The following is a 72,089-nucleotide window of genomic DNA, read 5'->3' on the forward strand; positions in this document are numbered from 1 at the left end:
GAGACACCACTAGCCCAGTGTCCATGTGAGAGAGATAGAGAGAGACACCACTAGCCCAGTGTTCATGTGAGAGAGATAGAGAGAGACACCACTAGCCCAGTGTCCATGTGAGATAGAGAGACACCACTAGCCCAGTGTCCATGTAAGATCGAGAGACACCACTAGCTCAGTGTCCATGTGAGAGAGATAGAGAGAGACACCACTAGCCCAGTGTCCATGTGAGAGAGATAGAGAGAGACACCACTAGCCCAGTGTTCATGTGAGAGAGATAGAGAGAGACACCACTAGCCCAGTGTCCATGTGAGATAGAGAGACACCACTAGCCCAGTGTCCATGTAAGATCGAGAGACACCACTAGCTCAGTGTCCATGTGAGAGAGATAGAGAGAGACACCACTAGCCCAGTGTCCATGTGAGAGAGATAGAGAGAGACACCACTAGCCCAGTGTCCATGTGAGATAGATAGACAGTGGCAAAGCCATGGAAGGGGGGGGGGGAGTGTGGGATGACGAGAGAAAGGGAAGGTAGGCTTAGTGATAAGGCCAGACTGGACCTGCACACACACACACATTACCACGTTTGCAGGGTTGTGTATTCAACACTTTCCCCCTTGCCACACAGCTGCAGAGGGGAGACACAAGCTGTCATCCAGAACAGTCTGAATAAAGTGGAAGACCCTGGAGAGATGGACATCTGGACTGTGTGTTTGTGTGTGCGTGTGTGTGTGTGGCTGGAGGGACAGTATAGAGAAGAGAGAATCAGAAAGGAAGTGATGGTTAGAGAGGAGAAGAGGATCTGGCATTGCCACTGCTTTAGGGAACACATCTCATGGTAATGTGTAACATGAGCCCTGTCTTACTGTAACGTACAGACCTTATCACAGCCTGTCATGTCTGTCTCCTCTGATTCGATGAACACATTGGTAACACACACAACCATGGAGAAGACGTGTGACGTGACTGAGATCAGGGCCTTTCAGGGGGCAGGTGCTCAAATTTAAAAAAGTGAATTATGTTAAGAATTTTCAAAACGTATGATATGTTTTGAATTCTAGCTAGATGGCTAGGTGGATACAGTTAGCTAGGCTAGAGGGTAGGATTACGTTTAGGAGTTAGGTTAAAGGGTCAAGGTAAGGGTTAGGGGAAGGGTTAGCGAACATGTTAAGAAGTTGCAAAGTAACTAAAAAGTAATAAGTAGTTGAAAAGTTGCTAGTTAGCTGAAATGCTAAAGTTGTCCGTGATGAGATTTGAACTGACCAACCACCCTACTTTAATTGTTGTCTTAAGTAACCATCTGGAAACATGCGCAACTGGGCACTCGCAAGCAGTGGGTTCCGAACATCAACTACAAAAACTGTATACAAATGTTTTCATTATACCACCACCCAAAAGGGCAGATGCTCAGGCACGGGTAGACACCTATCAGTGCACGTACCTATGAAAAATCCATAAGAAATCTATGAAAATGTATTGTTCTATAAGGTACAGCAGAGAGAATTCAATTTGCTCTCTGCAGTGAAGACATACTGCATGATTATTATGGCAGCAACACAGAACATTGCCTTAGAAAAAACATGCTTTATGTACAAATTCAAACAGAACAGCATCATATTTTGTGGGTGCAGTAGTAATTGTTCCTTAAAACTTACACTTTTTAAAGTGTAATGATGTTGTATGGTGGTGCTGTGAATATTGAATGACCGTTGCTGTTCATGAGACTATAACGAACGCCATAAAACCCATTCATGTCTGAGTTGTGTAATGTGTTGAATTTGTCTCAGGGAATCCGTAGCGATTGCTCCCTAAAGCACTGCAGCCTGAACCTTTAAGATTGCTCTCCCATGGGGCTGTATGTGTTGTAGCCATTAATATTTACGACAATGCCCTAACTTAAGTTAAGGCCAGTCTGAGACACACACACACACATTAATTTTACACTTGATATTTTAGTCATTTAGCAGACTTACAGTAGTGAGTGCATATATTTTCATACTTTCACGCACACATGCACGCACGCACGCACGCACGCACGCACGCACGCACGCACGCACACACACACACACACACACACACACACACACACACACACACACACACACACACACACACACACACACAGGTGAAAGGTCAGGGTGATACCCTGCATGTTAATGTAGGAAACTTGACCCACAATGACCTTTATAAAATATGGTTGGGCCATCCTGTTCCCAATGCATCACGTACTTCCACTCTCATATACATTCATACAACGTGCCTAGAACTCTAACGTAACATTAGCAAACAACTCCCGTCTGTCTATTTGATCTGAGCTCTTTACACAAATGCAAATGCTATTCCTCTTGGACTATTTGTTCAGCGAAAGTGACGTTCTCGGAAGACGTACTTATAGTTAATGGCCCAGTTAGGACGTGCGGCTGTTTCAAAACCTGTCCAGAAGCAAGCCACGCTGACTGAACACTTGTTTTATTTGATTTAATCTCATTTGAAACACATGTCCTCGTTGTGTCAGAGAACTGATGAAGATGTAAATAAATGGCAAAGGAAAGATACAAAAGAACAAGAGACATAGAGAGAGAGTGAGAGAGAGGAAGAGAGAGACAGACAGACAGAGAGAGAGAGAGGAAGAGAGAGACAGAGAGAGAGACAGAGAGAGAGAGACAGATACAGAGAGAGAGACAGACAGAGACAGAGAGAGAGATAGAGAGAGAGAGAGAGACAGAGAGAGAGAGAGAGAGAGACAGACAGATACAGAGGGAGAGACAGACAGAGACAAAGAGAGAGATAGAGAGAGAGAGAGAGAGAGAGAGAGAGAGAGAGAGAGAGAGAGAGAGAGACAGAGAGGAAGACAGAGACAGACAGAGAGACAGAGAGACAGAGAGACAGAGAGACAGAGAGACAGAGAGACAGAGAGACAGACAGACAGACAGACAGACAGACAGACAGACAGACAGACAGACAGACAGACAGACAGACAGACAGACAGACAGACAGACAGACAGACAGACAGACAGACAGACAGACAGACAGACAGACAGACAGAGAGAGTGAGAGAGTGAGAGAGAGGAAGAGAGAGACAGACAGAGACAGAGACAGAGACAGAGAGAGAGAGAGACAGAGACAGAGACAGAGACAGAGACAGAGACAGAGACAGAGACAGAGACAGAGACAGAGACAGAGACAGAGACAGAGACAGACAGAGACAGAGAGAGAGAGAGAGAGAGAGAGAGAGAGAGAGAGAGAGAGAGAGAGAGAGAGGGAGAGACAGGGAGAGACAGGGAGAGAGAGAGAGACTGATAGCACGTATATACACACACACACACACAGGCTACGTGTTATGTGTATGTGAGGGGTAATAATGAGAGGAAGAAGAGCTCCTAACTAATCGCCGGTGTGTGTGTACGTGTGTCCGCCCGCACCGGCACCGTTTTGATTTCTGGCTTTTTCAGGAGCCTTCATCGCCTTGCTAAGCTCCAGCAGATGTTTCTCTCCTTTTCTAAAGACCTTCTCTGGAGCCAGGGAGGAATATCCGAACAGCATTCCCTAATCCACTTTACCACGTTAATCCCTGTAGTTCCACAGACCTGTTGGCTCCTTTTTACAAACATCCTCTCTCTTTGGTCTCCCTCCTGCTTTAAAATGTAACAGTGCATTCTGTACACACCGCTTCACACTAGCGCTCACAGGGGTCTTAGCCACCCACTAGATCTCTATCAAGGACCAGGATAGAATAAACCTCCACCGACAGGTTTAATCTCAATATAGTTGATTTACAGATACTTAAACGCAGTGGCATTGATCCAAGGCAGGAGGGCATTTTCTCAGGGTTCAGATGGGTAGTTATGGTTCCCTGGTCCCTGTCTGTCTGGATGGTGATCTACCTGGAATGGAATTGTGGCGAGGAGGGATTTAGTCACGGACAAAAGCTTGAGGGGGAGGTGATATGTCATTCGTTGCCGAGGGATATTGATTGGTTATATTCAGAGACAGAGAGTGTAAATTAAGCTGGAGAGGAACAGGCAGTACTAGAGACCAAAACCTCCGTTACAGCGTCTGTGCACAATCAACAGATTAAATACGCACAACCTGGCAATGGTGCTTTTTAAAGAGATGAATGAATTTAGGACTAATAACAGAATTTGTGTGTGTGACGGACCGGATCTAGCCTGTGTTAGCCAACCAAGCGAAAGTCTAGGTATTCACTCTGAAAGCTCCACTCTGGACTCTTCAGGCCTCAGACAAGTTTACTTGTTACATTTGCTAAATCACCTCTGCTGCACATGCGCAGTCATTCAACCAACCGTCAATGAGGAAAGTAACATAGCCCTATTCCATCGCAATAAAACACTTCCTCTAACGAAGCTGTTCTTCAGACGGCTCACGGTTATTAACCACATAAAGAATCTCTATGGAGGCTAAGGAACATCTTCATCTCTGTTAGGAGTCAGACACCAGGCAGAACAATACAGCCTCATCATAGTGAGAGGGATACTAAATGTGCCCCAAGTGCTCCCAATGCTCAAACACGTTAATAACTAAACATAACAATCTACTGCACTCTGTGTGTGTGTGTGTGCTTGTGTTGACATATGTGCGTGTGTGCTTGTGTAGATATGTGTGTCCTCTAAGCGCTCAGTGGTTTGAGAGGTTGATTTAGTTGGGAAGGTTGAAGTATGGCACATCCAATCCTTCTGTTCAAGTGCTCTATTACTGCTCTCCAAGGAGCAGTTGGCTAGGTAAATAAACAACACAATGCTATCTATGCAATAGAACAGGGAATGACAGAAGGTGAGGGGGGATAGTAACGGTTTGCTATTAAAAACAATATGCTGGTCTGTTTATCTTTCTTATTGGAATAGGTAGACAGACACACAGACAGACCGACGGGCCGACACACAGACAGACAGACGGCGAGAATAAAGTTGTGAGTGGCACAGGGTTCGTTAGTTACGTGGAAGGCTACGGGCCCCGTGAGCTACATGCTATCTGTCAGATATTCTTCACCAGTCAAGCGCACAATTATAAGTATTGATCCAGGGTGAATACGCACGGCAAGGCTAGACACAGGGAACTACCGCACATTCATCACCCCGCTCTGTGTACACAACACAACACTGAAACACGGCAGGCAAACGCTTCACGTCTTTCCATTGGCTCAGAACCAATAGAACTACTACTGCTATTCCTGCTGCTGCTACTACTAATGTACTATAACTAGTAATGATAATAGCAATAACTTTAGTGGTCTGCTGCCTTTCTTGATCTTGTTCAGCCAGGTCGCTGCATCTTTGTGGCTAATTATTTGACGGGCAAATTGATCTCCCCACCTCTCAACCCAAGAATACAGTTTATATCTCCCGAACCGACTAACAACCTAACGGCACTTTGTTACAGCGCTTCTACATGAAACCATATTCACCCGGAAAAAATATTCATCTGGCGTGTACAATATGAACTGCACAGTCCAATGATATTTAATGGTGTGAACCTTTGTATTGTCAGCGTCTTAAAATAGTCTATAGGCATGGTACGCGCCGTGCATTTTCATAGGTATCTTAGCAACGGGTATTTTGTCAGTAAGGAGTAGGAAGCCGACTTGGTGGAAGAGGCTGTTCTCTTTGAAGCCAAGTTGTTCTCTAGGAAACTCGACTTTAAGTCAACTCTTACAGGTATTAACGAAAAGCACCTGCTAGGAAAAAGGGCTCGCCCCCTTGCTATTGCCGTCATGACATGAACATTCACCCTTTGAACAAGTGCAACGCTGCAGGGCAGAATAGCTGAACGGCTGGATGAGGAACACACTGTAAGAGGAGATTGCTTGAGGAGAGGATCCGCTGCATTTCTGAAATGACCTCTGGCAATATCCTTTTCATAAAGGAAAAGAGAGAGGGGAAGGGGAGAGAAATGGGAAATGGAGAGGGGGACGGGTAAATAGAGAAGGAGAGATTGAGAGAGTGACTAAGGGCGGCACGGGACAATAGAGAGTGAGAGAAATACAGTGAGTGAGGGAGAGGGGAATAGAGAGAGAGAGAATTGGAGAGACAGAGAGAGGGAGAGCGAAAAAGAAGCCGGATCTGACATGTGGTGACGGATCATGATTGTGGGGGGATTAGAGGAGGGGATAGAGGGATGGAGGGATGGCGAGATGGAGGGATGGCGAGATGGAGGGATGGAAGGAGGATGAGTCTGAGAGGCAGATGGAGACGCAGCTCTCTCTCTCCCCAGGGAGAAACACAGCAGAGCTGAGATCTGAGCGAGACTGCCAATTCCAAAGGGTCTGGAGCCTCATGAAGACGGGTGTGAAAGAGAGACAGAGAGTAATGGGGATGAGTGGAAGAGGAGAGAGAGTGAGAGGGAATTGGAGTGAGAGAGGGAGGGGAGAGGAGTGAGAGAGTGAGTGACGAGGACAATAAAAAGAGAGGAGATAAAGAGGAAGAAATAGAGAGAAAGAAGAAGGATATAATGAAATAACAAAAAGAAAAGTCTGACAGAATGTATGTGAAAACAGAGAGGGGAATGAATAGAGAGAAAGAACATTAGACAAAGGGGAGAGAGAAAGACTAGAGAGAGGAGAGATCAGGCATCCACTGGTGATTGGTGATTAAAGGGGAAATGTCATTAATTAGCAAACAGGCCAGCTGTGGTGCTCTTTAAAGCCCTGCTTCCTAGCATTAAATATAGATTAGAATGGTGAAACAAACGCACACTCACACATGCATACACGCAAACACACACACACGGGTGTGCACACACACACACACAAATGCATGCATACACAGCCATACCTGACACACACACAGACATAAACAAATGTCTGCACGCACACACGGGCATGCACACACACACACACACACAGGGAGAAAGTAAAACTGTTAGACAGATCTAATTACTGAAATGTATTTTGTCTAACCCTGGTGGAGACAGCCACGGGAGATGTATTTTTTTCTAAATGCCAGTCCTCCTGTCTCACCAGGAATTTCAGCTCTGCAGAGAGAGGGAGGGAGATAGAGATGTGAAGAGAGAGGAGACAAAGTGAGAAAAGAGGGAACGAAAGCTACCACCTACTTAAACTGCGTACAGTGTGCTAAACATACTACATACTATTTAGAACATACTGTTTTGTAGAAACATATGCGGTATGCAATTAATATCAACAACCGCTAGTGTTCCTTGCCATTTGTTGTCGGCTGTTTTTGTGCATATATGGGCGTGAAAGGACGATTCTCTTCTTTAATAGTTTGCGAATTCTACTAGATGAAAAGCTGAAATGAGTATGACCTCCCGGCATTTAAACCATACAAAATTTCCCATGATATTAAGCGTTCTATTTTCACATACCCAAAAAAACTAGGGTTTAGAACCCAAGTATGGGTATTGGGACAGGGCCTGTGTCAACAAGGCAGAGAGTGAAAGCCAGTGAGAGACAGGAACACAGCGAGACGGAAACCTAGCGCAATACAGAGAAATAAGAGCTCGGTCTCTCTCTTTCAGCCTCCCGAACCAACCGTCTCCACCGCCACCACACGCCACCAGGAAATCTACCTGACAGTTGCCATGGCGACGCTGGTGCAGGCTGTCTTAATTGGAGGGCTTTAGCCCTGGTCCCCCCTCTCCTCTCTTTTCCTCTCCTCTCTCCTCCTCTCCTCTCTCCTCCTCTTCTCTCTCCTCCTCATCCCAGCGCAGGTCTTATTCCTAAAGACTAAGGTTCTCTATTCACACTGTTGTTGTTGTTTTAGGGGCGCCGGGATGAGACGACTGGACCGGGAGAGGATTGAGAAGAGGACCAAGAGGCGAGAGGGAAGAATGGGGGTGAGTGTTTAAGGGGGTTGGGGGGGGATGTGTGTGCGCAGGCGCAAACACGCTTTCTTGTTTGTGTGTGTCTAGAAGTCTGCTCATTTATTTGTGTAACCTACTAATGTATTCACTTTACCCTCTTGTCTCCTTGCGTTTCCTGTGGTTGAGAGGAAAGAAAAAGTGGCTAAAAAAGAATCTGTCTCTCTCATCTCTCTGTTCAATAAAATGAACCATGATGACTAACACATCTCAGAAGTCATCTGATGTAGCAAAAATCCCTGTGAGCAAAACAACAGTCTGAAAATAGCCTGCTATTTGCGTGAGTATTAATAGTACTCTGCGTGTGCTTGTACAAAGTCTAGGGGTATTTGTTTATGATATTATTAGATTATCTTTGATATGAGTGCGGGTCTGATGGTTTAATAAGCTGAATTAGCATGCTGGCTGTTATGATCCTGTGTGTGTTTACAGAAGAGAGTGTGTGTGTTTATGTCACTCCTGTACTGAAGTGGGCCGAACGTTGTATGTGTGTGTGTGTGTGTGTATGTGTGTGTGTCACCGGATGGAGCTGTCAGTTTGATGAGAGTTCATTTAGAATGAGTGACATTCAGAACGTCCTCCCAAATAACTATCAGAACCATGGAATGAAGAATGACACGAGACACACACACATACACCCCCCCCCACACACACACACACACACACACACACACACACACACACACACACACACACACACACACACACACACACACACACACACACACACACACACACACACACACACACACACACACACACACACTCAGATTCTCAGGTGGACTTCCGAAGTAATTTGTGATCAGACAGCAACATTGGGCATTTGAAAAAAAAACTAAATCAAAGAATAACCTACTGTAAGTGATAAATTCTCTGCAGGCCATGAGTGTCTGGGGTTAGTCATATTTCAAAGGGAATCATCTATTGTATATGAGGACAGTATATGTATATATATGTACAGTGAGTTGCCATTGTATAGGTGTGTGTGTGTGTGTGTGTGTGTGTGTGTGTGTGTGTGTGTGTGTGTGTGCGTGCGTGCGTGCGTGCGTGCGTGCGTGCGTGCGTGTGTGTGTGTGTGTGTGTGTGTGTGTGTGTGTGTGTGTGTGTGTGTGTGTGTGTGTGTGTGTGTGTGTGTGTGTGTGTGTGTGTGCGTGTGTACTGGCTGTTCCTCCCAGGCTAACAGCCCCAGTTTGATCCAGGAGGCTTTTGTCTCTTTTCATGGTTTACAACACTCTGTCACTGCTCTATCGATCGCTCTCTCCCTCTCTTTACAGACCCCCCCCCCCCCCGACACAGTAAACTCCTGGAGACTTCAGAGGGGATGCTGAGAGTCAGTGTGTGTGATGAAATTCAGAGTTATTCCGTCCCTTACAGGTTCATCATTATCATCACGATGCACAGTGCACCAGACAGTACTACTGCAAGCAATAACACTCACTCTGGATACAAACATACCCTGCTGACTGTACAACACAACTAGTGGAGAAAGCACAATTATTTACTCAATCAGAGCAGGTAAAGTGGAGTGAAGGGGAAGAGGGAAGACATTTCAAAGCCATGTTCAACAAAGAACAGACAAAAGAAAAACTCAACCCCACAGACAGCAGCTATCCTGGCCCACGCATGCACACACACACACACACACGCATGCACACACACACGCTTGCACGCACACATACACAGACTCCCCCAAACCCCCTCCCCACACACACCTTATCCCTCACATTCCTTCCTACCCTGCGGATCAACTTTTTCCCCAGATACTTTCCCTAATCCGGCTGATTTGATAAGGAATCTCATTTCTGCTGTGAGGCCACACTGAAAGCATTCCGACAGGTTTGACTCCACTTCACACACCAGTGTCAATGTTATCTCCCATCGCTCAGGGCAACCAGACAGGAAATAAAGCGTTGCTGGGGCTGGTGCCACGGCAGCAGCGGTCTTTGCAGAGGCCTATCTTGAGGGGCCTTCATGTGAAGTGATCTGCAGGGCCAAGACGATCGATTCTTATCGACACAGGTGGTAATTACATTTCATGTAATGAGCTTTCACCGCTAATCCACCTGGCCCTGGAGGGATGGAAAGACGGGGGGATAGAAAGAAGGGGGGATAGAAAGACAGAAGGAGAGAGAAGGAACAAGGTAAATAAAGAGGGGGCAGAGAGAGAGAGGAAGAAAGAGGGAGGGAAATGGACAGAGTGAGGTAGGCAGAGAAAAAGAAAGAGGGAGAGAGAGAGGGAGCAAGAGCGAGAGCGAGAGCGCGCGAAAGAGAGAGAGACAGACAGACAGACAGTATGGAGGGAGGGAGGGAGGGAGGGTGAGGTGAGGTGGACTGTGAAAGACAGGGAATGAGGAGAGCTGCATAGTAGAAGAGGGTAGAAGGTAAGAAAGACAAAGAAAGACAAAGGTGGTGTCATTCTGGCGCGAGAGAGAGAGCAGAAGGACTGAGATGCTTGTCTTCCTCTCGGAATGTAATTCATTCCAACGGAAACGGCCTAGCTGCCTAGCCATCGCTACCTGACAGCTTTTCACACTCCTCTCCGCCTCATCCCCAAAAATACTCCCACTACCGATCACACACACACACACACACACACACACACACACACACACACACACACACACACACACACACACACACACACACACACACACACACACACACACACACACACACACACACACACACACACACACACACACACACACACACACACACACACACACACACACGTCACTCCCTTGTCTGTAACCCACGGCAACACACTCAGCGACCGGGGGCAGGTGGGCAGAGCAGGTGGGCAGACCATAATGACAATGGTCCTCAAACTAGCTAAAGTCAGGCGTTATGGTCTTTCACCGTTTTATTTGACAGTTAGTCAGTGTTCTGTAGTGGAATTCTACAGGTTTGTGAAACGTCTTTAGTCCATAGTGGTGTCACCCATTAGAAGGCTGGGGGTAAGGTCAATGTGATGGCTTCGGACGGTTTAACACAACCACACTTAACCCTGAACCAAGACGCAGCCATTCATTCACTGAAACTGAATTACATGCAAATAAACGCCTCCCCCCTTCTCTCCTCTCCCCCTCCCCCTCTCCCTTTCCTCCCCTCATCCTCTGCTTCCTGCATTTTCCCTGCCCCGGGGAGTGTCAAAATGTTAATTTTCTTTAAATTACTTGCCTTTACAGTTCAGATAAGACCGCTCTGAAAGACAATAGTTTTCCTCCTGAAGTACACAGAGAGAGAGAGAGAGCTGGAAGTGAACGCTTATTTTCTCCCAGACTCCCCCAGCTAAACCTTTCTTCTTCTCCGAGTGCGTAGTCCCCTCTTGGTGTAGAAGACTCTTTCTACTGGCTAATGGAGCTGAGCAGAAAGGCCAACATCTCCAGCATTTATCCTCTAATTAGACCATAACGGCCGTCTTTTAAAGAACAGAACTAACCCCAACTGTCTGTTTCTTGGAGATCAACTGACTAGTAACTGACTGAAGCTTGAGTGTGTGTGTGTGTGTGTGTGCGTGTGTGTGTGAGTGTGTGTGTGTGCGCGTGTGTGCATGTTAGACAGGTGACTGTGGGTGGTGACGACTGGTTAGTGGTCCATAGCGATGCATTTGTGTGAGAGTGGGTGGGATGTGTTCTGTGTGTGTGTGTATGTAGGTGTGGTGTCATTATATGTGTGTGAGGGAAAGTGTGTGTGGGACTTACCTGTCATCTCACCTAAGCTGTATTTTCATTGGCTGTGTGGCTCGGGTGGGCGGTGGCTGGCGGAGCGTATGACAAAGGGACGTCACTGGAGATTGACGGGTGCAGTGTGGGCGTCGGCTATCGCCTCACCAAGGGACACAGCGTCCAATCAACTGTGAGAACGGAAAGAGGGTGGCGATTAATTACGAATGTTCCTGTCTGAAACATATGGTTTCTAGTGTGTGTGATGGAGAGAGGGAGGGAGGAACAGAGGAGGGAGAGATACAGCGAGAGAGATGGGGGTGAGAGATAAAGTTAGACAGAGACCATGTATTTCATGTTACTTTACAATATTACTTTGTGTGGAAAGCAACACGTTATATACTACTAGTTACAGTTCATTTGGAAAATATTCAGACCCCTTTACTTTTTCCACATTTTGTTACGTTACAGCCTTATTCTAAAATGTATTACATTGCAAATATATATATTTTTAAATAACCTCATCAAACTACACATAATACCCCATAATGACAAAGAAAAATGATTTTATCACAACACAAGAGACCCAGATGCAGACACAGGAGGCAGGTGGTTTGAGCTCTGGGATTTATTATAATCCAAGGTATAGACAGAAGGCAGGTCGGGGACAGTACCTCGCCCCCTCTAGGGGCACCACCTGGTATCCTACCTGGTTGACCGCGGTGCCCTGCGGTGGAAGTCGGCGATGAGGGCTGGGTCCAGGATGTCTCTAGCGGGGACCGAGCACCTCTACTCCGGGCCATAACCCTCCCAGTCCATCAGGTACTGGAAACCCCTGCCCCACGGTCGAACACTCAGGTGGCGTCTCACTCTGTACGCTGGGTGGACATTGATGACTCGAGTCGGAGGGGTGGGCCTGGAAACAGAATACAAAGGGCTGTGAGACACAGGCTTAATCCTAGACACATGGAACGTAAGGGTGAATACGGAGGGTACGGGGTAACAAAAGATGAACAGCAGTGGAACTAAGGACTCTAGAGATGGGGAAAGGGCCAATGAAACGAGGGGAAAGTTTGCGGGACTCCTTCCGAAGGGGCAGGTCCTGTGTGGACAGCAATACCCTCTTCCCAACATGATAGAGAGGAGCTGGAGTCTGGCGGCGGTCCCCATGTCGATGATACCTGGAGTTGCTCCTGAGAAGTGTCACCCGGACTCTTTTCCTGGTACTCCAACAGTGGCGGACGAACATCTGGGTCGAGGGCATGTTGACTTCCTGCTCTTGTTCCGTGAAGAGCGGAGGCTGATACCCCATGGAGCACTCGAAAGGGGAGAGTTCCGTGGCTGAACAGGGAAGAGTGTTCTGGGCATACACCACCCAGACCAGTTGTTGGCTCTAGGTAGTGGGGTTGGTCGAGACAAGGTTGTTTCCAGGTCTTGGTTTGCTCGCTTTACTGGCCTTCGGAGGTGAGCAGGTGGCAGCGGATGAATGAATGTTCCTGAGACCCGACCTCCTCTCACTCTGGCGTTCTCATAGACGCCCATCAATCCTAATCGTGAGGGAATGGAGGTCCAATGGTAACTCCCACTCTGAGAGCTCTTCTTTTATTTCCTCCGACAGCCCGTGAAGGAAGGTATCGAAAAGAGCCTCCGGATTCCAGGCACTCTCGGCGGCCAATGTGCGAAACTCTACCGCGTTGTCTGCCACACTTCAGGAGCCTCTCTCCCGGACCCCAAAGAATCGAATACCTTCCTCACCTCCACCACGAAATCTTCCTGGTTAAGGCAAACGGTGGATTGTTGCTCCCTTACGGCCGTCGCCCAGGTGAGCGCCCTTACGGGCATTAGCGTAATCAGATACCCTATCCTCGATCGATCTGAAGGGAACGAAGATGGCTGTAGCTCAAAAATGAGGGAGCACTGGAAAAGAAACACCCGGCATGTTCCAGGATTGCCGGCATATTGCTCTGGAGGAGGTAAGCGGGGTAGGCTGAACAAACCCACCACTAGTAGGGAAGTTACTGAGTGACTGGGAGGTCTCAGATGTGGCATGCTGCTTGCGAGTTAATTCACGGAATTGCTCTGTCATCGCCTTGAATCCCAGGTCGTGGCGTTCTGCCAGAGATCAGAACCCCTCCATCAGGTTCTGAAGTAGCTCCTCCTGTCTCTTAATGTTAGCTCCCTGCAGGGAGACAGTGTGACGGAGCTGGTTTGAGCTCTGGTATTTATTATAATCTAAGGGATAGACAAAAGGCAAGTCGAGACAGGCGAGCATTCATAGCCAGAGTCCAAAATGGTACAGGGCGGCAGGCAGGTTCGAGGTCAGGGGCAGGCAGAGTGGTCAGGCAGGTTCGAGGTCAGGGGCAGGCAGAGTGGTCAGGCAGGCGGGCTCAGAGGCAGGACAGGCAAGGGTCAAAACCAGGAGGCAAAAAGGGACTGGGAAAAAAAGGAGCTGAGAGGAAAACGCCGGTTGACTTGACAAACAAGACAAACTGGCACAGACAGACAGAAAACAGAGGTATAAATACACAGGGGAGGAGGGTATAAATACTTCTGGAGGGAGGTGGGGACAATCACAAGGACAGGTGAAACAGATCAGGGTGTGACAGTTTTTTTTTTAGAAATGTTTGTTTTCGCTTTGTCATTATGGGGTATTGTGTGTAGATTGCTGAGGATATATATATATATTTTAATCCATTTTAGAATAAGGTTGTAATGTAACAAAATGTTGAAAAAAATCAAGGGGTCTGAATACTTTCCGAATGCACTGTATATTACTTTGAGTTACTTTCATGAAAAAAGATCTCAATCTCACCCGTGTGTTTGACTGTCATGCTCTACCAAAGATAGGCCACTTACTCACTCAGGTTTGATCACGAGTTTCTCCTTTCATCTGTGTCGCTACTTTCCTGTGCTAGACTACAAATGCTATGCTATATATGGGACGATTCATTAGCCATGTACAGTATACTGTAAGCCACAGATCTGTACAGATGTTCTATGTTAATCAGTAGCTAAAGCTTTTGTGGTGAGTCAAAAGAGTCCAAAAAGGTTCCATACAGATAGTTAAATAGTTATCCAATAGCCACCCAGACTAACTATAGTATTTAGCAGTCTTATGGCTTGAAGACTGAAGACTGAACATACATCAACAAAGAGAAAAAGCAGGTGAACCAGCTGCACTATGATTCACATTTTGTGGGGGGGAAAAATGAAACAAAAAAAATATGTTAGGGATTTTTCTTAACAGTAAGGATTCCCAATTTCGTTGGAATGTTTTAACATTTAAACGTTCACACCCCTAACGCGGACCCATAGATATGTATAGAGGGCACAGGTGCCACTAGATGGGAAAGCCCTCTATGGGATGTCAAAGATCAGAGGTGAACCCGTTATACATTTCTATGGACAGCAGTTGTCATGACATTTCTCCAAACAGCCTTGCTCCGCTCACTCTAGGACTAAATGAGGAAACAGGTTAAAATCGGATTATGGAAACACATGCCCAGTAGAGATATGATTCTGAAAGTAACACACGCGTTGTTAGACAAAGTAACTGTAATAATATTACCTAATTTGAAAAAGTAACACGTTACTTTACCAAGTTACTCATGAAAGTAATCTGATTACGTAACGCAACCCCAACACTGCTCATCAATAAAATGCCTGGGTTCTCTGGTAATTAACTGAAAATGTGATCAAAAACATTTTGTTTTGTTTGCCCTGAGAGGACTGTGCTCCCTCCCTCCTCCCCAATTCTCTATGGCGCTCATGTAGACCGATCCATCACAGTAGTGGGGCCTCTGTGGACGCCTGTAATCTGCAGTGTGTGTGTGTGTGTGTCATCATTTTAATTAGCTCGTTTTACAGTGGAATTTAAACCCTGGTGGGATTATTCCTTTTATCTTACTGTAGCTAGGCTGAAGTGTGTGTGTGTGTGTGTGTGTGTGTGTGTGTGTGTGTGTGTGTGTGTGTGTGTGTGTGTGTGTGTGTGTGTGTGTGTGTGTGTGTGTGTGTGTGTGTGTGTGTGTGTGTGTGTGTGTGTGTGTGTGTGTGTGTGTGTGTGTGTGTTAACAAGCCTTTCTCTCCACATTCAGCTGTATATCAGGTGTTTATTAATGGACTTTTCTCTCCTTCTTTAAAGGCTCCACAAAGGCTCCACAGAGATCAGTCTTCTGCCCTGTTTACCTCACTACCGTGACTCGTTTCAGGAAACTAGGCGTATGTCGCACGTCACCACTTCACAGGAGCGGTATTTGAATGTGAACAATTGTTTTGGGCAATAACGCCTTCTGGAACATGTGAACTTCCATGTGCCTTAATAACAAACTTGCATTCCATCCATAAATTGTGAAATTACAAGCCTAGTTGGTTTAGCTATGGAAAAAGTCAGGAAAACTTCCCGCTAGGAGTGATTGGCTGAGATAATGGATGGGCTGGACATGCCGGGAGATGAGTTTGAATTGGTCTGCCATGTAGCATGTTTCTGTCTATAATATGAGCTGTTCAGTACGTGTTGACAGTCCTTTGCTACTGCAACGTTTTTGAAAGATATAACGTTAGCCAACGAGAACTACAAAAGTTTTGCTACTTTTCTCAACAACCTTGATGACCTGAATTTAGCAGGCACTATCGACAGTACAGTTGGAAAAGGTGAAGCCGCGGTCCGTGTGAACCGGAGTGATTTGACACAACGCTGGCCAAAAAAAGATGCAGCTACCAACAAGACAGAGTTAAAAGGTTCCAGTCTGTCGTGAAGTGTTCATCCATGTACAGTTGAAGTCAGAGGTTTACAGACACCGTAGCCAAATACATTTCAACTCAGTTTTTCACATTCCTGACATTTAATCCTAGTAAAAAATTCCCTGTCTTAGGTCAGTTTGGATCACCACTTTATTTTAAGAATGTGGAATGTCAGAATAATAGTAGAGAGAATGATTTATTTCAGCTTTTATTTCTTTCATCACATTCCCAGTGGGTCAGACGTTTACGTACACTCAATTAGTATTTTTAATGAACTTGGGTCAAACGTTTCAGGTAGCCTTCCACAAGCTTCCCACAATAAGTTGGGTGAATTTTGACCCATTCCTCCTGACAGAGCTGGTGAAACTGAGTCAGGTTTGTAGGCCTTCTCGTTCGCACATGCTTTTTCAGTTCTGCCCACACATTTTCTATGGGATTGAGGTCATGGCTTTGTGATGGCCACTCCAATACCTTGACTTTGTTGTCCTTAAGCTATTTTGCAACAACTTTGGATGTATGCTTGGGGTCATTGTCCATTTGCGACGAAGCTTTAACTTCCTGACTGAGATGTTGCTTCAATATATCCACATAATTTTCCTGCCTCATGATGCCATCTATTTTGTGAAGTGCACCAGTCCCTTCTGCAGCAAAGCACCCCCACAACATGATGATGCCACCCCCGTGCTTCACATTTGGGATGGTGTCTTTCAGCTTGCAAGCCTCCCCCTTTTTCCTCCAAATGTACCGATGGTCATTATGGCCAAGCAGTTCTATTTTTGTTTCATCAGACCAGAGGACATTTCTCCAAAAAGTATGATCTTTGTCCCCATGTGCAGTTGCAATCTGTAGTCTGGCTTTTTTATGGCGGTTTTGGAGCAGTGGCTTCTTCCTTGCTGAGTGGCCTTTCAGGTTATGTCGATATAGGACTCGTTTTACTGTGGATATAGATACTTTTGTACAGGTTTCCTTCAGCATCTTCACAGGGTCCTTTGCTGTTGTTCTGGGATTGATTTGCACTTTTCGCACCAATGTACGTTCATCTCTAGGAGACAGAACGCGTCTCCTTCCTGAGCGGTATGACGGCTGCGTGGTCCCGTGGTGTTTATACTTGCATACTATTGTCTTTCTATCTAATATTGTTCGAAACATAAACATTTGCATTGCTAGTTATAGCCTAATGTTAGCTAGCTAACGTTGAACCTAGTTTGATGGCTTTAGCTACCTGCAGATTCATACTACATCTATGACAATGTTTGTATTGGTAGTAGTATGAATTGGGATTATGCCAGTTCATTGTTTAGCTAGCTACCTACATGCCTAAACAAAAGAATCCACTTCGGCCAGATTATTACATGACTCCTCAAATTAGCCAGGTGTGTCTGAGGAGGGATTACGGCCATCTATTGTATTTCATGAATATGTTTACACGTGACAGTGTCTAGACTATGTCTCGACAATAGTGACCCATTGACTTAGCTAGATGTGGCTGGGGGGTGCTTATAGCATTTTCTTCACATGACCCATCAATTTAGACAATAATGATAACATATTTATAAAGTATTGTTTATCTGGACACTTTCTGTTGTTGATATTGCTTCTATGTACGTAACCACTTCACTGTACTGTTTACACCTTCTGTATGCTGTGCTTGTGATAAGTAAATGCAGATTTCATTTGATATAGCTTGTGTTTACCACATGGCCTCACATGTGAATCCTTAAGGAGATGGGTGGGGCTAAGGCTTAAGAGGGTGTGAACAATGCTGAATGGGCGTAGATAAAGAAGAGCATTATAGTAGCTGTACCAACATATCCAAGGACCGTTTTCTCAAAAGTGGGGTTTCTCAAAAGTTTATCACCTTTCAAGGCTGAATTTCTTTCCCATTGTTCCTCAACTGCAGTGTATGATATACCATTTTCTTGCTCTGAGTCTCTACTTTTATCCAACGTAAAACATACCATTTCAAATTTTGATACATAAGACCAAATCAAGGAGGTCGCTCACATATTGTGTGTCTGTGAGAGTGTGAGAGAGAGAGAAAGCTAGATAGAGAGAGAGACAAGGAGAGAGAGAGAGAGAGAGAGAGAGAGAGAGAGAGAGAGAGAGAGAGAGAGAGAGAGAGAGAGAGAGAGAGAGAGAGAGAGAGAGAACAAAAGAGACAAACATCAGGAACATGAGCACGTTAAAGTACTGTAGATCCGCTTAAATATAAAACTCTACAGAATCCGCACAGTAACTAATGTATCCGTTAAATCATAAACCACATGACCCTGTATGACTTGGAGAACATTTGCGTGTGTGTTCCACATTCACATGCTCACACTGTCAAGCATCAGTGTATGAGTGTGTGAGCATGCACTTCTCAGTGTGTAGGCGCCATAGAATGGACTGGAAATAGCCATGTTAACCTAGCCCTGACACACGCCCACACTCACACTAACCAGCTTTCATTACCACACTGGCACACAGCATCGGTGGGAGAGGACGGCAGACATACTCATTAAAACACAGGAAATTGAATGCATGCATACATATATTCTGCATAAATTATTTTAAACTGTACACACAGAAAATGAAGACAGACACCCGTACAAATACAGGAGGCACAACCACACGCGCACGCACTGCCATACACACGCACGTCCCTGCTAACATGCTGAAGATGAGTGATCATAGCAATAAGAGGATGTGGTCAAGGGCCAGTCAATAACCTTGGTTAATCTAATCTCCTAAACTAATAAAACCATCAACACGAACACCTTACAGTATGTAACATAGACCATTATACATCACACATATCCACTGGTCTACAGCCTCCTGCTCCTACTGACCAGTCAATACACGTATTACCTACACGTTACTCTATTATGTATGTAACAGGCTGAGCTGTCTCAGGACAACCCTGAGCCTCTACACCCCCATGATGACACACTTAACACCCACCTCCCCAGACACACACACACAGTGCAAACCTTACACCTTTAACATTGAACAACATGAGAAACGGAGTAACACCATGCAGACTCCCGAAGGATCTTGTGTCTGTTGTACACGTGCTGTTAGCTCTGTCATTGTCCACTGTGTTCCGCTGTGTTCCCCCGTGTTCCCCTGTGGTCCCCTGTGTTCCCCTGTGGTCCCCTGTGTTCCCCTGTGGTCCCCCGTGTTCCACTGTGGTCCCCTGTGTTCCCCTGTGGTCCCCTGTGTTCCCCTGTGGTCCCCTGTGTTCCCCTGTGGTCCCCTGTGTTCCCCTGTGGTCCCCCGTGTTTCCCTGTGGTCCCCTGTGTTCCCCCGTGTTCCCTGTGTTCCCCTGTGGTCCCCTGTGTTCCCCTGTGTTCCCCTGTGGTCCCCTGTGTTCCACTGTGTTCCCCTGTGTTCCCCTGTGGTCCCCTGTGTTCCCCTGTGGTCCCCCGTGTTTCCCTGTGGTCCCCTGTGTTCCACTGTGTTCCCCTGTGTCCCCTGTGTTATCCTGTGTTCCCCCGTGTTCCCCTGTGGTCCCCTGTGTTCCCCTGTGGTCCCCTGTGGTCCCCCGTGTTCCCCTGTGGTCCCCTGTGTTCCACTGTGTTCCCCTGTGTCCCCTGTGTTCCCCTGTGGTCCCCTGTGTTCCCCTGTGGTCCCCTGTGTTCCCCTGTGTTCCCCCGTGTTCCCCCGTGGTCCCCCGTGTTCCCTTGTGGTCCCCTGTGGTCCCCTGTGTTGCCTGTGTTCCCCTGTGGTCCCCTGTGTTCCCCTGTGGTCCCCTGTGTTCCACTGTGTTCCCCTGTGTTCCCCTGTGGTCCCCTGTGTTCCCCTGTGGTCCCCCGTGTTTCCCTGTGGTCCCCTGTGTTCCACTGTGTTCCCCTGTGTCCCCTGTGTTATCCTGTGTTCCCCCGTGTTCCCCTGTGGTCCCCTGTGTTCCCCTGTGGTCCCCTGTGTTCCCCTGTGGTCCCCCGTGTTCCCCTGTGGTCCCCTGTGTTCCACTGTGTTCCCCTGTGTCCCCTGTGTTCCCCTGTGGTCCCCCGTGTTTCGCTGTGGTCCCCTGTGTTCCACTGTGTTCCCCTGTGTCCCCTGTGTTCCCCTGTGTTCCCCCGTGTTCCCCTGTGGTCCCCTGTGTTCTCCTGTGGTCCCATGTGTTCCCCTGTGGTCCCCCGTGTTCCCCTGTGGTCCCCTGTGTTCCACTGTGTTCCCCTGTGTCCCCTGTGTTCCACTGTGTTCCACTGTGTTCCCCTGTGTCCCCTGTGTTCCCCTGTGTTCCACTGTGTTTCCCCTGTGTCCCCTGTGTTCCCCTGTGTTCCCCCGTGTTCCCCCGTGGTCCCCTGTGTTCCCCTGTGGTCCCCCATGTTCCCCCGTGGTCCCCCGTGTTCCACTGTGTTCCCCTGTGTCCCCTGTGTTCCCCTGTGTTCCCCCGTGTTCCCCTGTGTTCCCCTGTGTCCCCTGTGTTCCCCCGTGTTCCCCCGTGTTCCCCCGTGTTCCACTGTGTTCCCCTGTGTCCCCTGTGTTCCCCTGTGTTCCACTGTGTTCCCCTGTGGTCCCCTGTGTTCCACTGTGTTCCACTGTGTTCCCCGTGTTCCCCTGTGTTCCCCTGTGTTCCACTGTGTTCCCCTGTGTCCCCTGTGTTCTCCTGTGTTCCACTGTGTTCCCCTGTGGTCCCCTGTGTTCCACTGTGTTCCACTGTGTTCCCTGTGTTCCCCTGTGTTCCACTGTGTTCCCCTGTGTTCCCCTGTGTTCCCCTGTGGTCCCCTGTGTTCCACTGTGTTCCCCTGTGTCCCCTGTGTTCCCCTGTGTTCCACTGTGTTCCCCTGTGGTCCCCTGTGTTCCCCTGTGTTCCACTCTGTTCCCCTGTGTTCCCCTGTGTTCCCCTGTGTTCCACTGTGTTCCCCTGTCTCCCCTGTGTTCCCCTGTGTTCCACTGTGTCCCCTGTGTTCCCCTGTGTTCCACTGTGTACCCTTGTGTCCCCTTGTGTCTTTTTCTCTGCAGAGATTTCACCTAAATAATGGCCTCGTTTTTATTTTTTTTATTTACCCTTTATTTAACTAGGAAAGTCAGTTTACGAACAAATTATTATTAACAATGACGACTTACCGAAAGGCAAAAGGCCTCCTGCGGGGACGGAGGCTGGGATATACGTATATATATATAAATATAGGAAAAAACGACATTGCTTACACCTTGTAGGTCTTTGTTTTCTCTGTGTCTACAGCCAGTAACAAGAGTCTGGGGTATCATACAGCAGATAAAAACATGCTCAGTCTGTTAGTTTGGAGCAAATGACTAATCAATATAGCCTTTAGTTATGTCTAACTTTAACATCCCTCCATTGATCTGGTTACAGAACAAGTAGTGGACAGTGTCTCCCTCCCTGTATGTACAATAACACAGCTCTGCTGATGTGTGTAGAAGATACAGGCCTGAAGTCCAGTGCACAATACATCCCACATACTGTAGACACTTTCAGTAATGCTGTTCTACTCAAACACATTGGTTACACCTGTCCTCAGATCTAAAATGACCTACAATAAGTATACATGGGTCTTTCTTTAAATAATGGGGCCAATGTGTGACATTGTGATAAACATTTTTTTTAAATGGAAAGGATTTTTCAACATTTCCACATGTAGGGCTACTTAGAGGAATACTGTATATGCAAAATGGCCCATAACTCCACCCTATAGAAGTAAATACGACTAGTACTATAAATCCTTTAAGCAGGGTTCACATATATTGGCAAGTCAAATTCAAGGAATTTCAGGGACTTTTTCAAACACTGTATTTCAATTTTCAAGGACCTCAATGTTATACAATTGTATCATTTATATAACTGTACATAAAGGGCCCAATATGGAACCTCCCCTCCCCATAAAAAGCATGCAAAAAGTGTTTAAAAATAATAGGCCATTACCAGTAAGAATACATCTTTTTTTTAGGCCTTGCCAATTCATTGATATTAAAATGATTATTACATTCTAAAATATGTGAGAATAACGTGGACCTGCCTAACTAAATAAATTGGATCCATGCAGATTTTGTCTGAAGCCTATGTGGCTAACGCAGGCACACATAATAAAGCCATGAATAGCAGTAGTATTAAGGTCTACATGGCTGTGTTTATACTGAGAACAAGAACAAAAACCAGGTTCCTTTTGTAATCGCAGGCTTTGTATAGATTAGATGTTCTTGTTTTTGTTGTTTAAAATGCTGGTACAACATGGAAACCAAAATGTATATGTCATGATATAGTGTGAAGAAGCCCATTATGTAACTTGGCGTCATTATATTCAGAATAATTCATAGGAATAGCGTTGGGTGTTGCGCAATAGCATATCCTACACAATTGCGCACAGCAGACTCCGTGTCCAATCCGAGGCACAAAAACATGAACATGAACTCGTTACCTTGATGCTTTCTCTGTTGAATCTTATGAGACCCTGCCGTAAATCAAGCAGACAACACCTTCTTTCCAGCACTTGGGCGGTTGTGGCATCACGTGCTCTATCACAACAGCTGTTCGCCACTCGACTGAAGACGTGGCGGGAGGACGTGGCGGGACACATTCAGAGTAGGATGTGTCACACGCTTCAATGGGCCTACTACTGTAAGAGGTACATTACTGCACAGGCTAGGTGAGGAAAACACTACAGACACTACAAAAACAGGGAATGATCCAATGTGAACCAGACAGACAGGAAAAAGTGGGTGAAAAACTTCATCAAAGTTGTATAGTAGGATTTAGATGGAAGAGCACACGGACTCAGAAAAACACATCTGGGAAGTGGCCATTTGTAAATATTCTAGACCTTTTTTCCAGGACTTGGGCTGTTAATGCATGGTATGGCTATCACAACAGCCGCTCATCACTTGACTGTCATTCAGAAAATTCCTTCCTGGATCAGATGATGATGTTTGAAAACATCAATGTGTAATTAAACAGCTCAACACCAAATGGCAAATGACAAGAGTTGTTATGTAGTTACACTGCATTTCTGAGCTCTCAATACAAAAAAACGGTCAGACGGCTAGATCCAGGAATCTTACAGGAATCTTACAGGAATCTTACAGGATTCTTACAGGAATCTTACAGGAATCTTACAGGGTTCTTACAGGGTTCTTACAGGAATCTTACAGGAATCTTACAGGAATCTTACAGGAATCTTACAGGGTTCTTACAGGAATCTTACAGGAATCTTACAGGGTTCTTACAGGGTTCTTACAGGGTTCTTACAGGAATCTTACAGGAATCTTACAGGAATCTTACAGGGTTCTTACAGGGTTCTTACAGGAATCTTACAGGAATCTTACAGGAATCTTAGAGGAATCTTAGAGGAATCTTACAGGAATCTTACAGGATTCTTACAGGAATCTTAGAGGAATCTTACAGGGTTCTTACAGGATTCTTACAGGAATCTTACAGGATTCTTACAGGAATCTTAGAGGAATCTTACAGGGTTCTTACAGGAATCTTACAGGAATCTTACAGGATTCTTACAGGAATCTTACAGGAATCTTACAGGATTCTTACAGGAATCTTAGAGGAATCTTACAGGGTTCTTACAGGATTCCAATTTAACTGTCACGTGTACTCCCTCGCCAGGTTTACTGACCACCGGTCCCGGCAACCCATCTTTACACACACCTGGCAACCTTCATTACGTACACCGCATCTCATCATCAGTCACGCCTGGACTTCATTTCTACCTTATATAGTACTCTTCTGTTAGTAGTCATCAGGTAGTATTACTAGTGTTTCCATATCAGACGCTGCTCTTCTCTTGTATTGTTCCATGTTCATTATTATTAAACTCACTAACTGCACTTGTTTCCTGCCTCGCTGCGCCTACGTTACATGAACTGATTACCCCTTAACTGATGATAGAATGACAACTTACACTGCCATAAATGCAAGGACAGAAAAGTTATGTTTTATGTCCCACGATTTTGGACAAATCCACCAAGACAGCAAGCACAAACATAGGTTTTAAATCAGCTTGTGTATTTGTTTGGATATAGCTACAATATGTTCCCCGTTACATCTTAATGACATGAAAGAAAATGGCAGATTATTATCAATGACTTGCCAACAGCTGTAACAGGTTTTCCAGTGTAGTTTCTAGAAAGACCATAAACAGAGTACTGTAGCTGTACAGGAGCAGACATTAGGTTCCCAGGTATATTCACAGTACCAGCCAGTCAGACACAGTCTCCATCCTGATAGAGGACACACAGCACATCATGCCTGTCCACAGCTAAAATACTACTCTGGCTTTATCAATAAGTGGCCATCTAATCGTCCCCCAGTTCAATTTGAACTGAATATAGCCCTGCCCACCCACCGCAAAAACAGCTTAGCACTGGGCAGCCAGGCGAAAAATGGCTGCCACCACACCCATCACCTAGGAATGAGATGAGCTAGCAACCAATATTTCGTCTGTTTTCAGGGATGTGGTGGGGGCGTGGAAGAGATTGTTGTTGACTGTGACCCCCTCTATTATTGAAAGGGTAGGATAGCCATTCAGAGAGGGGACCAACCCAAGCAATAGGAGAAATGTACATTTCTCCAAGATATTTTCAGTGTCTGTGGATATAAAATCAAATCAAAATCAAATCAAATTGTATTTGTCACATGCGCCGAACACAACAGGCGTAGACCGTTACTTATACAAGCCCTTAACCAACAATGCAGTCCAAGAAATAGAGTTAAGAAAATGTCTCCCTGTGTTCCTGGAAATGTAACAAAAATATTTCCTCAAATTGATGTGCCTCTTAGAGTGGGAAGACATTCACTTTGGGCAACATCCCCATATTTCAGCTTAACTGTTGCAGCAGGGATATTTTTTTGGAATTAGAAAGACGATGAATGATGCAATATTTTCACGCTAGAGGGAGAGTATTGCGCTTCAAATTAGACAGGTGGCAGAGAAGGGGAATGCGGAGGAGAGAAATAAATCCGCAGGAATTTACCACTAATGAGTGGTAGAAGGAGAGGATTCTACTTCTACAGCAGAGAGTGGGAGAAAGGGAGAGAGAGTGACAGGAGGAGAATGAAAGATGGATATAGTAGAGAAGACTGAGATGAGGAAAGAGAGTGCTGGATAGAGATTGGGAGGGATTAGATGAAAAGCAGGTAACAGACATAGACTGTCAGATAGAGGGAGGTAGAGAGAACACATGCACTCAGACGAAAACACACACACACTGTTCTATCGGCTGTCACGCTGGAGGTTAAAGTCCTCCTGAGATGAGTTCTGCTGTGCAATATCCATGCTTCCGGACTAGTGCTCAGCCAATCCCGCTGCCCCATCCAACTGACAGACAGCAGCAGGTCTCTCCCTCGCTCCACCTGAGTGGCTCACCCTGCGAGGGCCCACAGACAGACAGGAAATGTCAGAGCCTGGCCCCGTGCACCACAACCACCAATCACTAATCATACACCCTATACCCAAACTAGCCTGCATACTACCGTGTATCTGTCAGACTGGGAATCAAAACGACAGAGAGGTGAGAGAGCTGTGGGACAGTTTAAACTAGGAGAGAGAGAGGGTGAGATGAGGGAGGGAGAGGAAGGAGAGTAGGCAGAAATGGAGAAAAAGAGAGCGAGACTGTTTGAGGAGAGACACCTGGACAGGAGATGGGTAGGAAGGTGAAAGAGGTAGATAGAGCATTTGAATGAACAGTTGCAAATCCAAAATAAAGACAGGAGACATGTCTCACGTGGCTAGTTGATAGAAAGAGGGAACCGTGTTCGAGATGAGAACATGTTGTTTGTTTCATGTCCGTGGTTCACCCCTTTCACCCACACGATTGACACGGGAGCCTTAACATTACATAGTCTGGAATTGATTTCAGAGGCTGTAGTGCCCATTAATTTCCATCTGTTTGAACCTGATGGAGTGAGGCTGATAGGCAAGCTATAGATAGAGCCATTATCACACAGCTATCCCAAGAGAGACCAAAGACCACATGACACCATCGATTTACAAACTCCTTACATTATTACCAATGTGCATGTTGCCCTCTACTACCGTAGGGGGCACATGCACATATGAAGGCACACACACACACACACACACACACACACACACACACACACACACACACACACACACACACACACACACACACACACACACACACACACACACACACACACACACACACACACACACACACACACACACACACACACACACACACACACACACACACACACACACACACAGAGACACACACGCACAGAGACACACATGCACACACACACACACACACACACACACACACACACACACACACACACACACACACACACACACACACACACACACACACACACACACACACACACACACACACACACACACACACACACACACACACACACACACACACACACACTGGCCTACATACTGTGGCTTATCTCCCCTGTGTCCTGAGGTGTTTGTGTTTGTGTTTCCTCTCTTTAGGAGTAACAGGCGAGGTCATCGCGTATTCCCCCTGGAGTGCTGTGTATTGTGCATCGCAGGAGAGAGGCGTTTGATCTAGCGTCGGAAACAGGAACTAAATGTAAACATGCCAAACGCCTGCACCCCGGGGGAAATCAGCCCTGTGAGGATGTGGCGGAACACATTCAGAGTAGGATGTGTCACACGCTTCAATGGGCCTACTACTGTAAGATGTACATTACTGCACAGGCTAGGTGAGGAAAACACTACAGACACTACAAAAACAGGGAATGATCCAATGTGAACCAGACAGACAGGAAAAAGTGGGTGAAAAACTTCATCAAAGTTGTAAAGTAGGATTTAGATGGAAGAGCACACAAAAACACATCTGGGAAGTGGCCATTTCCAAGTAGGAAGTCATCAGGACCAGTGGTTGCCGACATACATTAGATCATTCTAAGTGTTCTGACAAGAGGCTTGCGCTCCTGCTTTAACACACACACACACACACACACACACACACACACACACACACACACACACACACACACACACACACACACACACACACACACACACACACACACACACACACACACACACACACACACACACACACACACACACACACACACACACACACACACACACACACACACACACACACACACACACACACACACACTCTAAATCAATGCTTATAGCCTACCGTTCTCCAATCAGGCCCCCTGCATAGCTAGGAGGAGCTGATCTAGTCTGGATCCTGAGCTCAAACAGCAACGCCAGAAGCGAGGCTAAATTACATTGTAAACAAACTGGCTGATGACTAATATAACAGTTCTCAACACACAGGAAGTAGAATTAGAACTGGGGGAGTAATCCTTCACTACTTGGCTTCTGATTGGTTGGGGGAACAGGTAGCCTGTTAGAAGTGGTAGCCCTGATTTCTGCTACAAGCTCTCATACTCTCATGTCAGAATTAGATGTTCATCCATGTTTCTGAAACTGTCACGCCTTGGTCTTAGTGTCTTGTGTTTTCGTTGATTGTTTGGTCAGGCCAGGGTGTGACATGGGTTTGTTTTGTTGTATTTCGTATTGGGGTTTTGTGGTTATTGGGATTGCGGCTGAGTAGGGGTGTTGTATGGGCTTGGCTGCCTGAGGCGGTTCTCAATCAGAGTCAGGTGATTCTCGTTGTCTCTGATTGGGAACCGTATTTAGGTAGCCTGGGTTTCGCTTTGTATTTCGTGGGTGATTGTTCCTGTCTCTGTGTAGTTTCACCAGATAGGCTGTAATTAGGTTTCACGTTCCGTTTGTTGTTTTTTATCTATAAGTTATTTCATGTATCGTCGTTTCTTTATTAAAGACATGAGTAACCACCACGCTGCATTTCGGTCCGACTCTCTTTCTACAAACGAAGAACGCCGTTACAGAAACGTCAAATTTTGAAGTGTTTAGGGTTAAGTTAAGGCATTAACTCCAAATTCTCAAGGTTATGGTTAAGGTTTGGGATAGGCTTAAAAGTAAAATATCAAAAACAACTTGCTATCGTATTCAAATATGCAAAATAGGCCAATGCTTACGAACGTCCACCAGACCACTGTACCACTGCAGTTCACAATTATCTGGCGGAACATGAGAATTCTTGATGATACTTGATGGTATGAGGTGGGTTGGCTTGCTGAGCCTTCCCAAACCAAAGCCCTAACTTTAACCACTCAGAATGAATGCCTAAACGATTTATCTTTGAGTTGTTTCGGGTTTCAACTCTATGACCACTATAACCACGAATTAATGCGTAAAAGATAGACGTTCATCCCATAATACGTAGAATTTAGAAGGGAAACTAAGACATCTCGTTGAGTCATCAGGACCAGTGGTCGCCGCCATATGTTTAACATTCTAAGTGTGCTGACAAGAGGCTTATATACACCTGCTTTAAACCCTGTTCAATCAGTGTATAAAACATGAATTAAACACCCCCACACACACAAACATGGCATTCAAAATCAATGCCAATCTCCAGAGATCTATATATAATGACAAAATGATCATGTCCATAACAATTTGGAGTCGTTGTCCAAAAGGCGGGGAGGCAGATGACATGCTTAGGTCCAAAATAAGCCCATAGAAATGCATTGGGCTTATTTTGGACAGATTTTGGCCAGAGTGAAACTTCTCGCTTCACCTGTGCCATCGCCCACCGTTCTGCCTGGTGTAAGTGGTGTCGCCCCAGATCTGATTTCTGTCCTGCAGGGGCAGACTGAAGGGGTTAGCTTTTAGGCAGTTTGGCATAAAGTCAAATAGATTATGTTTAGTGAGATTGGCATGAAGTAAAAAGCTTATTTCTCCAATTGTTTTTGCACAAATTTGTTTACATCCCTGTTAGTGAGCTGAGGAGTATTTATGTCATTAATAAAGCCCTTTTGTGGGGAAAAACTAATTTTGATAGGCTGGCCCTGGCTCCCAAGTGGGTGGGCCCGGCTCCTGAGTGTGTTGGCATATGCCCTCCCAGGCCCACCCATTGCTGTGCCCCTGCTCATTCATGTGATATCCACAGTTCATAGTTTAACTTTATGAAGTTCAGGATGGCGCCGATAGAGATGGCAGCTTCACTTCAAGTCCTTAGGAAACTGTGCAGTATTTTTACATTTTTTATGTATTGTCTCTTACATAGTTATTCCAGAAAACCTTTAGTGTTATTACATACAGCCGGGAAGAACTATTGGATATCTGAGAGACGTCAACTTATCAGCACAACCAGCACACCTCCACCCTACCTGTTACCCTAGACCACACTCCAATTTGCTTACCACCCAAATAGGTCCACAGACGATGCAAATGCCATCGCACTGCACACTTCCCTATCCCATCTGGACAAGAGGAATACCTATGTAAGAATGCTGTTCATCGACTACAGCTCAGCATCCAACCCCATAGTACCCTCCAAACTCATCATTAGGCTTGAGACCCTGGGTCTCGACCCCACCCTATGCAACTGGGTCCTGGACTTCCTGACGTGCCGCCCCCAAGTGGTAGGAAACGACATCTACACTCTGCTGATCCTCAACACTGGAGCCACACAAGAGTGCATTCTCAGCCCTCTCCTGTACTCCCTGTTCACCAACGACTGCGTGGCCATGCACACCTCCAACTAAATCATCAAGTTTGCCGACGACACTACAGTGGTAGGGTTGATTACCAACAACGACGACAGGGAGTGTGGTGTCAGGAAAGTTATCTCTCACTCAATGTCAGCAAGACAAAAGAGATGATTGTAGACTTCAGGAAACAGCAAAGGGAGCACCCCCTTATCCACATCGATGGGACAGCAGTAATAATGCCACTTTAAGAATGTTTACATATCTCACATTACTCATCTCATATGTATATACCGTATACTGTGTCCTTCACTATCTATTCTTTACTATCTACTGCGTCTTATCCACTCTGTCACTGCTCATCCATATATTTTATTCTTATATATTCTTATTCCATTTCTTTACTAGATTGTGTGTATTAGGTTTTGTTGTGGAATTGGTTAGATATTACCTGTTTGATACTGCTGCACTGTCGGATCTAGAAGCATAAGCATTTTGCTACACTCGCTAACCATGTGTATCTGACCAATACAATTTGATTTGAGATTAGAGCCTAATGAAATCATTTCAATTGACTGATTTTCTTATGTGAAATTGTTGCGTGTTGCATTTATATTTTTGTTCAGTATAAATATGAACTTTGTCTGAACAACATTCTCAAGCTCTGTCTCCTCTCACACAGGGACACACACAAATGTGCACATACGCACACAATGACAGGACTGTCTTGTGAGTGTGTGACACTTGCTGGACATTTCATCAATTTTGTACTTCTAACCAGAGAAGATGTGTCACAGCTAGAGGAAACACAAATCTCTCTCTCTCTCTCTACCCCCCCCCCCCTCTCTCTCTCTCTCTCTCTCAGAAAACACACACTTGCTTCCTATGGCCACCCTTCTCCAGACTGTGGAGAGTGACAATCCACTCTCCTCTTCCTTTGAGTGCTTAGAGTACTCATCTGAGAGAAACAGACAGTGTTGACACACTTAGCTCTATTCAGTCCAGCTCTCCGCTGTGTGATACATGCTCCATCAGTGGTGATTTCAGCGTGCAAAAAAAAGTTGCATGCCAGCAAAACCACTACACAATACATGAATTGCACTATAACGGTGAAAAGTGGTGCCCACAAACTGTTAGGGCCTACATAAAGCTGTCCCAACAGCAGAGCTTTCTTTTCAGCACCATGGAGTGAATCCTTACCACCGCTACACCTGGCTATCAGCGGAGCCTTGTCTGGCAGCGAAAAAGTTCATTCAGCCTCATTTACTGCCTTTTCAAAAAACATGGCTGAAATGGCTGACTTGCTTAAATAAATGTGGTTTGTACTGTCATTTGATATGTACCAACTTTGGCATAAGGAAACAATAAGTGGATAAGAGGCAATCTGTAATTTCAATGAAGATATTAATGAGCGATCTAAAATGGACGCAGTCAATATATCTATTTGTTCAGCACTTTCGAAATGTATAGTGACAGAATTCAGAACATGGGCCGTTCTTACAGTATTCTCCCTGTACACCAAGTCAGAACCGTAGGATAAATTAAGGGGGCAAATAAGCAAACAATGAAAGCTCTTACAAGATATGATGATGACATTTCTGTAAAATAGGCTATAGGCTACATATGCACCACCAAGTCAGAACAGTAGGCTAAGTTATGAGGGGGAAATGGGTGAGGCACATTGCCTACTAACAGCTTACTACACAACATACACTTAGTATTACTTTCTTAGTTACAGTATACATATCTCTGTGTCATTTTGCATAATTTATGCACTAGCATACAATAAGTATTTGGACCTTGTTGTGCTGTGCTCACTTGAATAGGAAGGTGGCGTGGCGTTCCTTCTTGTGGGAAAACTTTGTCATCAAAGTCTGGCATTCTCTGGATTTATGGTGCTTTCAAGAGAACTGCGAACTCTGAAAATAACAAGGTTGAATCATGATGTCAGTGATCTTCAGGTCAGCGCTCTAGAAAGAGGCCCGAGTTCCCAAATTGGATGACTGTTCAAAACGCATTGTCCGAGTTGGAGCTTGTTTTTTTCCGAGTTTGCAGTTGTCTTGAACTCACTGAAGTTTGAGATTTCCACGTTCCGAGTTTCCAGTTATTTTGAATGCGGAAGAAGTCATGCGGGATTGACACCACAGACAATGTATTCAACATTCCCTGGCACATGGTGTTGCAGGTGAATGTTTCTTATTTTAAGCTTGGTAAAGTGGCCTTTAAACCCAGAATTGGACCGCACACACTCTCCACCGAATAGCAGGCTAGTGATCGTTTTGCAATGCTTGCAGTTAGACACTGATTCCTTCTGTAACGTCTACTTCCAACTCACACTCTCAAACATGTAGATCCCCTGAACGCAGCCCACGCTCCAGATCCCAATCACCTGAATTCTGATCACCACACACCATTTAGTTCTGTTCTTTGCACCCCATCATTGTGAGGTATTGTTTGTTTTGTGACACACTGATATTCAGAGCTCTGGTTTTCTCGTAATGTAATCCTCCCTTGTATGATCGTAGTTGCCTGCCTCACTAACGTCGCCTTTTGCATATTCCCTGTCTGTACTTTAGCCTATCGGATTTCCTGTTATCAACCTATTGCCTGATCTCCCGGACAACGTTACTAGCCTTTCCCCTGCCTGTTCTGTTGCCTTTGTGGACCCCCTGTGTATTTAATTTTTAATTTTTTAATTTTACCTTTATTTAACCAGGCAAGTCAGTTAAGAACACATTCTTATTTTCAATGACAGCCTGGGAACAGTGGGTTAACTGCCTGTTCAGGGGGAGAACGACAGATTTGTACCTTGTCAGCTCGGGGGTTTGAACTCACAACCTTCCGGTTACTAGTCCAACGCTCTAACCACTAGGCTACGCTATGACCTTCTGCCCGCCCCTAGACCCAGCTACCTGCCTTCTAATGTGGTCCTTTCCAAATAAACACCTGGGCTTGAAACCAGCTTTCTGTCTCCCATCATTTTCATTACACCTTGCAACCACTCATTGTTGAATTTGGATTTCCAACTTGTTGTAATGTTTATGTACAATGGCCGATGAGCACCGAAACATTTTATCTATATTTCATCTTCATATGACAACGATTGAAAAGGATTTGCCAGTAGATTGTCGACTTGATTAATCATAATGACTGCTTGTCTAGCTTGCCAGCTACGATTTTGAAAGTCTGATGTTGACAGTCCAATCAAAGATACGGTAAATATAACGTTATTTTACATAATTGTATCTGTGGCCAATGACCTTGAGCCTTCTTGGATGGGCACTTCTAATGTAAATCTATAGCAGCAGCCAAGTGGCTTGAACTTTCTAGCTCTCCCTGTAGATTTTGCTGTGATGTAGTGTCCACATGTGTGACAGAACACTGAGCCAATCATGGTTTAACTAGAGAACATTGCCAACTTCTACACTATTTTCCGCTGGCTTGTCCCTCCACCACAGAAAGCACTGAGCTTGGCTGAAACAGCTGCATTTTGGAGCTGCCTTACTCAATTAAGCAAAAAAGAGACCATGTTTGTATGCGGCTTTATAAACTCAATTATTTGTTGTTATTGTTTTCAAACTGATATGTGACAGGTGACAAAAAATGAATGACAGGTCACCACTGTGCTCCACAATGTCGACTCTGTGTCCTGTTGCTGGAAGATGAATATCAATTGCATCTATCACGATGTTTTTACAATCCAGCAGTAGCCCTGACTCCTGCACATGTTCTCTACTCACACTGCATAATCTACACAACAAACAGCCTGGTGACTTCATGCTAAGGAAGACATTCAACTGTAAGGCTAGAGTGTGATCGTCTTCCCTGGGACCTAAACCATCGCAAAATTTGACTACAGCACAGGAACACACAGGAACACACACACACACACACACACACACACACACACACACACACACACACACACACACACACACACACACACACACACACACACACACACACACACACACACACACACACACACACACACACACACACACACACACACACACACACACACACACACACACACACACACACACACACACACACACACACACACACACACACACACACACACACGCACATGCTCCTCTAAAATCACCAAACTACAGTGTGTGTGAGTGAGGGATGAGTAGTCACACCGTGAGATTGCGGGCGTGTGAATGTGCGTACACTTGTGTATGTACGTGTGTTTGTGTGTGCGTGTGCCTTCATGCGCTCGTGTCTGTTCTCCTGTGAGTGTGTGTCGGCAGTTGCACTGGTGCGTTTGTTAAACAAATATTGAAAGGCTGGGAGAAATGTGCAGGTAATTACAGAGCCTCAGGTACATCTGGGATCAAGATGGTAGAAACAGCTAGGTTAAAACAGGGAGATGAGACTCTCCACTACTCTGAATGACAACGGCAATGTCAAATTACCAGTCGTGCCAAGCACAATCAAGTAGCATGTAGCTACAAACTGATCATTAACCCCCCCAATCACTCACACCCAGCTAAACTCACCCACACGCTCAGAGATGAAGGCTTCGTTAGATAGGCAGCCCGTTTTTGTTGTTTTGAAATTGTCAGAATCTGTGTTTCTGTCGGCAGTTGGATGCTGCCTGTCGTCATCATGTAGGGCAATTAAAATAATTTTAATAAAGAGCTGGAGAAATTGCCACACACACACGCACACACACACACACACACACACACACACACACACACACACACACACACACACACACACACACACACACACACACACACACACACACACACACACACACACACACACACACACACACACACACACACACACACACACACACACACACACACACACACACACAACCACATACTATTTCTGTAGAATACAGGACAATTATGAAAGTGATGCCTGGCTGAGGGCAGCCCTCTGCACTTCACTAGCTACCTCAGGGGCCATAGTAATGCTAATATAGACTGACTAGTCTTTGATGAGCTGCTCACAAAGACTGTCCTAATGATGGACCCAAGATAGAATCACAAATAATGAGCACTGAAATGACTACAACTCCCAGAAACCACCTCTCCCCCATGAGTTTATCACTTTAATGAGGTCATAGGTCATATCTGGAAAACACATTTTCAACACACTTTGTATAACATTTTCCGAGTGAAAAAGTGATGTAGAACTGCTCTGAGGGGAATCAGCCTCTATCTTGCATGGTTAGTTTTTTGTAGTGATAAAATCTGAGTGTGTGCTCATTCCAGTCCTGATGCGTACCTAATGTGCTACAGTAGATGCTATGTACTCTGCTGTATGTATGTAGCGCTTCGCTAGTCTGCTCCAATTCCCTCACAGGGGGCTGATTGTGATACGAGCTGTGGATTGTAACACAGAACATCAACATAACTCTCAAGTCAAATTACTTCAAAGAGCCACAATCAGGGAGAGACTCTTCATGTTTATCCATCCTGAAAATAACTCTCTCTCTCTCTCTCTGTGTCTCTTTCTCCCACCCTTTCTATTTTTTCTCTCTCTCTCACTTCATTCCTTCATTCTTCCCACTTCTCTCTTTCCCCTTCTTGGTATCTCTCCCTTTCTCTCAGTTTATTTATGTATGAGCACTTTGTAACATCTGCTGAACAACAACCTCTCCCTCAACATGATCAAGACAAAGTAGATGATTGTGGACTACAGGAAAAAGAGGACCGAGCCACACCCCCATTCTCATCGACAGGGCTGCAGTGGAGCAGGTTGAGAGCTTCAACTTCTTTGGTGTCCACATCACCAACAAACTTACATGGTCAAAACACACCATGACAGTCGTGAAGCGGGCACAACAAAACATATTCCCCCTCAGGAGACTGAAAAGATTTGGCATGGGCTCTCAGATCCTCAAAAGGTTCTACAGCTGCACCATTGAGAGCATCCTGACTGGTTGCATCACTGCCTGGTATGGCAACCGCTCAGCCTCCGACCGGGGATAGTGCGAACGGCCCAGTACAGCCCAGTACATCACTGGGGCCAAGCTTCCTGTCATCCAGGACCTCTATACCAGGCGGTGTCAGAGGAAGGACCTATAATTTGTGAAATACTCTGCCCACCCTAGTAATAAACTGTTCTCTCTGCTTCCACAGGGCAAGCATTACTGGAGTCCCAAGTCTAGGTCCAAGAGTCTTCTAAACAGCTTCTACCCCCTAGCCATAAGACTCCTACTTTTCTCATATTCTTCTCAATATTTTTTGAAACTACATTGTTGGTTAAGGGCTTTATGTACGTAAGTAAGCATTTCACTGTAAGTTCTACGCCTGTTTTATTCAGCATTTCACTCACTGTAAGGTCTACACCTGTTTTATTCAGCATTTCACTGTAAGGTCTACAACTGTTTTATTCAGCATTTCACTGTAAGGTCTACAACTGTTTTATTCAGTATTTCACTGTAAGGTCTAAACTGTGGTCCTTCTATAGCTCAATTGGTAGAGCATGGCGCTTGTAACGCCAGGGTAGTGGGTTCGATTCCCGGGACCACCCATACGTAGAATGTATGCACACATGACTGTAAGTCGCTTTGGATAAAAGCGTCCGCTAAATGGCATATATTATTATTATTATTATTACACCTGTTTTATTCGTCGCATGTGACTAATACAATTTGATTTGGTTTGATTTGATGTAAACCGTCTTTATAAATACATTTGATTTGATTGACTATATTTTGTTTCCAGAGTGATTGAGTGTGGCGTGCGGAGCAGTGCAGTCAGTCCGTCATTTGGAGCTTTGCTCAGCTCCGTCCTTTCTGCTTTGTGCTCGCCTTATCTCCCCTGACAGAGGCGTCTCTGTGCCACTCTTCAAACAGTAGATCAGGAGAGGACTCCTCTCTCAGCTCCCTCTGACATTAAGAGACTATTGACTCCTTGTAAGTGCTTAAATAAACTCATATATACATCTCCTGTCAGTCAACTGGGCTTGGTCGGGACAGACACTGTTCGCCAATGTCTCTGTGTGTGTGTGTGTGTGTGTGTGTGTGTGTGTGTGTGTGTGTGTGTGTGTGTGTGTGTGTGTGTGTGTGTGTGTGTGTGTGTGTGTGTGTGTGTGTGTGTGTGTGTGTGTGTGTGTGTGTGTGTGTGTGTGTGTGAGTATGTGTGAGTATGTGTGAGTGTGTGTGAGTATGTGTGTATATGTATATGTGTGTGTGTATATGAATATGTGTGTATAACTGCTCCACGGACAGAGAGTAAATTAAAGGACACGGTGATTATCACCATTAATATGTAGCAACATCAGTTGATTATCTTAAAACAGAACCATAAATTGTTTTGCTGACGGTTGAAAGGGGAGAAGTAGCACCGCTGTGGACTATGGATAGTGTATCTTTGGCATATACATCCACTGTGTTTGACAGGGCTTGGAAAACACACACACACACACACACACACACACACACACACACACACACACACACACACACACACACACACACACACACACACACACACACACACACACACACACACACACACACACACACACACACACACAGCACAGCACAGCACAGCACAGCATGGCACCCCCCCACACACACGCCATCACATCGCTACTTTTAAAAGCCCTGTGATCTCAGAGCATAGATCATTAGTGTAGATCAAAGTAGGCCACGGCTGTTGGTTAATTACCAGGCTTGTAAAGGATTTCACTCTTTAAATGGGCTCTTTAAGTTCACACTGATACACACCGCATCACCATCAGCAGTAGCAACACTCTGGGATCACAGTACAGGAGTGCTGCTCTGAATGAAGATAAGACCAGTGATTTTAAACACCGCTGGCTAACTACTTTACCATATGGCCTTAGCCGTGCCTTAGTACTATCAGACATCCTAGATGTCCTGCTGGGTAGAGGTCTGTTGTAATAACATGGAGGTTAGGACATATTACTGAACTTTCTCCCTTTTACCAATCACTGTTTCTGGCATCGTCATCAGGAGAATCCTTGTTCTCATCCTCATCATCATCGTCATTGTCGTCGTCGTCATCATCATCATCTTCAACCTCAGCAGAAAGATATCGGTGATATCCCAGTCATATGGTCAGTCATGTACATGTATATCTCTGTATGTGGGCGGTAGAAGTCTATTCTGGTCTCCTCGTGTTCCAGAGGCTGGATAGAGACAGAGGGAAACACCCTGCCTGCCATACAGAGGATAGGGCAAGCCTTTACCAGCCCAGACACATCAGGCCGGATAAAACAAAAAACGGAGAAAAGACCCTCTCAGCAAGACAGCCTGTCACACATAAACACTTCGTCAGCTGTCAACCCCACGCTCACTCTGAAACAACCAAGGCAGAGGCCTCCCTACAAGGGTACCGCACACACGCACGCACACACGCATGCACGCACACACACACACACGCACACACACACACACACACACACACACACACACACACACACACACACACACACACACACACACACACACACACACACACACACACACACACACACACACACACACACACACACACACACACACACAAACACAAACACAGAAACCACTCTCTCCCCCACAGTGTTGGGATGTTGATGGACACAGTGGCTGATGTTAGAGCGCTCTACCTTTTCAATTACCTTTACTTACCTCTCTCTCTCTCTCTGCCTCTCTCTCCCCCTCTCCGTCCCTCTCCCCCTCTCTGTGCATTTCTCCATCTCAAGGCACAAATGTGCACCTTGCTTTCAAGGGCTTTATTTTCAACTTACAGAAATCCCTTTTTCTCTGTTCCAGTCAAAGTGCTTTTACTTTTTCATCTGTAAAGACTGTTTCAGGAGTGATGGACAGAGGTAATAAAATGGAACAAAACACTTTCCTCCCCTGAACACAAAGAACACAGCGGCACCGTCGGAGTGACTGATATCCACTCAGCCGTATAATCGTACTTCACTAGGATAATACCAGCCACTATCAGATGTCATTTGTTTCATCAAATGATAAACTGCTGATTAACAACACACAGAAATACCTGGATACTTCGTCATTATGCTTGAGATATGATATACAGAAGGATGGACAAATAGATAAGATGCTACACCTTACAGCAGGGGTGTCAGTCAGTGCACCGGCCATATTGAAAAAGCACAATGAATTCGGAGGCCAGACATAGACTGTTATGTTAGTTTACATTTTTTTTGTATAGGCCTACAATTGCAAACCAAACCAAACTGCCCATTGTTTTATTAGAAGACATATATGTACTGTTGTGGAATCTATTGTTGTGGAAATTAAACACAGGGACACTCATAGTCAATCTATAATGAATCATTCTGTCACACCCTGATCTGTTTCACCTGTCCTTGTGCTTGTCTCCACCACCTCCGGGTGCCACCCATCTTCCCCATTATCCCCTGGGTATTTAAACCTGTGTTTTCTGTCTGTCTGTGCCAGTTCGTCTTGTATGTTCTAAGCCAACCAGCGTGGTTTTCCCATGCGCCTGCCTTTTCTATTCTCTTGCTAGTCCTCCTGGTTTAGACCCTTACCTCTGCCTGCCCTGACCTCGGCCCTGTCTGCCACACTGTACCTCCTGGAATCTGAACTGGTTTTGACCTTTTTCCTGTCCACGACCATTCCCTTGCCTACCCCTTTTGGTTTATTAATAAATATCAAAGACTCAAACCATCTGCCTCCCGTGTCTGCATCTGGGTCTCGCTTTGTGCCCTTATAGTACGAACTGGCCATGACAGAACCAGCAGATTTGGACCAGCTCCACCATGCTGTCTCCCTGCAGGGAGCCACCGTTGGGAGGCATGAGTAGCTACTGCTGGACCTTTTGGAAAGGCTTTGTTCCCTGACGGAACGCCACGACCAAGGGTTCAAGGCTATCATGGAGCGAATCAGTGAGTTAGCTCATAGGCAGCCTGCCACCTCTGAGAACTCCCAAACACCCAGTAACCTGTCTACTATCAGTGGTGGGTTTGTACAGCCTACCCCGGTTCCCCGAGAACCCTGCTTACCTCCTCCGGAGCAATATTCTGGGGATCCTGGAACCTGCCTGGGTTTTCTTTCTCAATGCTCCCTTATTTTTGAGCTACAGACATCTTCGTTCCTTTCAGGCCGAAAACTGCTTGAGTTACGTCAAGACTCCCGTAGTGTGGCAGACTACACAATAGATTTTCACATGTTGGCCGCCGAGAGAGCCTTGAATCCGGAGTCCCTATTCAATACCTTCCTTCACCGACTCTCAGAGGAAATAAAAGACAAGCTAGCAGCTCGGGAGTTACCGCTGTGCCCCGATTCCCTTATTGCCCTTACTCTTGGGATTGATGGGCATCTACGGGAACGCAGGAGTGAGAGGTCTGGTCTTGGGCACTCTTGTTCATCCACTGCTGCTTTTTCATATCCAAAGGAATCCGTAAGTTCCCGAAGGCTGTATTTCCGAGAAGACCCGAAGCCACCCGAGTTCCCTCGAGAATCATCGGCGACGGGTGAATCAGATACAACGGAACATATGCAACTGGGCAGAGCTAGATTATCGCCTAGGGAACGTTCACTTAAACTAGATTCCAACAGTTGTCTGTACTGTGGGGCTGCGGGACATTATATAGCCACCTGCCCTGTTAAGATACCTATTTTGTTAGTAGGTACAAGCACTCTGGTGAGACAGACTGGGAATCCTCTAATTCCCATCAACCGCTGTCCTTTTTTCATGATACTGCTGTGGGGAGACCAGTCTAAGTCTCTTCGGGTACTCATTGACTCTGGGGCGGATGATAGTGTTATGTACGCTACCCTAGTTTCTGAATTAAGTATCCCGACTCAACTCCTCTTTGTTCCCATGGACGCTAGAGCACAGGACGGCCGATCCATTGATAGAGTTACCCACAGCATTGTTCCTGTTAATCTGTGGTTTCAGGAAATCACAGTGAGGCTATACAGCTTCTCCCTATTGAGTCCCCCCATGTTCCTGTTGTGTTAGGATTTTCGAACCTCTCCAGGGGGCTACCATCTTCTCCAAGCTGGACCTTCCGAATGCCACCTGGTTTGGATACGTGAAGGGGATGAGTGGAAGGCAGCCTTCAACACTGCCAGTGAGTACATGGTCATGACGTTTCGACCCACCAATGCCCCCGCGGTCTTCCACGCCCTGGTAAACAATGTGCTCCGGGACATGTAAAACCATTTTGTGTTCGTATATATCTCGACGACATCCTGATTTTTTCCCCCCGTTCTGCCCATGTTCGACAAGTCCTTCAGCGCCTCCTGGAGAACCAGTTATTTCTGAAAGTGGAGGAATGCAAGTTCCATCGTTCTACCCTCTCCTTTCTGGGATATGTCATCATTGAAGGAAATGTCCAGATGGACCTGGAAAAGGTGAACACAGTTGTGGATTGGCCCCAACCTACATCCAGGGTACAGCTACAACGTTTCCTGGTGTTTGCCAATTTCTACCGGCATTTCATTCGAGGCTACACTGGTGGCCTCCCTCTCGGCACTCACCTCTCCAAAGGTACCGTTCACATGGTCCCCAGCGGTTGGCAGAGCCTTTGTGGTACTGAAGCGTCAGTTCACTACGGCCCCCATTCTCAGTTTGTGGTTGAGGTCAATGCTTCTGACATTGGAGTGGGGGCTATCCTGTCCCAGCAATCTGTCCAGAACCAAAAGCTCCATCCCTGTCCCTTCCTGCCCCATGATCTGAACTCTGCAGAAAGAAACTACTTCTGTCCAGTCCCGGGTCCTGGAATGGGCTCATTTCTCCAGGCTTACCTGTCACCTGGGTTCCCGTCGACCCCTGGCCTTCCTCAGACAGCGTTTCTGGTGGCCCACAATTGGCTCCTTATGCATCTGCCTTCGTCACCGCATGCACCATTTGTGCTCAGAATAAGACTCCACGGCAAGCCCCTTCCGGCCTCCTTCAGCCACTACCTGTCCCTCATCGTCCCTGGTCGCATATCTCCCTGAAGTTTGTCACTGGGCTCCCTCTGTCTGATGGCAACACTGTCATTCTGACGGTGGTGGATCGGTGTTCCAAGGCCACCCATTTCATCATTCTCCTCAAAATACCCTCTGCCAAAGAGACTGCCCAGCTATGGTGCAGCACGTCTTCAGGATCCACGGACTCCAGGTGGACAGGGTCTCCAGCCGGGGTCCTCAGTTCTCGTCTCAGTTCTGGAAGGCGTTCTACACCCTTACTGGGTCACGTGCCAATGGGCCAACCTGTCCTCCGGATTCCAACTCTGAGGCCTAATGCCCTTTGAATGTTCCCTGGGCTATCCGCCACCGCTCTTCCCCGAGCAGGAAGAAGAGGTCAGCGTCACTTCTGTCCAGATGTTTGTCAGCCGCTGTCGTTGTACCTGGAGGAGAGCCTGGTTGGCCCTCCTCAAGACCACCTCCAGGTATCAACGACAAGTGGATTTCCATCGGCCCCTAGCTCCCCTGCATCGTCTCAGGCAGAAGATATGGCTATCCATCCGGGATCTGCCCCTCCAGGTGGAATTCCGCAAACTCTCCCCATGGTTTATTGGCCCGTTTCCCATCTCTAAAATGATTAGTCCCTCTGCTGTTTTGTCTTCTGTTAGCCCATACCCTTTGTATACACCCCACCTTTCATATGTCCTGAGCTCACGTCTCACTTCCCTTTGTCTCCTGTTTCCAGTGTGTAGTCCAAGTCTGGATTTAAGGGTCTCTTTTCCAAGTTTAAAAGGATAAACATTCACATACAACACCATGGGCCAGAAAAGGTTGAATACAGTGGCTATGCTGTCAATGCAGCATTACTTCTGCCGAGTTCAAAACAACTGGAAACTTTGAAAAACAATGAGCTCCAACTGGGAAAATACGTATTGAACGGTCCTCCAACTCTGAATTCCATGTCGGGAACTCTGGCTCTTTCTAGAGCTCCAATCTGAAGATCACTGACGTCGTGATTCAACCTCGTTTTTTTCAGAGTTCCCAGTTGTCTTGAAAGCACCATACATCCTGAGAATGCCAGACTTTGATGACAAACAATGCCAGAAGGACCGTCGCACCACCTTCATGTTCAAGTGGGCACAGAACAACAAGGTGAGTCCAAAAATGTAATATGCCAGGGAGATATGTATACCGTAGCTAAGAAAGTAATACTGTATGTTGTGTAGTAAGCTGTTAGTAGCCCATGTGCCTCATTCTAATTATGTCTCTTTCCCCCTCTTAACTTAGCCTAATGTTCTGAGGTGGTGCACATGTAGCCTATGTCATCTCAATTGCCAGTAGACACCACATTTGTTTAAAAAGTCAACCATAAAAGGCAGTAAATGAGGCTGTTTGAACTGTTTCTCTGCCAGACAAGGCTCCACTGATAGCCAGGTGTAGCGGTGGAAAGGGTTCACTCCATGGTGCTGGAAGGACAGCTGCTGTTGGGACAGCTTTATGTAGGCCCTAACAGTTTGTGGGCACCACTTTTCACCGTTATACTGCAACTAATGTATTGTTTAGTGTTGTGTTGTGTGGCATGCATATACATTTTGGGGGTATTTGACCCACCAATATTTACATGCTGAAATATCCATTGAGTCTAGCTAGGACTGTGGCATGTGTCTGTACACTTTCCCTCTTCTGCGCGCTGTAAACGGGACACTTGATAGCAGCGCAATTGATGTTGAATTCACCAATGCAAGTACAACAAGTTGATGACTGAACTGTTTATACACACTTGTGTGTCCTATTGTCCTTTAGTAGTAATTTATACCCGTGTATGAGTCCTTTATCTTTTTGACAACAAAGATGCCATTCTGTAGGCTACAGCAATGACTTGATGGAACTGAAACTTGGCATGGACATTTAGCCTAAAAGATGTTTAAACTTTCAGTGTGGTAGAAGATTCAGTCAGTGCCATTTGTGATTATATGGTACAGTGCACTGGCTGGTACGTGTGTGTGTGTGTGTGTGTGTGTGTGTGTGTGTGTGTGTGTGTGTGTGTGTGTGTGTGTGTGTGTGTGTGTGTGTGTGTGTGTGTGTGTGTGTGTGTGTGTGTGTGTGTGTGTGTGTGTGTGTGTGTGTGTGTGTGTGTGTGTGTGTGTGTCTGGGAGGAGGGGTGTGTGTGTGGCAATTTGGCATGCAGCACTTTGGTAGTGCTTGCTGTGACTTGTAGTGCAGCGCATCGTGGGCGGTGTGGAAGCGGGCCAAAATGAATTCACAAACCAAATCATTGCTGGCCCACAGGCCTTGTGTTTGACACATGTGCCTTACAGCATCTGTTAGTTATATGTGAATGGAGTGTGTGTGTGTGTGTGTGTGTGTGTGTGTGTGTGTGTGTGTGTGTGTGTGTGTGTGTGTGTGTGTGTGTGTGTGTGTGTGTGTGTGTGTGTGTGTGTGTGTGTGTGTGTGTGTGTGTGTGTGTGTGTGTGTGTGTGTGTGTGTGTGTGTGTGTGTGTGCGTGTGTGCGTGTGTGCGTGTGTGTGTGTGTGTGTGTGCACATGAGTGAATTCACACATATGTAAGGGTGTTTCATTAAGGCCTCAGCACTGTGACTGATACTAACCCTCTCCCCTACTCCCCCTCTCTCCTCCCTCTCCCCTACTCCCCTACTCCCCCTCTCTCCTCCCTCTCCACGCCCCTCTCTCCCCCCACATCTCTCGCCCTCTTCTTTTCCTCCCCAGCAGGGATAGGGGTACAAGATCATTGTTAATCAATAGAACATCCCTATTAGAGCCAGAGCAGAGGCACCTCCCACCATGACTGCCCTTTTATGGTAGCATCTCAAATAGCAACCTATTCCCTATGTAGTACACTACTTTGACCAGACACCTAAATTATATGGCCTGGTCAAAAGTAGTAAAATATAAATTGAATAGGGTGGCATTTGGTAGTAAATGAAAGACTTGTGTTTGGACCCACAGCAGCGAGGAAAGAGGGAACGAGAGAGAGAGAGAGAGAGGGTGAGAATGAATACCACACAAGTCAAAGGTGGGGACATGAAGTGATGTAGCTCAGGCACTGCTAAACTTCCCCAACCTAATGAGACGACGGTCATTGCAGGGGACATCGAATATGCAGACATCAAACTACATTCAGCTTCCTCTGTATTCACACTGTATTTCTATCACTTAGATAGACCACCCGCCAAGGAACACATACACACGCCCAGACTCAACATGTAGAACTAGTTGGAGCCCTTATTTTATATCTATCACTAGGCTTTGAAACAGGACGTGGATGGGCTTACATCCTCAAATATGAAACACGTTCCTTTGAAACGTTCCTCTGTGTCTACATTTGTAGAAATGTATTTTACATGTATCTTACTTTAAACTGGATATGTGAATGATGTAAATTACTTTTTAGACAGGTAACAAGTGGATGGGAGAATGTTGTGGCACAATGGCGAATGCAGCACTGTAACACTAATGGTCTTGTTAGTGACAGCGGTAAGGACCATGCTCCCTCTGTTTTCTCTCCTCTACGCCCCCGCACAATTCAACCTGACGAGGAGAGCACACTAACGTCTTTCTCTCCGTTTTTACACCAGCTGTCCATTACAAAATAAATGAGACAATTTGAGTGAACGATACAAAGTGCTATAGCTGAGTAAAATGAAAACACACATCAACATTCACACACACACACACACACACACACACACACACACACACACACACACACACACACACACACACACACACACACACACACACACACACACACACACACACACACACACACACACACACACACACACACACACACACACACACACACACACACACACACACACATACAAAGTAAAGGCAACCTAGGGGGGCCTTGTCAAATAAACAACGAGACACGATTAGTTTAGATCACCTTATTGTTGTAAACTAGAGAAAGCCATCAGACACACACACACACCTGCATGCTACTCAATGCATCATTCAATTAGGTAATAGATGTGTTTGGGTGCTGACACCACATGCCAGTGTGAGTAGAGGAAGTGTCAGAGCCAAATCACACAGTTATGTTCTCCATGTAAACCTCTCTCTCTCGCTTTAACTTAACAGTGCTGCCTCCAGAACACATGCACGCGCAAAAAGACAGAGAAACACACACACACACACACACACACACACACACACACACACACACACACACACACACACACACACACACACACACACACACACACACACACACACACACACACACACACACACACACACACACACACACACACACACACACACACACACAGATTACTCACACTCCCATCACTTTATGTGAGTAATACGATTCTGTAGGAGTTTTATGCTTTCGTTTAAAACAGGCAAAACGCCTAACGTCATTAAAGTCTCTTGATTTAGACAATGGCGTCGCAGCATGCAGAGTCAACTTTCCCTTTCAGACTCTGAGAAGAGAGGATGTGGTCGTCCAAGCAACGCGTCCACCAATGAACCTGCCCATAGATTCAGACTGGGTGGCTGAAGTACCATTAGAAGAGGCAGAGAGCTGTGGCTAAGTGGGCTAAGAGGCTTCCAGCTCCAACTCTAATCCCTGCAAAGAGCCAGCATACTGGGGGACACAAATGTACACAAACACACACACAAACACACACATCCGAACAGAGATAAACACACACACACATTAACACATGCAATATCCATGCAATCCCAAGACCTGCACACAAATACACGCAAGCTTCTCATCAATCATACTAAGACAGAGAAAGCCCCCCCCACACACACACACACTCACACACACACAATGTTTTCTGGGGACACACATAACATAAGAGGATTAGCTAGTAGAGAGAGAGCTGGCAGCCAGACACACACTGGATCACTTAAAGGTAATAAATGCCAAGTCTTATTAATGGGACCATCTGACAAACAGCAGCACCATCCACACACACACACACACACACACACACACACACACACACACACACACACACACACACACACACACACACACACACACACACACACACACACACACACACACACACACACACACACACACACACACACACACACACACACACACACACACACACACACACAGCAAACCACCAGGACACAGCAGTATTGGAGAATGGAGGTGCTCCATGTTTTTTTAATGTGCTGGTTGGCAGGCAAAATTTCTCCTGTGGAGCAGGCATGAATGAGCCAGCGTGTAAACACACACACACACACACACACACACACACACACACACACACACACACACACACACACACACACACACACACACACACACACACACACACACACACACACACACACACACACACACACACACACACACACACACACACACACACACACACACACACTCCCCCGTCTCTAATCTCCACCTCTCCCTACCTCCCTCTCTGGTGGCTGTTATTTATTGAGGAGGTGTTATTGGTGCTAGGCTGTCTCCCCACAGTCACATTCCCTCCCTGAAATGAAACAGCTAATTGGAGTTGGGGCCTGACGGCTCCACCAACATAAGTAATGGATTTGGCGGGGGTGCATCGACCCTGCACCCCTGGGCCACCTTACTCCTCATCTCACCCCTCTCTTGTTCCTCCCTTTGTCCCTCTCTCATTTATATCTCGTTCCCTATCTTCCCTCCTTGTGTCCCTCTCTCGTCTATCGCATGTCTATCTCTCCCTCCCTCTTGTTCCCGATCAACAGCTAAAGAGCCACAACTGTCTCAATAGAGATACTGTAATGAAACACAATGGCCTACTCTGGCTTTTACTGTCTCTTTCTAGCTTTAGACAAGCAGATGTTGCATAGGTCTTCTCCTCTCCTCTCCCCTCCCTTTGCCCCCCTCTCCTCTCCTCTCGTCTCCTCTCCCCTCCTCTCATCTCATCTCATCGCCTCTCCTCTTCCTCCTCTCTTCTCCCTCTCTCACAGACCTGATAGCAGCTGCTCCTCTCTGTCTCAGCCAGTTAGCTCACCATTTAACCACTGTCATTTTTTATCCTTTCAAAATGGACCAACAAGGTCGACCCCGTAGCAATTAAAGCATAGCCACATGTCTATCTCTCTCTCTCTCTCTCTCCTAATCTACCTCTCGCTCTCTCTTTCTCTTTTTTCTCCTGCGCCGGGCTCCTGGCGTGAGTTTCCTCTGAAATGCTATCTAATTAGCGGTTAGCACGTAGCGCGGGTTAAATTAAATTGCTAAGATACAAGAAGGTTGAGGTCAATAGCTCCGTAAAGACCGTCAGCACAGATAATTGGAGTTTTTCTTTTCCCGCTAAATATCCCTGATCAAAATGTGAGCGGATAGAGTGGCAGAGGCAGTCGGGAAGAGAGGCAAGGAGGTGAAACGGCCTCATTCTGAAATATCACTTCATTTTTGGAGAAAGAGAAGAGCAGAATAAATCACTTTTATCTCCTTTCTCTCTCCCCCCTTTCTTTTGCTCTCTTACCCAAATGTTGCTACTCAGGGGGAACTAAAAGCTCTCGCTAAGAGATACACAACTCACAAGAGAAACAGAGAGAGATAAAGAGTGGAAGAGAGGACAGAGAGATTGAGGAAGAGAGGACAGAGAGATAGAGGAAGAGAGGACAGAGAGAGATGGAGGACGGGTTCATGGAGAAAGAGAGAGAGAGATGGGATTAAATTAGAGGGAGAGAAAAGGAAGGGGGAAGGAATAGTGAGAAGCAGAGAAAGTGAAAGTAGAGTGAAAATGAGAAAGAGAGGGAGAGGGAGAGGGAGAGGGAGTGGGAGGGAGAGAGAGAGAGAGAAGGAAGGCTGTGGTAGAGGGAGATACAGGAACAGAGGCAGTAGGGAGAACAATATGTCAGGGTAGTAACACCTCTAAAAGTCACTGAAATGCCAGGTCACCTGCTCGACAGGGAGAATCAAACCGGTTGAGGGTGTGAGACCGTCTCGCATCACACAGAGTTTACAACATCACACGAGACACACACACACTCATCCACACACTAATGACACACACACATACAGTATACAAACACACACACATACACGCACGCACGCACGCACTTGACAGCACTGTCAACAATTCACTCCCCCCCTTGATTGTTTTGTTATGAGAAATCACTGGCTTATTTCCAACATGCTTTTGATAATTATTATTTGAATAAAGCCTCGCTCTTTGAAGGTGGGTGGATTACACACACTGACTGTGTGTGTGTGTGTGTGTGTGTGTGTGTGTGTGTGTGTGTGTGTGTGTGTGTGTGTGTGTGTGTGTGTGTGTGTGTGTGTGTGTGTGTGTGTGTGTGTGTGTGTGTGTGTGTGTGTGTGTGTGTGTGTGTGTGTGTGTGTGTGTGTGTGTGTGTGTGTGTGCGCACATGTGTCTCTGTGTGTGTCAGCGGCTTATTGCCTCACACAGGTGGGAAGAAGATGAAGAGAATATGCTTTCCATATGCTCTCCATTAATAATTCAAGTGAATTGAGTGATGAGTGAAGACACAACACATTACTTCCTGAAAAGCATCCCTTAATACCACACGCAGCAGCTGTGATTGCTTTGCATTGCTGTGCTGTGCTTCACACTGCGTAAAATCATTGGTCCAGAGCAAGCTATGTAAAGCTGCCCCACCCACAGGAAGAGATGGCTATCAGACGTCACAGAGGGATGCTGTGCGTCAGAACAGTAGTTATCTACTTTTCTCATTGCAAACCCCTATTGCTCCCCTGCCCCCAGTACACACCACACGTGTACACAGTACACACCACATGTGTACACAGTACACACCACCCATGTACACAGTACACACCACCCATGTACACAGTACACACCACCCATGTACACAGTAGGGGAGAGTGGGGTAAGTTGAGTCACCCCTTGTTTCTACCCCAAAATAAGAATTTGACCAAATAAAGTCGTACTGTAATTTCTGTGAAAGAAGAAACCAGTCTGTGAAAGAAGAAACCAGATGGGAAAAGTGTTAAGCAAGTTAGGCAAAAAAACAGGTTATCACCAAGTCAAATGAATGTATTGTGTTAGAGGTTTCATGATGCTTGTATCTAAACCAAAGTAGATCATTTTAAGATCAGTTGGGGTCTCTACAAGCTTCAATATGAGGTCCTAAACCTAGCATGAAAGGAAATCTTTGTAGCTGTGTGGGCTAATATAGTCAACATGCTTGCCTCGGGGTAAGTTGAGCCAATGGAAAGTTAAGCTAATTGATGTGTTTTTCTTCCCAGGCGTAATGCAAGGCATTATCTCTGAGATATGAGGTAACACCAGGGGCTGGTCTATGTAAAAAGTGTTTGTTGGGTTTTAAACCAGTGTTAAAAGATGTTTAAAATGATTAAAAGACAAAAACGTGATTGTGATTGTGTTTGGGATATAACGATAGACATGGTTTTCAAAAGGTAGTGGTAATATTTCATTCAGTACAGAAATTTGTAGGCGGATTAACATACCCGGATTAACATACCTTATACCTGGGGTAAATTGAGCCAAGAGATCACTTTTTCGGGAATTCAGAATTCAGATTGTTTCCAGCCATACACAACATCCTGAAGACTATGTAGATGTCTTTGTTAGAAAGAATACTATATTTCCCTTGACGCAGTAATGCTGAATGTAAATAATGGGTCAAACTACTCAACTGTCCCTACACACCACAAATGTACACAGTACACACCACAATCCCCCCACCCTCCCTCCACACCCACAGACACCTCAATTCATTATCTCCCCTTAGACACCACCTCAAATTATATTTAGTCATCATTCTTTTGAAAACTTCTACCAGCATAATGCAGAGAGTTGGAGAGAACGGTAGAGAGTTGGAGAGAACGGTAGAGAGTTGGAGAGAACGGTAGAGAGTTGGAGAGAACGGTTGAGAGTTGGAGAGAACGGTAGAGAGTTGGAGAGAACAGTAGAGAGTTGGAGAGAACGGTAGAGAGTTGGAGAGAACGGTAGAGTTGGAAAGAATGGTAGAGAGTTGGAGAGAACGGTAGAGAGTTGGAGAGAACGGTAGAGAGTTGGAGAGAACGGTAGAGAGTTGGAGAGAACAGTAGAGAGTTGGAGAGAACGGTAGAGAATTGGAGAGAACGGTTGAGAGTTGGAGAGAACGGTAGAGAGTTGGAGAGAACAGTAGAGAGTTGGAGAGAACAGTAGAGAGTTGGAGAGAACGGTAGAGAGTTGGAGAGAACGGTTGAGAGTTGGAGAGAACGGTAGAGAGTTGGAGAGAACGGTTGAGAGTTGGAGAGAACGGTAGAGAGTTGGAGAGAACGGTTGAGAGTTGGAGAGAACGGTAGAGAGTTGGAGAGAACAGTAGAGAGTTGGAGAGAACGGTAGAGAGTTGGAGAGAACGGTAGAGAGTTGGAGAGAACAGTAGAGAGTTGGAGTACACAGGAGGCAGCAGCCGCCACTTACCTCTCCATGGGTTCAGCTCTGTTCATTACACCAGTCTGAAGAGACGCTTTGAATAACAACATATTTATAGCCAGGTCTGATATGAGGAACCAGAGCTTAATTAAACAACATCAATGTGACTGGAGGGAAAAGAAGGTGAAAACAGGGACATTGAGATGAGTGGCAGGGACCGGGGATATAGGGAGGGGCGGGGGGTTGATTTCATTTGGCTGGCGTGGGGGATGAGAGGATGGTGAGGATGGGTAGCTGGATGCAGCTCAGTGCCGCACACTAACATGGCCTTTGAGAATGAGTTATTCTAATGAGTGCCTTTTCTACTCTACGGAGCGGCTGCTTTATCTTTCTTTATCTTTCTCCCTTGTTCCATACACATACACACACACACACACACATTCACTTTAATGAGTGTCTAGTGCTTTCCTCATTAGCCACAGAGCCTTATCGCAGGCATCAAACTCAACACACCGCTACCCCTGACAGGAGGAGAGGAAAAGGAGAGATCTTTCCTCTTTTCTCCTTCCACACTCTCTTGCTTTCATTTTCTCACTTTCCTCTGTCTCTTCCGTTCGCTGCTCAAAGGTTAAATCATTTAATTTACCCACGTTTGCGGTCTGTGACAACTCTCCACCTTATGAGAGCAGGAGAGAGACTTTGTGTTTCTGTCCCTCTCTCTCTTTCCCGCTCTCTTTGAGGTGTCGACTAACTGAGAGCATAGATTATATTTCTTTCACCAGCTGAGGTACAGTAGTTGCCATGGTGCTAGTTTGTATCTATCCATCATGTTTGAGTCAATGTAGGGGAGGGCTATTTGTTTGACTCAGGTCTAAAGTCGTCAGACCAAACCAAGCAGAGATTGAGTGTGAGCTTGTCCAGGAACTAAAGGTTCCGGTAATGTTCTGACAACAACCAACGTGTCCTTCACTTAGAAAATAAACATGTCGAATGAATGAAATGTGATGAGTGAATGAACCACGGGACAGAAACAACAATGACTGCCCAGTTTAATATTTCATGTTTCGTGAGAGGCTAATACGAGGAAGAATAGGATTATTCAGTAGACTTGTGGATGTTAGTTTTTCTGATGAGGAGTTTGCCCGTCATTATCTTCCACAATGGGATTTTGTGTTATCAATTCAAAGAATTAAGAAGAGAGGGGGAACATTCAAAGAAAAGGACAAAGAGAAATACAAAGAAAATGAGCTTTTGAGGGAAGCCATTATATTTGTCACATTAACAAATGAAGAAAAAAGAAAGACAAGACAGACAGAAAGGAAAGAAAGAGGAAGATAAAGACAGCTGAAGAGCCACAAAGAGAAAGAGAGAGAGAATGAGAGACCGACGGAACGTGATTGAGATAGAGGGAGAGAGAGAGAGAGAGAGGGAGGGAGAGAAAGAGAAAGAGAGGAGAAAACAAGTCAAAACACATTCACGTCTGAGTTGAATGACAGAACCTTGATTATTTCTACTTGTGACATTTTTTGCACAGTAAAACAAGCGCATACATGTAGACACACACCAAACTCTCAAACTCACACACACACACACACACACACACACACACACACACACACACACACACACACACACACACACACACACACACACACACACACACACACACACACACACACACACACACACACACACACACACACACACACACACACACACACACACACACACACACACACACACACATCCCCCATACCCCCAACACACACCAATGCATCAACCCTGTCTCTGTAATGGTCATCTCTCCTTTGTGCTCTCCTCTGCAGCGATCGCTGGTATTTCTGCAGCGGAGCTCCCCGGAACGCCTGGGTTATTCAGGCTCGGCAGCCAGCCGGCTCTCAGGGATATCATTTTCTCTACTTGTTAGTGTGTAAAATAGTCCCTGGGATTGCTGCTACCACCGGGGCTTTGATCCCTTTCATGACCTGGTCATGCTGAAAAATGTAAAAGGGCCCCACTTGAAAAGAGAGGATAAGTAGCAGGGCTCAAATAATACACCCAGCCAGATGGATTAGATAGAGAGAGAGGGAAGAAGAGAAAGAGAGAGTGGGAGAGAGAGCGAGAGAGGGGGATACCCTCCTCCCCTTTTCTTACCTGCTCTCACTAAGTTATGGCATACCCAATGTCTTTCTGAAGTGCAGCTGAGGCACACAGAGAGGGGGAAGTCAGGTATAAAACCCTCTGATTTAAACCATGAAACACGTGGTTGGTTAAGGTGAATGCAGGTGCTGCTGTCTATGGGGCTAAGTGGTAAAGATTGTAGGGTATGAGTACTGAATATGACTGAGAATTCCTACGTTCTTGACAGATTTAAGGGAATCTTAATATATAGAAAATGGATCTAAAATGGAGCTCTCCATACAGTGTACAGTATATGATATCTTGTTGCTGAGAAGAGACCACCCCACCCTCCTCCTATACTCGTCATAGTGTCACGTTCGTCATAACGCTGAGACCAAGGCGCAGCGTGATAAGAAAACATTCTTCCTGATTTACACGAAGAACGCTTAAACAAACTAACAAAACGCCCGTGACGCTATAAACACGAGTGCTGACATGCAACTACACATAGACAATAACCCAGAAAACCAAAATGGAAAACAGCAACCTAAATAGGATCCCCAATCAGAGACAACAATAAACAGCTGTCTCTGATTGGGATATATTCAGGCCACCATAGACCTACATATACCTAGACATACTAAAACCCCATAGATATACAAAAACCTTAGACAGGACAAAAACACCTAAACAATACAAAAACTAAACCAGCCACCCTTGTCACATCCTGACCTAACCAACATAATAAAGAAAACAAAGATAACTAATGTCAGGGCGTGACACATAGGCTCCAAGGAGATGTCAGAAACTCAAACCTACAGCTTTATGAATCTCTTAGCATATATCACATGGTGTTTGTCGCGTACACACGGTTAGCAGATGTTAACGCGAGGGTAGCGAAATGCTTGTTCTTCTAGTTCCGACCATGCCGTAATAACCAGCGAGTAATCTAACCTAACAATTCCACAACTACTACCTTATACACACAAGTGTAAATGGATAAAGAATATGTACATAAAGATATATGAATGAGTGATGGTACAGAACGGCATAGGGAAGATGCAGTAGATGGTATCGAGTACAGTATATACATATACATAAGAGATGAGTAATGTAGGGTATGTAAACATTATATTAAGTGGCTAGTGATACATTTTTTACATCAATTTCCATCAACTTCCATCATTAAAGTGGCTGGAGTTGAGTCAGTATGTTGGCAGCAGCCAACTCAATGTTAGTGGTGGCTGTTAACAGTCTGATGGCCTTGAGATAGAAGCTGTTTTTCAGTCTCTCGGTCCCTGCTTTGATGCACCTGTACTGACTTTGCCTTCTGGATGATAGCGGGGTGAACAGGCAGTGGCTCGGGTGGTTGTTGTCCTTGATGATCTTTATGGCCTTCCTGTGACATCGGGTGGTGTAGGTGTCCTGGAGGGCAGGTAGTTTGCCCCTGGTGATGCGTTGTGCAGACCTCACTACCCTCTGGAGAGCCTTACGGTTGTGGGCGGAGCAGTTGCCGTACCAGGCGGTGATACAGGCCGACAGGATGCTCTAGATTGTGCATCTGTAGAAGTTTGTGAGTGCTTTTGGTGACAAGCCATTTCTTCAGCCTCCTGAGGTTGAAGAGGCGCTGCTGCGCCTTCTTCACAACGCTGTCTGTGTGGGTGGACCAATTCAGTTTGTCCGTGATGTGTATGCCGAGGAACTTAAAACGTACTACCCTCTCCACTACTGTCCCGTCAATGTGGATAGTGGGGTGCTCCCTCTGCTGTTTCCTGAAGTCCACAATCATCTCTTTTGTTTTGTTGAAGTTGAGTGTGAGGTTATTTTCCTGACACCACACTCCGAGGGCCCTCTGTAGGCTGTCTCATCCTTGTTGATAATCAGGCCTGCTACTGTTGCGTCATCTGCAAACTTGATGATTGAATTGGAGGTGTGGGTGGTCACGCAGTCATGGGTGAAAAGGTATTACAGGAGGGAGCTGAGCACACACCCTTGTGGGGCCCCTGTGTTGAGGATCAGCGAAATGGAGGTGTTGTTTCCTACCTTCACCCCGTCAGGGAGTCCAGGACCCAGTTGCACAGGGCGGGGTTCAGACCCAGGGCTCCAATAATGAGCTTGGAGGGTACTATGGTGTTGAATGCTGAGCTATAGTCAATGAACAGCATTATTACATACAGTGGGGAGAACAAGTATTTGATACACTACCGATTTACCAGGTTTTCCTACTTACAAAGCATGTAGAGGTCTGTAATTTTTATCATAGATACACTTCATCTGTGAAAGACAGAATCTAAAATAAAAATCCAGAAAATCACATTGGATGATTTTTAAGTAATTAATTAGCATTTTATTGCACAACATAAGTATTTGATCACCTACCAACCAGTAAGAATTCCGGCTCTCACAGACCTGTTAGTTTTTCTTTAAGAAGCCCTCCTGTTCTCCACTCATTACCTGTATTAACCTCTTGAACCTATGGGGGCGCTGTGTCATTATTGGATAAAAAGACGTGCCCGTTTTAAGCGCAATATTTTGTCACGAAAAGATGCTCGACTATGCATGGAAATTGACAGCATTGGAAAGACACAACTCTGACGTCTCCAAAACTGCAAAGATATTATCTGTGAGTGCCCCAAAACCAATGCAACAGGCGAAACCAAGATGAAGTTTCATACAGGAAATGCCCCAGATTCTGAAGGCGCTGTGTTCCAATGTCTCCTTGTATGGCTGTGAATGCGCCAGGAATGAGCCCGCGCTTTCTGTCTATTCCCCGAGGTGTCTGCAGCATTGTGACGTGTTTGTAGGCATATCATTGGAAGATTGACCATAAGAGACTACATTTACCTGGTGTCCCGCCCGGTGTCCTGTGTGCGTAATCTGTAGGTCCATGCGCGTTCCATTTCTTCAGAAGAGAAAGTAAAAATCCATTGTGGTAGTTATCGTCGATAGATATATGAAAAACACCTTGAGGATTGATTCTAAACATCGTTTGCCATGTTTCTGTCGATATTATGGAGTTAATTTGGAAAAAAGTTTGCGTTTTAATGACTTATTATTATTATTTTTCCTTACCCAAACGTGATGAACAAAACGGAGCGATTAGTCGACAGAAATAATATTTTTTGTAAAAACGGAACATTTGCTATCTAACAGAGTCTCCTCATTGAAAACATCTGAAGTTCTTCAAAGGTAAATTATTTTATTTGAATGCTTTTATGGTTTTTGTGGAAAATGTTGCATGCTGAATGCTAACGCTAAATGGTACGTTAGCCATCAATACTGTTACACAAATGCTTGTTTTGCAATGGTTGAGAAGCATATTTTGAAGATCTGAGATGACAGTGTTGTTAACAAAAGGCTAAGATTGAGAGCAAATAGATTCATTTCATTTAAATTGCGATTTTCATGAATAGTTAACGTTGTGTTATGCTAATGAGCTTGCGGATAGATTTACACAATCCTGGATACAGGTTTTTGTCGTAGCTAAACGTGATGCAGAAAACGGAGCGATTTGTCCTAAACAAATAATCTTTCAGGAAAAACTGAACATTTGCTATCTGAGAGTCTCCTCATTGAAAACATCTGAAGTTCTTCAAAGGTAAATTATTTCATTTGAATGCTTTTATGGATTTTGTGGAAAATGTTGCATGCTGAATGCTAACGCTAAATTCTACGCTAAATGCTACGTTAGCCATCAATACTGTTACACAAATGCTTGTTTTGCAATGATTGAGAAGCATATTTTGAAAATCTGAGATGACAGTGTTGTTAACAAAAGGCTAAGCTTGAGAGCAAATAGATTAATTTCATTTCATTTACGATTTTCATGAATAGTTAACGTTGCGTTATGGTAATGTCCTTGAGGCTGTAGTCACGATACCGGATCCGGGATGGCTCGAAGCAAGACGTTAACTGCACCTCTTTGAACTCGTTACCTGTATAAAAGACACCTGTCCACACACTCAATCAAATAGACTACAACCTCTCCACAATGGCCAAGACCAGAGAGCTGTGTAAGGACATCAGAGTTAAAATTGTAGACCTGCACAAGGCTGGGATGGGCTACAGGACAATAGGCAAGTAGCTTGGTGAGAAGGCAACAACTGTTGGCGCAATTATTAGAAAATGGAAAAAGTTCAAGATGACGGTCAATCACCCTCGGTCTGGGGCTCCATGCAAGATCTCACTTCGTGGGGCATCGAATTTAAGTGGGTCTAGGGTTTCAGGTAAGATAGAGGTGATTTGGTCCTTAACTAGCCTCTCAAAGCACTTCATGATGACAGAAGTGGGCTATATTCATTTAGTTCAGTTGCCTTTGCACTTGGGTACATGAACAATGGTGGACATCTTGAAGCAAGTGGGGACAGCAGGCTGGGATAGGGAGAGATTGAATATGTCCGTAAACACTCCAGCCAGCCGGTCTGCACATGCTCTGAGGACGCGGCTAGGGATGCTTTCTGGGCCGGCAATCTTGCAAGGGTTAACACGCTTAAATGTCATAGTCACGTTGGCCACAGAGAAGAAGAGCCCACAGTCCTTGATAGAGGTCCGTCGGTGGCACTGTGTTATCCTCAAAGCAGGCGAAACATGTTTATAGCTTGTCCGGAAACAAGAAAGCGAGGTGGATGGTTTTCCCTTTCTAGTCCGTGATTGTCTGTAGACCGTCCATTGAATTGTCTGAGCCGTTGAAATGTGACTCCTCTTTGTCTCTATACTGACATTTTGCCTGTTCGATTGCCTTAAGGAGGGGATGACTACTGTTACGGATACCAGTATCCTGTGTGTGTATCCTGTGTGTGTGTGTATCCTGTGTTCTTTTCTCTCCTTCTCCCCTCACAGGTGAAAATCATCACTCCCCAATCAGTCACCAATCCAATCATCAATCAGAAGACACACCTCCTCCTGTTTCCTACCCTATCACAGTTCCTTTCCCTTGGTTTAAAAACCCTGTCAGTTGTTTGCTCTAGAGCTCAATCTCTCTGTAAATGCCATGTCTGTAGGTCTCTGTGTTTCACTCTCTCGTTGTGTATTAACCTCTCTTTTGTTTGAGCACCTCCATAGCACTTTGTCCTCACCTGTGAGTATTGTTTTTGGTTATGGTGATTGTGTTTATTTGCTGGTGGGAAAAGGGGAAACCAAGACAAGTCGCCCATGGGCATACAATACCCATAGGTAGACTTTGTTAAATACACTAGTTAGAACTGGGCGGACCACCCACTGTATTTTTGGTTAGTTAGTTGTTGTTATAGTAGGCTAGTCTAGCTTAGGGATGTTTTTGAATACTTATTGTTTCTTTCCTTGGGTCCAGCTCAGCACCTTTTCCTGCCCCCCCCAAACCTTGAGTTTGACAGTAGATTTCAGTTGTCCTGGTTATTTCGTTCACACTTTTACTTTGTCACTATTATAATTTGCCTGAGTTATGTTTCGGATCTCATTTACCATCCCCCCCTAGACTGTCGCGCCAAAAGGGATTCGTAACAACTACACTGTTTGTTTTATTCCCAATCACCTTGCCATGGTTAAATGTGGTTTGCGCTTTCAGTTTTGTGCGAATACTGCCATCTATCCACGGTTTCTGTTTAGGGTAGGTTTTCATCGTCATAGTTGGCACAACATGTCCTGTACACTTCATGATAAACTCAGCCATCGTATTTGTGTATTCGTCAATATTACTCTATTAGTAGGTAATATGGTCGGCATTTGATTGTTGGGTATTCTAGGTTGGGTGAACAAAAGGACTTGAGTTTCTGTATGTTATCACAATCACACCATGAGTGGTTAATCATGAAACATACACCCCTGCCTTTCTTCTTTCCGGAGAGTTCTTTATTCCTGTCTGCACGATATACTGAGAACCCAGCTGGCTGTATGGACAAAAGACAGTATATCCCGAAAGAGCCATGTTTCCGTGAAACAGTATGTTACAATCCCTGATGTCTCTCTGGAAAGAGATTCTCACCTCTCTCTCAGCTCATCTAAGTTATTATCCAGAGACTGAACATTAGCGAGTAATATGCTTGGAAACGGTCATGGTATGTGTGCCTACTGAGTCAGACTGGAAGTCCACTCTGAATACCTCTTCTCCGCCGGCGGTGTTTTGGATCAGCCTCTGGAATCAGTTCAATTGCCCTGTGGGAACTAACAAAGAATCCAATTTGGGAAAGTCGTATTACCGGTCGCAATGCTGGTGTGTTACCGCCACTCTGAAATTCAAAAGTTCTGCCTGTCTGCCTGCAAACCTTTACCGTGCTTTGCACCTGCTGTTTGGAGTTTTAGCCTGGGTTCCTGTACAGCACTTTGAGATATCAGCTGATGTAAGAAGAGATTTATAAATAAATGTTATTTTTTGATTATCTAGGCAACGCAGTTACCCATGAACCCTAAAGATGCTGGGCCAATTGTATGCCGCCCTATGTGACTCCCAATCATGGTGTGTGATACAGCCTGGAATCGAACCAGGGTCTAAGGCACTACAGTGACACCTCCCTTAGACCGCTGCACCACTCAGGAGACTGTATGTAATAACACAAAATTATGGCTAATAATGAAATAACACACAAAAAAAAAGAAATACTGCAAACTTGCTTAGGTGCTTGAAGCAGAGCTGCCCTATCTGATGCCGTTAGAGAGAGCGGAGAATCTTCTCCATCTCTGATGTGTTAGCTGTACATTATCAGTCTCACGTTCTAGACTCATTATCTCCCAAACCTCCCTCTGGATCTCGCTACCCCGGATAGCTCCCCAACCCGGTTATAGTCCCCATTAATTCAAGCTAATATAACCAAAATCATCATATAAATGACATCCAAATGAGATGGTGTGATATAACACGTTTTTTTTTTTTTTTTAAAGCCTCATAGAATAATTTGTTATGCGATTGGGATTGCAATATAACATTGTAATGATTTTGGTCTCTCGAGTTAATGTTTTTTTTTTAAACGGTTCCACTTCTATTAGCAATTAAAGGCGCAATTATGAATGTTTACTTGATTGATTCCGCAGAATAATAGCGCTTAATTTCAGATTCCAAACTCCGTCTCTTTCTCCCTCCCTCCTTCCCCTCATTTAAGAAAGAAAAAAATATCTTGAACGCAACTGTGTTTATCCTTAAGACAATGGCTGAGAGCACAAAGGGAGTGCTTGTGATGTCGTAATACCTTGTCTAATCCGTGCTGGGATCAGTACGCAGTGTCTGTGAGTGGATAAACACGCACACACACACACACACACACACACACACACCCTTCACTAGGGAAATTAAAGAAAATGAAAGCCAATGTCAAATCTACTCTATTACTGTATTATTGCTTTATTTCTCCCTCATCCTTTTCATTAAATAAACATCATTTCAAAGGAGAAGTCTAATTGAAAAATAAATCAACTAGTAGAAGTGAGGTGTTTTTGTACTGAGATGTATTGGGTGTAATTGTGTTATGGGTCCAGTCTATAGATCACAGGATGTGCTATGATCCAAGGATGTAGATACCACTGTATGGTGTGGTTAATCATGGTGAAACCCACTGTACCTACAACCTACAATGGATTCCTTTAACACCTTGACATGGCCAACGTTTCCCTGAAATATGTATAAAGCGACCGAGGAAACGGATGGGCTGTGGGATGACACATCAAAGAGATGGTGATGGGCATTTGTGTGACCCAGATTCACCGTGGTGAGGTATAGGCCCAATTACATCACTGACGGAGAAAGGATGTGTGTGTGTTAGTGTGCATGTGTGTGTGTGTGTGCATGTGTGTGTGCATGTATGTCTGCCAGAGGGTGTGGAGTCACTGCGTTAATTAGTATATCCCCATAATCTAACGTACAGAACTCATCCAACACAACAAACGCCCCTCACACAGAGACACAATCTAATCCCCAGCTAAATCGGAAGCAATCTATGCAACAGCAAGTCATTCACTATCCAGGAACAGAACATGTATGAGGACAAACTCAATAAACTCATGCAACTACTGTATCTTCAACAACAGGTTCCTTCACATACTGTTGTTGCAAACTAATGAAGCAACAACTTTATACAAAGCATGAAAAGAGAGCAAAACAGTGATACACACTTGTTTGTGGAGAACAGGGGAGAGGAAGAGGTATAAGGGGGAGGGCAAATGACAAAGATAATACCACCTGTAGAGGAGGGAAAGTTAAGAGAGAGGCAGAGTTGGAGGAGAGATAGCAGGATAGAGAGATGGAGAGGAGAGACAACACCGCTCTCCGTTCTGACTCCCCGGGGGTGACTGGAGGCACATTCACACGGGGTGGGTGCTGCAGACGGCTGATGAAGAAGGCGCTTGTTAGGATGAGCGAGTGAAAGAAGAAGAACAAAAAAAAGAGAGGAGGAGGAGGAAGAATCACGCAAAGAGAGGAAACGATGAGAAAAACAATTTTGAAGGAATCAGGTTATGATATGATGTATTTTTTCTGTTTGTTGTTTTATTTCCCACCTCTCAGGTTTATTATTGTTTCCTGTGCAACGCTGATCTCATGCATACAGTATATGACTACTGCTTGCTGCCAGGGTAGGCTAGGAATTCATTACCATTCCAGAGCCGTTATTCATATTAAAACAAGCAGGGATATAAGAGGGATAGTTCTTATTTAAGTTCCACCCTGCTCCACCCTTCCACCTGGTCTCTCCCACTCTCCATCCGTCAGTCGCCTCATCCCTTCATCCCTTCACCCCACTGATACTTCAGCTTTATTAACTAGGGAACTATGGCCAACGCTCTCATTTGGATAAAATACTTCCAGTTATGCACCCATAATAGAGAGAGAGAGATAGAGAAAGAGAGAGAGTGAGAGAGGGAGAGAGAGGGGAGGGGGGGGAGAGGTTGGCATATATAGATGAAAGAGAGATGAAGATGCTCTGCAACATGGAAAGAAAGACAGGAAGAGATGTGAAAAGAGAGGGGAGAAAAGGAAGAGAGTTCCATGGACAGCCCAGATGGATCTTTCCCGTCTCCGTGTGTCTGGTGTGATGTGTGTGGGTCGGACGTTATCCGTTACCCAGTCTGCCAATAGGACTGGGCCTGGGCTCATCTCTCACTAAAAGTTGGCCCAGAGCTCCTCTAATTGGCTCAAATATCGCTGCTATATTTCCATAGGCCTGTCAGAGAGGAGCTAGTGAAGCATGGTGAAGCATGACTCCATAGGGATCCTCCATAGGGAAGACTTATCTAAATCCCTTTGGATGTGGTGGGTTGTATTGCATTGGAGAAATCTTGAACTGGTCAGGAGAAAATGAAACCCTAGACATTTCCCTTTCTAACTCCTTCAGACTTTATTTAGTGTCTGATTCCATATTTGTTTGTACTCCAGGTAAAAGGTCTGTCCAACGCTGGTCCGACAAAGCTGATTCCACACTCCAAGACTGCTTCCATCACGTAGACTGGGATATGTTTCATATTGCGTCAGATAACAACATTGACGAATACGCTGATTCGGTGTGCGAGTTCATTAGAACGTGCGTTGAAGATGTCGTTCCCATTGCAACGATTAAAACATTCCCTAACCAGAAACCGTGGATTGATGGCAGCATTCGCGTGAAACTGAAAGCGCGAACCACTGCTTTTAATCAGGGCAAGGTGTCTGGTAACATGACCGAATACAAACAGTGCAGCTATTCCCTCCGCAAGGCTATCAAACAAGCAAAGCGTCAGTACAGAGACAAAGTAGAATCTCAATTCAACGGCTCAGACACAAGAGGCATGTGGCAGGGTCTACAGTCAATCACGGACTACAGGAAGAAATCCAGCCCAGTCACGGACCAGAATGTCTTGCTCCCAGGCAGACTAAATAACTTTTTTGCCCGCTTTGAGGACTATACAGTGCCACTGACACGGCCTGCAACGAAAACATGCGGTCTCTCCTTCACTGCAGCCGAGTTGAGTAAGACATTTAAACGTGTTAACCCTCGCAAGGCTGCAGGCCCAGACGGCATCCCCAGCCGCGCCCTCAGAGCATGCGCAGACCAGCTGGCCGGTGTGTTTACGGACATATTCAACCAATCCCTATACCAGTCTGCTGTTCCCACATGCTTCAAGAGGGCCACCATTATTCCTGTTCCCAAGAAAGCTAAGGTAACTGAGCTAAACGACTACCGCCCCGTAGCACTCACTTCCGTCATCATGAAGTGCTTTGAGAGACTAGTCAAGGACCATACCACCCAAATAGGTCCACTGACGATGCTATCTCAACCACACTGCACACTGCCCTAACCCATCTGGACAAGAGGAATACCTATGTGAGAATGCTGTTCATCGACTACAGCTCGGCATTCAACACCATAGTACCCTCCAAGCTCGTCATCAAGCTCGAGACCCTGGGTCTCGACCCCGCCCTGTGCAACTGGGTACTGGACTTCCTGACGGGCCGCCCCCAGGTTGTTGGGGTAGGCAACAACATCTCCTCCCCGCTGATCCTCAACACTGGGGCCCCACAAGGGTGCGTTCTGAGCCCTCTCCTGTACTCCCTGATGACCCACGACTGCGTGGCCTCCAACTCAATCATCAAGTTTGCGGACGACACAACAGTGGTAGGCTTGATTACCAACAACGACGAGACGGCCTACAGGGAGGAGGTGAGGGCCCTCGGAGTGTGGTGTCAGGAAAATAACCTCACACTCAACGTCAACAAAACTAAGGAGATGATTGTGGACTTCAGGAAACAGCAGAGGGAACACCCCCCTATCCACATCGATGGAACAGTAGTGGAGAGGGTAGCAAGTTTTAAGTTCCTCGGCATACACATCACAGACAAACTGAAATTGGTCCACTCACACAGACAGCATTGTGAAGAAGGCGCAGCAGCGTCTCTTCAACCTCAGGAGGCTGAAGAAATTTGGCTTGTCACCAAAAGCACTCACAAACTTCTACAGATGCACAATCGAGAGCATCCTGGCGGGCTGTTTCACCGCCTGGTACGGAAACTGCTCCTCCCTCAACCGTAAGGCTCTCCAGAGGGTAGTGAGGTCTGCACAACGCATCACCGGGGGCAAACTACCTGCCCTCCAGGACACCTACACCGCCCGATGTTACAGGAAGGCCATAAAGATCATCAAGGACATCAACCACCCGAGCCACAGCCTGTTCACCCCGCTATCATCCAGAAGGCGAGATCAGTACACGTGCATCAAAGCTGGGACCGAGAGACTGAAAAACAGCTTCTATCTCAAGGCCATCAGACTGTTAAACAGCCACCACTAACATTGAGTGGCTGCTGCCAACACACTGACACTGACTCAACTCCAGCCACTTTAATAATGGGAATTGATGGGAAATTATGTAAATATATCACTAGCCACTTTAAACAATGCTACCTTATATAATGTTACTTACCCTACATTATTCATCTCATATGCATACGTATATACTGTACTCTATATCATCGACTGCATCCTTATGTAATACATGTATCACTAGCCACTTTAACTATGCCACTTTGTTTACATACTCATCTCATATGTATATACTGTACTCGATACCATCTACTGTATCTTGCCTATGCTGCTCTGTACCATCACTCATTCATATATCCTTATGTACATATTCTTTATCCCCTTACACTGTGTATAAGACAGTAGTTTTGGAATTGTTAGTTAGATTACTTGTTGGTTATTACTGCATTGTCGGAACTAGAACCACAAGCATTTCGCTACACTCGCATTAACATCTGCTAACCATGTGTATGTGACAAATAAAATTAGATTTGATTTGATTTAGCCTTTATTTAACTAGGCATGTCAGTTGAGAACTAATTCTTATTTACAATGACTGTCTAGCTCGGCCAAACCCTAACCCAGACAATGCTGGGCCAATTATGCGCTGCCCTATGGAACTCCCAATCACGGACGGTTGTGATACAGCCTGGAATCAAAACAGGGTCTGTAGTGACGCCTCTAGCACTTAGATACATTGATTTAGAACACTGCGCCACTCGGGTCACCCATATGCATAGGCTACTATCTCTCTCCTGTCTTTTTTCTCTCTTTGTCATCCCTCTGTCATTGCTATACCTCCACCTCTTCATTTACCCAACATCAATATTGTTCTTGCATTCTCTCCTTTTCTCTCTCATCATCAACCATTCCTCCATATCCCACACCTCTTCTTCCTCTGATCTGTCTATCCCTTAATCCTTCCTACATCTCTCCAACATTGGTGTACCCCCTTCTTCTCGTGTTCTCACACCTCCACCTCTCTCTATCCCTTCCTCAACTCCTTCATGCTTCTTCTAACATCCACACTGTTCTTTCCATCCACTCCCCTCTTTCTCTTCTCTATCTATCTTCTCTTCTCGACCCATTATCCTACTATCATGACAGTTCTTCTCTCGTCTGTCAATCATCCTTTCCTCCTCTGACCTATTCATCACTGCTATTCTCTCATTTGTTCGGCATTCCTAATCTCTCCGTCTCCTGATCTTTCTATACACTGTGATTTTCTCCTCTTCTCTTCTCTACTCCTCTCCTCCCTTTATCATTGACCTTGTCGTCAGTGCGGAGAGCAGATATCACCACATCTCTCTTGCACATTTACCTTCGTTCAGCCAGAATCATTTCATTCCTATTAATGTTTTTAATGGGTGTCATAAATGTCTGGTTCCTGGATCTCTGGGCCAATATTTGCTTAATTATTCTGCCGCTGATATTGCCTTTTAATGAAATTTGAAATATAATAAAGAAATTGTATTAACGAGAACACACAACATTAATATACTCTGACACTTTAACTGATTATATACTGTATGCCTCTCTTCTGCAGCCCGTGGAGAAATCACAGAGTTTAAGAACAGTCTGCTAAATGCCACTTAATTATGAGATAAGACCACCAGACACACAGACGCGTAGAAGCACACACACACACACACGCACGCACGCACGCACGCACGCACACACACACACACACACACACACACAGAGAAGCACCACACAGATGTGCATGCACGCTGGAATCGCTCCGATATAGAGAGCTTTCCTCAAAGGGGAGGTTTCCCATGCATCATTAAAAAGATTTACATGCAATAAAATCTCTATAATTCCTTACTTATTATGAATGAATAATGAATGAATATTACTGATAACGATATTATCCCTCATCATCTAGTAATAACACATGCATAATTGTATATTTTTATCAATTCACTCCTGACTGTTCTTCTCTGTCTGCAACAAGTTCAACTAAACATGTCTGAACTCAACCAAGCATGACCTCACAGAACCTACTAAAATAAAGTGGCCAAGTGGTGCAAGTAACAATAAAACACAAGTTGCCTCTACCGGTGTAATTGAATCTTGCTGCCATTTTTTTAAAACTAGGCACATTTTTATTTACAATGACAACCTACCAGGGAACAGTGGGTTAACTGCATTGTTCAGGGGCAGAACAACATATATTTACCTTGTCTGCTCGGGGATTCAATCCAGCAACCTTTCTGTTACTGGCCCAATACTCTAACCACTAGGGTACCTGCTGCCATCACAGAAGCAAGGTTTGTGACCCATTGCAAAAAGGAAAGGGCAACCATTGAAGCACAAACTCCATTGTAAATACATCCCATATTTATGTTTATTTATTTCCCATTATTCTCCATCGTTTCAACACTGTACTGTATATATGTTTCTATTCCTTTGGAACAGTTTATTTCACTTTTGTTTATTATCTATTTCACTTGCTTTGGCAAACATATGTTTCCATTGCCAATGAAGCCCTTTGAATTTAATTGAATTGACAGCCATATTCTCTAGGCTCAAATGCGAATGAAATTACTCAGCCATATAGCTTCTTTCGCACCCCCTAAAATAGACCCAATCAGTGAGATGTAATCAACAATAAACTGCTGGGCCGTGTCAAACTGTGTTACCAACACTATAGCATTCTAAAGGATGGGTCAGGGGGTGAGGAGAGGAGAGGAGGAGAGGAGAGGAGGAGAGGAGAGGAGGAGAGGAGAGGAGGAGAGGAGAGGAGGAGAAGAGAGGAGGAGAGGAGAGGAGGAGAAGAGCGAGGGGGGATGAAGGATGTTACCTGGGCTTCTGTCTGACAGCTCTTCCTCTCTTTGTGTCTGTGTCTTCACCCCTGCTGCCAGCGCTCATCAACAATATTAATCAATGTCAGGCCCGTATGTAATTACAACTAGCTTCCTCTTACCAAACACAGACAGATGCACAGCCAGCCACACAGCCAGCCACACACAGACACAAAACCAGCCACACAGCGACTCACCGCCAGCCACAAACAGACACCACAGTACACTGTCCTCTCGGACTCAATGTTTCTGTGACTGTACATGAAGACGTTTCTGTAGTTGTGTAAGGTGGACCAGTTAATTAATGGGTCAGCCACACCCTTAATTAGTCCTACTGGGATCAGCCATACCCCCTTAACGAGCCAGCTGGATTATTTTCAAGCTGGACTATTGGGGAGTGTTCCAGAAGGGAGTGATACCTGACAGAACTACATAATGTAAGTATAGTGTAGGTATATTGTAGGAATAGTGTAGGTAAAGTGTAGGTATAATGTAGGTAAAGTGTAGGTATAATGTAGGTATAATATAGGTGCAGTGTAGGTATAGTGTAGGTATAATGTAGGTATAATATAGGTGCAGTGTAGGTATAGTGTAGGTATAATGTAGGTATAATATAGGTATAGTATAGGTACAGTGAGGGAAAAAAATATTTGATCCCATGCTTATTTTGTACGTTTGCCCACTGACAAAGAAATTATCAGTCTATTGTCACGCCTTGGTCATTGTATCTTGTGTTTTGTTATATGTTTGGGTAGGCCAGGGTGTGACATGGGTTTATATGTTGTATTTCGTATTAGGGTTTGTATTAATTGGGAGTGTGTATTATTAGGGGTGTGTCTAGTTAGGCTTGGCTGCCTGAGGCGATTCCTAATTGGAGTCAGCTGATTCTAGTTGTCTCGGATTGGGAACCGTATTTAGGTAGCCTGAGTGCGCGTTGTATTTCGTGGGTGATTGTACCTGTCTTAGTGTTAGTCACCAGATAGGCTGTATTAGTTTAATTCGTTTGTTGTTTTCTTCTTCGTTATTTCATGTACTGTATTAGCTTCATTTAAAGTCATGAGTAACCTACACGCTGCATTTCGGTCTGACTTTCTACAAACAACAGAGGAAGATCATTACATCTATAATTTTAATGGTAGGTTTATTTGAACAGAGACAGAATAACAACAACAAAATCCCGAAAAAACGCATATCAAAACTTTTATATAATTGATTTGTATTTTAATGAGGGAAATAAGTATTTGACCCCTCTGCAAAACATGACTTAGTACTTGGTGGCAATCATAGAGGTCAAATGTACAAAATCAGCAGGGGATCAGGGGAGTTTTAACCAACTCTCCTCTCTGGGGAGGATCCCATTGCTTGGAAGGCAGCCACAGTGCATCCTTTATTTAAAGGGGGAGATGAAGCTGATCCCAACTGTAAAAGGTCAGATTCTATGTTGTCCTGTTTATCAAAAGTGTTGAAAGAACTTGTCAATAATCAACTGACTGGCTTTCTTGATGTCTATAGTATTCTCTCTGGTATGCAATCTGGTTTCCGCTCAGGTTATGAATGTGTCACTGCAACCTTAAAGGTGTTCAATGATGTCACCATTGTCCTTGATTCTTAGCAATGTTGTGCTGCTATTTTTATTGACTTGGCCAAAGCTTTTGATACGGTAGAACATTCCATTCTTGTGAGCTGGCTAAGGAGTATTGGTGTCTCTGAGGGGTCTTTGGCCTGGTTTGCTAACTACCTCTCTCAAAGAGTGCAGTGTATAAAGTTAGAAAACCTGCTGTCTCAGTCACTGCCTGTCACCAAGGGAGTACCCCAATGCTTGATCCTAGGCTCCACACTCTTTTCAATTTACATCAACAACATAGCTCAGGCAGTAGGAATCTCTCTCATCCATTTATATCAGATGATACAGTTTTATACTCTGCTGGCCCCTCCCCAGATTTTGTGTTAAACACTCTACAACAAAGCTTTCTTAGTGTCCAACAAATATTCTCTGCCTTCAACCTTTTTCTGAACACCTCCAAAACAAAGGTCATGTGGTTTGGTAAGAAAAATGCCTCTCTCCCCACCGGTGTGATAACTACCTCTGACTTACTGAGAATACGTAGAGCTCATTACATCACCACATTGGATCTCTGCAAAGGGTATTGGCAGGTGCCCCTGGACAAACATTCCAAGGCCTACACTGCCTTCCGGATGCCGATGGGCCTGTTCCTGTGCAAGGTTATGACATTTGGCCTTCATGGGGCCCTTGCGACTTTCCAGAGGCTGAGGGACAAGGTCCTCCAGGACTGTGACGATTGCTGTGCTGCCTACTTGGACGACGTGGTGGGATGATGTGGTCTACAGCCACTCCTGGGAGGAGCATATACAGCAGAGTCTTAGCAGAGTCCTGGGGATGATCCATGATGCGGGTCTCACGCTTATCCTCCTGAAGTGTGAGTGGGCAAAACAAAGTAGTTGGGTTACCAGCTGGGGTAAGGGTGATGTTCAGCCTCAGGTGGACAAAGTGGAGTCCATCAGGAACAGCCCTCAACCCAGAACCAAGACACAGGTGAAGTCCTCCTAGGTCTGGCAGGCTGATAACGTAGATTCATTCCACAGTTCTTGACCAACCTCACTTCAAAGGTGGCCAACAACCCTGTGAAGTGGACTGAGGAGTGTGAGGAAGCTTTCATGATGCTGAAAAAAACCTGTGCTCATCCCCTGTTCTCCAGGGCCCTGATTCTCATAAGAGGTTTCTCGTACAGGTGGACGCTTCAGCTGTGGGAATTGGAGCTCAGGGGGGAGCCAGGAGAAGAGCTCCCCATCCTGTACCTGAGTCAGAAGCTGTTGCTCAGGGAAATCAGGTATTCGACAATTGAGAAGGAGTGCCTGGCTATAAAGTGGGTACTAGATAGCCTCCGGTACTACCTTCTTGGGAGGGAATTTGACCTGCACACGGACCACAGAGACCTGACATGGATCCAGACCAGGAAATCTCGCATGATCAGGTGGTAGTTGGAGCTCCAGCCCTTCAGGTTCTGTGTCCGTCACAAGGCAGGAAACGAAAACGTCATGGAGGACTACCGATCCTGGCTCCCGAACCTTGTCACTTCAGGAGAGGAGGAAGGTAAATGTGACTGAGAAGTCCATCATTGGCTGCGGACAGCATTTGGTACACTAACAAACACACACAAACAGACACACACACACATACACACACACACACACACACACACACACACACACACACACACACACACACACACACACACACACACACACACACACACACACACACACACACACACACACACACACACACACACACACACACACACACACACACACACACACACACACACACACACACACACACACACACACACACACACACACTCATCGCCACCTCCCTGCTCTGTTATCAGCTAAGTTAGCAATGTGGGTCGACACACAAGTTAACTTTACTCTTACCAGTAACAGTTTGTTATGGTATAAAGAATATACAAAGTGTTCATGTTTAACCCTTGTGTAGTCTTATATGCTCCCCTTGTATGCTCCCCTTGCCCTAAGGTAAATAAAATGACCCGCCTTCAGTAAACCCCTCAAATAAAGCTGCTTACTTTCATTTTAAACCCCAAATATATTTTGCATGAAGAAACATCCTGTCATTCATCACAAACTTTGTGAAAATCTGGGTTTTCCCTCTTCACAATGCAGAAAGACTGCATTTAATCAGTCATACCTGTCATAATTGTTTTCTTTACTAAAGTTGAAGTTTATTATTATTATTACTATTGCTAAAGGTACTGAATAGGGGTAAACATGTTATTTTGCAAGAGATAGCACTTGTATAGTCTAAGAAAGTAGTAGAAATGTGCAGAAAGTAGTTTGAATGCCATTTATTGAAAGGAAACAATAACAGTCTTAAACTTTTTTAGCAACATAGCGATATATTCTTATATAATGTACAATGAGGATGTAACGTCGTTCTTCGTTTGTCGAAAGAGAGTTGGACCGAAATGCAGCTTGGTGGTAACTCATGTCTTTAATGAAGAAAGCGATACATGAAATAACTATTACAAAATACAAAACAACAAACGGAATGTGAAATCTAATTACAGCTTATCTGGTGAAACTACACAGAGACAGGAACAATCACCCACGAAATACAAAGCGAAACCAGGCTACCTAAATACGGTTCCCAATCAGAGACAACGAGAATCACCTGACTCTGATTGAGAACCGCCTCAGGCAGCCAAGCCTATACAACACCCCTACTCAGCCGCAATCCCAAATACCACAATCCCCAATACGAAAATACAACAACCCCATGTCACACCCTGGCCTGAACAAAAAATAAAGAAAACACAAAATACTAAGAGCAAGGTGTGACAGAGGAATTAATCTACAAAATCCTAGTCTTTTGAACCATTGACCCCACCCACAAGGTGTATAAACAACAGCAATAAATAAGAATAAAATAAGCTAACAGATACAAAGCAAAATCCTGAAGAACATAAATCAATCAACTCTAATTAGCACATGTAGGACAGTATTCAAATGTGTGTGCATGGACTTTGCAGATGTATTTCCCACATGTGCAGCATATAGTATTTGTTTCACAGTCTTTCTTTGGGGGGCAGATTTGGCATCTCCTCCTCTTGCCTGCCCCAGCTTCAGCCCCCTGAAAAGCTTTCACAAGCGCTACAGAGGCACTCCCTTCTATGAATGTGTGGGGTTACAAGTGCCTTTCCCAGCTGCTCCAGGAACACCCTCCTCTTGTTCCGCTTATCAGGCATCCAGGTAGGGTTGATCTTGTTCCATATCACAAAGGCATTGTTTGAGGACACATCAATTATGTTATTAAGGAAGATGACCAGAGGCCAGCGGGCAATCATCCTCCTGCAGCTGTAAGTTCCAATCACCTTGTCCAGGTTGTCCACGCATCCTTTGTTCAAATCAAATGTATTTCTATAGCCTTTCGTACATC

The sequence above is a fragment of the Oncorhynchus gorbuscha genome, linkage group LG14 (genome assembly GCF_021184085.1).
Source record: "Oncorhynchus gorbuscha isolate QuinsamMale2020 ecotype Even-year linkage group LG14, OgorEven_v1.0, whole genome shotgun sequence".
Taxonomy (NCBI): Eukaryota; Metazoa; Chordata; class Actinopteri; order Salmoniformes; family Salmonidae; genus Oncorhynchus; species Oncorhynchus gorbuscha.